A 72,089-nucleotide genomic window follows, 5' to 3' on the forward strand; every position below is an offset into this window, starting at 1 on the left:
ATGAGTGCTTCATGGCATTGAACTCCCTTCACCAAAACCTTATATATTGACTTTTCCCCACTGCTGCTTTGGAGCAGTCTCTGAGAGCTATCTGAGATGCTGCCTCCTGGGCTGCAGTCCTCATTTTGCCCCAAATAAAACTTAACTCACAACTCTCAAGTTGTACATTTTTTTTTTCATTGACATTAGCTATTTCAAATCCTAAAACATGATGCTGTCAAAGTGCTGCACTCAATATGTCAGCAAATTTGGAAACCTCTGCAGTGGCCACAGGACTGGAAAAAGTCAGTTTTCATTCCAATCCCAAAGAATGTTCAAACTATTGCACAATTGCACTCATCTCACATGCTAGCAAAGTAATGCTCAAAATCATACAAGCCAGGTTTCAACAGTATATGATGTACAGAGTACAACAACTTTCAGATGTTTAAGCTGGATTTAGAAAAACCAGAGGAATCAGAGATCAAGTTGCCAACATCTGCTGGATCATAGATAAAGCAACAGAGTTCCAGAAAAACATCTACTTATGCTTTATTGACTATACCAAAGCTTTTGACTGTGTGGATCACAACAAACTATGGAAAATAAAGAGATGGGAATATCAGACCATCTTACCTGCCTCCTGAGAAATCTGTATGTAGGTCAAGAAGCAATAGTTAGAACTGGACATGGAAAAACAGACTGGTTCCAAATCGGGAAAGGAGTACATCAAGGCTGTATATTGTTACCCTGCTTATTTAACTTCTATGCAGAGTACATCATGCAAAATGCTGGGCTGGATGAAGTGCAAGCTGGAATCAAGATTGCTGGGAGAAATATCAATAACCTCAGATATGCAGATGACACCACCCTTATGGAAGAAAGAGAAGAAGAACTAAAGAGCCTCTTGATGAAAATGAAAGAGGAGAGTGAAAAAGTTGGCTTAAAGCTCAACATTCAGAAAACTATGGCATCTGGTCCCATCACTTCATGGCAAATAGATGAGGAAACAATGGAAACAGTTGAGAGATTTTATTTTTCTGGGTTCCAAAATCGCTGCAGATGGTGACTGCAGCCATGAAATTAAAAAATGCTTGCTCCTTGGAAGAAAAGCTATGACCAAACTAGATAGCATATTAAAAAGCAGAGACATTACTTTGCCAATAAAGGTCCCTCTAGTCAAAGCTATGGTTTTTCTAGTAGTTGTGTATGGATGTGAGAGTTGGACTATAAAGACAGTTGAGTGCCAAAGAATTGATGCTTTTGAACTGTGGTGTTGGAGAAGACTCTTGAGAGTCCCTTGGACTGCAAGGAGATCCAACCAGTCCATCCTAAAGGAAATCAGTCCTGAATATTCATTGCAAGGACTGATGCTGAAGCTGAAGCTCCAATACTTTGGCCACCTGATGCAAAGAACTAACTCATTGGAAAAGACCCTGATGCTGGGAAAGATTGAAGGTGGGAGGAGAGGGGGACAACAGAGGATGACATGGTTGGATGGCATCACCAACTCGATGGACGTGAGTTTGAGTAAGCTCCAGGAGTTGGTGATGGACAGGAAGGCCTGGCGTGCTTCAGTCCATGGGGTCACAAAGAGTTGGACACGACTGAGTGACTGAACTGAACTGAATTTCATAGGCTAATGTGATGGACAGGGAGGCTGTTGTGCCTCCATGTGCAGTCCATGGGTTCACAAAGAGTCACTGAACTGAACTGAATGAGCAGGAGGAGTATTCCAGCTATTTGGGTGAAGGGTGGGGATTTCCAGGAATTGGGCCATGCTCACTTTTTGTCTTTCTGGTGGGCCTTGGAACTCTCACGGTGCCTGTGTGTATGTCACTGAGCATGCTGATGTGTTACAACAAGCTTATACTGAGGCTCAAGGTCAACTGGAAGTCAACTTATCCACCATCTTGAACCTAGTTGGTTTTAATCAGTTTATTTCATGTCCTCGGGTTCTGTCATTCTTTTAAAGGTTGTGCCCTGCCCCCTACCCTCCTGTTTCAAAATCAGTTCTCAAACCTTTTTCTCAATCTTCAGCTCTTAACTGGGGATTGGAGATAAGGGTCGTGGGGCCAACTGTAAAGAGAAGCTTTCAGCATCATCTGGACTTATTGGAACACTAGGAATTCTACTTCCTCCCAGGAAACCCTTTCTTAAAGTCCTCCCTTTCCCTCCTCCCCCACCCTTTCTCCCACAACTTCCCCTGCAGCAATTCAGGCTACAATTGTCAGAGTACAATAAGGCTGAAGCCAGAGAAGGGTCATGCAAAGGCTGTGCTAGATGCATACAATTAGAATATCTATATGGGAGGTAGACTCAGGGAATGTGAATTTATTAAAAAAAAAAAAACTCTAGGTAATTCTTATTTGCAAGCTCTAGTGGAAGACATTATGCCACACCATAAAAAGGTTGGCAGCAAAGTAGAAAATATTTAATTCAATTATTTATTTAGTTTAATGAAAATAATTGTTGGAAATATGCTTACTGAATTGAATGCAAAATCCAAAGCCAAATCTTAAAAAAGAACATTTATATAATAAATTGACTTCCCTGGTGGCTCAGAAGGTAAGGAGTCTGCCTGCCATGCAGGAGACCTGGGTTTGATCCCTGGTTTGGGAAGATCCCCTGGAGAAGGAAATAGCAACCCACTCCAGTATTCTTGCCTGGAAAATGCCATGGATGGAGAAGTTTTATGACCCTAGATTACATTAGTAAAGATGAGAATTTGTGGATGTAAAAGCAAAACAAGACAAACAAAAATAAAACCTATTAATTGTTAAATGGATGATATAAAAAAATTACTCATTTTCTCTTCATTTTGACAACCGAAGAAGCATAGTTTAAGGGTTACATCTAATGAACTTAAAGGCAATCACTACTAGAATTAAGAACCACCTTTCAAATTATCACCAAAGAAAAGAAAACAGTGCAAGTGAGAAGAAAATGTAAAAAATATAGCAATTGAGCCAAAAAGAGAGTATGAAAAAGATTCCAGAAATAGGAGCAAATGCATCAATTCTTATGCTAATAGTAAATGTTTTACACTCCGTAATAAAGTCTTGCTCAGACTAGGCTAGAAACAAAATATGATTTTGTGCTGCTTATAAAAGACAACCTGAAATGTAATTACACATGGTTAAATTTAAATGGTTGATAAAGACATCAATCAAAAGTGGGCAAAAGCAAGTAAACAAGTGGGGCCTGATTAAACTTAAAAGCTTTTGCATAGCAAAGGAAACTGTAAGCAAGTTGAAAAGACAGCCCTCAGAATTGGAGAAAATAATAGCAAGTGAAACAACTGACAAAGGATTAATTTCCGAAACACACAAGCAGCTCATACAACTCAATGTCAGAAAAAGAAACAACCCAATCAAAAAGTGGGAAAAAGGCCTAAACAGACATTTCTCCAAAGAAGACATACAGATGGCTAACAAACACATGAAAAGTTGCTCAACATCACTCATTATTAGAGAAACACAAATCAAAACTACAATGAGTTATCACCTCACACCAGTCAGAATGGCTCTCATCAAAAAGTCTACCAACAATAAATGCTGGAAAGGGTGTGGAGAAAAGGGAACACTCTTGCAGTGTTGGTGGGAATGTAAATTGATACAGCCACTATGGAAGATGGTATGGAGATTCCCTAAAAAACTAAGAATAAAACCACCATATGACCCAGCAATCCCTCTCCTAGGCATATACCCTGAGGAAACCAAAGTCGAAAAAGACAAATGTATCCCATTGTTCATTGCAGCACTATTTACAATAGCTAGAACATGGAAGCAACCTAGATGTCCATCAACAGATGAATGGATAAGAAGTTGTGGTACATATATACAATGAAATATTACTCAGCCATAAAAAGGAATGAATTTGAGTCAGTTCTAATGTGGTGGATGAACCTAGCACCTATTATACAGAGTGAAGTGAGTCAGAAAGAAAAAGATAAATACCATACCATATTCTAACACATATATACGGAATCTAGAAAAATGGTACTGAAGAATTTACTTACAGGGCAGCAATGGAGAAATAGACATAGAGAATAGACTTATGGACATGGGGAGAGGGGAGGAGAGGGTGCGATGTATGGAAAGAGTAACATGGAAACTTACATTACCATATGTAAAATAGATAGCCAATGGGGATTTGCTTTATGGCTCAGGAAACTCAAACAGGGGTCTGTATCAACCCACAGAGAGGTGGGATGGGGAAGGTGATGGGAGGGAGGTTCAAAACGGAGGGGTTATATGCATACCTATGGCTGATTCATGTTGAGGTTTGACAGAAAACAGCAAAATTCTGAAAAGCAATTATCCTTCAATAAAAAATAAATTAATTTTTTTTAAAAGTGGGCAAAAGACAGCATCAGTGGAAAATATTACTAAACAGAAAATTCAAGACACACTATCCAAAATGAATGTTTATTAAGAATTGGAATAAAGAAAGACTTTACATGCTTAAAACAGTGAAACACTCAAAGATATTTTCATAAGGAAAATGTTTCCTGGACTTAACTGTATAAAATGTAAATGGTTGAATAGCTGAAAGCATCATAATCAGCTGAAAAGGTAAACAATGAAACAGGAACATGTTTTCACAAATGAAATAGGTTAATAGTTTTAATAAAGACTTCATATAAATCCCTGAGAAAAATGTTAGCACAAAGACAGATAATTCAGAAAGAAGGAAACTGAATCAACCCAAATCAAAGAAAAAATAAGTGAAATAGCTGGCTTCTGTCACATTAACCATTTTTTTAAAATGCCATGAAGAGGACTGGTGGAAATATAAATTGGTATCTTATTATTTGGACATGATTCTGGCACAAGCTCTCTGGAGCTTTTAAAATGTTCATTCCTTTTGAAACAATAACTCCACTTCTGGGAATCAAGCCTGAAGACAGAATCAGAACTGCAAGGCCAAGATTTATGAAAGAAGTTGCTCCGGAAATTATTTTTTATGATAAGAGTTTTGAGAGAGACAGAATGTTAAATGATGGTGGAAAAATTTTAGAAAAGTATGTTATATCCATAAGACAACATTCTGACTCATTAAAATTATATTTGAGAAGTTGTTACTGAAATAAAGAAATGATGTATGTTATGTTAACTTTTAAAAAAGAAATATGCCATATTCCATAAACTGTATACTAAATTGCATACATGGTACCATCTCAACTAAATCAATAGTATTTGCCTTTGAGTAATGGGATTATAAGGTGTTTTCTTCCCCTTTGTCAGAATACTTTCTTAACTTTTCACATTGAACACAGGTTATCAGAAAAAAAAATCTGAGTAGTTCTTCAATAAATGTTGGGAAAACTGGACATTGATATGCCAAAGAATGAAACTGTACCCATATCTTATACCACTTACAAAAATTAACTTGAAATGGATTAAAGACTTAAATATAAGACTTGAAACTGTTGCGGAAACCAGTACTCGAGAAACCAAGCACCTTACTGTGAGAGTTGGAGAACTCAGGTTTTTATGCCTGCGGGCCCAGAGGAGTTAACACCCCGAACAAAGGGATTACAGAGTTTGTATAGACAGACTATAGTGGGCAATACTAGCTGTTAATAGGCTGGTTTAAACTAAGGGGTTTCGCTCTGGGAAACAGCAGTCAAGATGGGGAGGGGGATGCCTGGCCTGGACAGGCATGATTAAGCAGGTTTGCAGGGGCTGAGCGATCGCAAAGAGCAGGACGAGGGTAAGTGGGATATACTCTAGTTCCTAGTATTTCAAGTCCCCACTTTCTGAGACTATGTGACCTACATGATCTAGACTTTGCAAGGGGCAAGCCAAGTTACAGAGCAGAAGGAAAAGGAGGTTATGTAAAATTTTAATTTTTCCTCTTAAAAACTATAAAACTCCTAGAAGAAAACAGGGGGAAATCTCCTTGACATGGGTCTTGGTAATAACTTTTTGGATATAACACTAAAAGCATAAGCAAGAAAAGCAAAAAGAAACATCGAATTAAAAAAAAAATATTGAACTACAAAACTTCTCTACAGCAGAGGAAACAATCAACAAAAGGAAAAGGCAACCTATGGAACGGAGAGAACATTTGCAAACCGTATACCTGAAAATGGGTTATATCCAAAATAGGTAAGGACCTCAAACAATTGAATAGCATAAAACCAAAATAATCTAATTTAAAAATGGGCCAAGTTTCTGAATAGACATTTTTCCCAAGAGTATATACAAATGGCCTGTCAGGTACGTGAAAATTATGTACTAAACATCACGGAAATGCAAATTAAAACCACAATGCGGTATCATCTCACACAGGATGGTTATTATCAAAAAGACATGAGAAAACAGTGTTGGGAAGGATGTAGAGAAAAAGTAACCTTTGTGCACTGTTGGTACAGATATAAATTGTTCCATCACTATGGAAAACCATATGCAGGTTCCTCAAAAAAATTAAAAATAGAACTACCTTATGAAATCAACGGGAAAGGCAATGGCAATCCACTCCAGTGCTCTTGTCTGGAAAATCCCATGGATGGAGGAGCCTAGTGGGCTGCAGTCCATGGGGTCGCTAAGAGTCAGACATGACTGAGCGACTTCACTTTCACTTTTCACTTTCATGCACTGGAGAAGGAAATGGCAACCCACTTCAGTGTTCTTGCCTGGAGAATCCCAGGGATGGGGGAGCCTGGTGGGCTGCCGTCTATGGGGTCACACAGAGTTGGACACGACTGAAGCGACTTAGCATGAAATCAAATCATTCAATCCTAAAGGAATATATATTCAGCCCTGAATATTCATCTCAAGGACTGATGCTGAAGCTGAAACTCCGATACTTAGGCCACCATATGCAAAGAACTGACTCATTGGAAAAGACCTTGATGCCGGGAAAGATCGAAAGCAAGAGGAGAAGGGGACGACAGAGGATGAGAGGGTTGGATGGCATCACCAACTCAATGGATATGCGTTTGAGTAAACTCTGGGAGTTTGTGATGGGCAGGGAGGCCTAGTGTGCTGCAGTCCATGGGATTGCAAAGAATCAGACACGACTGAGCAACTGAACATAACTGATGCAGAGAATAAGATGTTGAATCATGTAAGCATTCCGGAGATTATTTAACCTTAAACTGTCATCCATCACATAAGGAAAAGATATTTGAGGAGGTGAACTTTCTAGTACACCATTCAAATTACTAGGAATGATGCAACTCAACATTTTGACATTGGAATTGGTGATGAACAGGGGAGCCTGGCATGCTGCAGTCCATGGGGTCACAAAGAGTCGGACACAACTGAGTGGCTGAACTGAATGATCCAGCAATCCCACTTCTGGATTTATACATCCAAAGGAAATTAAATCACTATCTTGAAGATATATGTTCACCCCCATGTTCACTGCAGCATTGTAATTCAAACAAACAGAGATGGAAATAACCTAAGCGTCCATCAAGAGATAAATGGAGACAGAAGATGTGGTATACACAATGCTGCTAAGTCACTTCAGATGTGTCCGACTCTGTGCAACCCCATAGACGGCAGCCCACCAGGCTCCCCTGTTCCTGGGATTCTCCAGGCAAGGACACTGGAGTGGATTGCCATTTCCTTCTCCAATGCACGAAACTGAAAAGTGAAAGTGAAGTCACTCAGTCATGTCCGACTCTTAGCGATCCCATGGACTGCAGCCTACCAGGCTCCTCCATCCATGGGATTTTCCAGGCAAGAGTACTTGAGTGGGGTGCTATTGCATTCTCCAGGTATACACAATACTTAGCCATAAAAGAGTAGGAAATCCTGCCATTTGTGACAACCTTGACAGCACTACACTAAGTGAAATAAGTCAGATAAAGACAAATACTGTGTCATCTTGCATGTAGAATCTTAAAAAAAAAGCTGACTGCGGAGAAACAGAGAGTAGAACGGTGGCTGCCAGGAGCTTTTAGGAGAGGGGTGGCAGGAGGAGAAATAGGGAGACATACAGCGTGCTGACTATCGTTAACAATGCTATATTATATACTAGAAAGTTGCTAAAAGAGTAAATCTGAAATGTTTCTCACCACAAAGAAACATACACACACGAAAGTTAACTATGTGAGGTGATAGGTGTGTTAACTAACCTTACTGTGGTAATCATTTGACAATATCTGCACGTACAAAATCACATTGTACACCTTGAACCGGGGTCCCCAATCTCCAGGATCTAAAGCCTGAAGGTAGGAGGTGGAACTGATGTAATAATAATAGAAATAAGGTGCACAATACACGTATGTGCTTGAATCATCCTGAAACCATCCTCCCACCCCCACTCTGGTCCATGGAAAATTTATAGCTCAATAAAACTGAGGGCGGGAGAGAAAGATGCAAAAAGTGCAATAAAACAAGCTTTAGATTATTAAAGAGATTTTTAAGAAAAGCAAAAATTCTGAGTAGAAACAAATCATTCTCATTCTGTAAAATCCTTTGTTCTAGCCCTGTTTTATTAATCAGGATTCTTGGCGCACAAACTGCCACTGGCAACCTGGAGCAAAAGTTAATTTGTTGTTGCAAGGTTTTTTGAGACAAAAATGTTTGGAAAAGTCTGTTTAGCACCAGAGTGCTGTGATAAATGACCTTTCACTAAGCTTCATATTCTTATATCACTCAGGATTCAAAGTCCTGAGGGACTTTGAAGAGAGGGCGTCCCATAATCTAGCCTAGGTCACCTGCCCGCATCAGGGTGAGGGAGCAGGCCCATTAACTTCCACCAAAGGCAATACCACATTTCTCCAAGACAGGGCATCGTGGGAGAAAGGTGAACACTCAACAGTAGTTAGGGTGCTATTAGCAAGACGGATTAAATCCTATTGACCTGAAATGTGAGGTCACCATTCTGTCTCTTCAGTTGGTAATGTTGCTTTTTTTTTTTTTTTAATTTTTGGCCACATTCTGCAGTATTTAGGACCTTAGTTACCCAAACAGGAATTGAACCAAAGCTTCCCTACATTGGAAGGCAGAGTCTTAACCACTAGACCACCGGGTAAGTCCTGATAACTTTGCTTCTGAAGTATCTTCTCCATCATTCCTCTCTTATTCATTTATCTCCCTGAAATGAAGCCTCTCTCCTTCCATTCCCAACTTTCTCACTCAAGTCATCAATGGAGCTAGCTACAGAAACCCATTCCCATGGATGTTTCCCAGGCCTTATCTTTCTAGATAATCTGAGTTCCCCTAAAAGTAGAACCTGAGGCAAGAATTTGAGTGTAAGTGGTTTATTTGCAAGGAGATCCCAGGAAATACAGGTAAAGGAGTGAAGAAGTGAGAAGGCAAGGGAAGAAAGTCAACACAGAATGTGTTATTAAACAAGCCACTGCGGTGTGCAACCAGAACTTAATCCTGTTCCAGGGAACTCTGGTAAATGGTGTAGAATCTGAATCTCCTTCCTTCGCTCTTCTCTCTCCTCACCCCTGAGGCCTAATTGATCACAAAGTCTTAGCCATCCTCACTTCTAATCTTCTCATTTCTGTGTACTCTGCCTTTAAGCACCACAGTCTAGGCATAGAAGGGACTTCCAGCTTTCTCCCCAACATTCTATTGGCTCCATTTGCACTCAGTGCAGCCCCTGAATCTTTGTTGACTTCATTCCTGCCTCTTTTGTTTGGAAAGATCTCAGCTTCCCTGGTTCAGCTCAAAATGTTTGCTGTAGCCTTTGAGTTGAACTTATCCCCAGGATCTTCCCACTCTTGGTAGGATTCTGAATTGGTTGGGATTAAGTTTGGTTTGGGTGAACTCCAGGAGTTGGTGATGGACAGGGAGGCCTGGTGCGCTATGGTTCATGGGGTCGCAAAGAATCAGACACGACTGAGCAACTGAAGTGAACTGAAATTTGGTTGTGAATTATTAAAATCTAGAATAACTGGGCCTTAAATAAGCTGAAAGTGTTTTCATTTCTTATATTAAAATAAAATCTCCAAAGGAAATCAGTCCAACTTCCCCAACAATAGTGTTTCAGTTTCTGCTTCTGAGGGAACCCAAATGAAAACAAAAGGATAAAAACTCCCTTGGAGCGTTTGATTGAGATATGTAGGTGTCAACAAACTTATGGCAGAAAGCAAAGAAGAACTAAAAAGCTTCTTGATGAAAGTGAAAGAGGAAAGTGAAAAAGTTGGCTTAAAACTCAACGTTCAGAAAACTAAGATGATGGCATCCAGTCCCATCACTTCATGGCAAATAGATGAGGAAACAATGGAAACAGTTGAGAGACTTTATTTTTGGGGGCTCCAAAATCACTGCAGATGGTGACTGCAGCCAAGAAATTAAAAGATGCTTGCTCATTGGAAGAAAAGCTATGACCAACCTAGACAGCAATCTAAAGAGCAGAGACATTACTTTGCCGACAAAGGTCTGTCTAGTTAAAGCTATGGTTTTTCCAATAGTAATGTATGGATGTGAGAGTTGGACTATAAAGAAAGCTGAGCCCCAAAGAATTGATGCTTTTGAACTGTGGTGTTAGAGAAGACTCTTGAGAGTCCCTTGGACTGCAAGGAGATCCAACCAGTCCATCCTAAAGGAAATCAGTCCTGAATATTCATTGGAAGGACTGATGCTGAAGCTGAAGCTCCAATATTTTGGCCACCTGATACAAAGAACTGACTCATTTGAAAAGACCTTGATGCTGGGAAAGACTGAAGGTGGGAGGAGAAGGGGACAACAGAGGGTGAGATGGTTGGATGGCATCACCGACTCAATGGACATGAGTTTGAGTAAGCTCTAGCAGTTGGTGATAGACAGGAAAGCCTGGTGTGTTGCAGTCCATGGGGGGTCACAAAGTCGGACATGACTGAGTGACTGACCTGAACTGAAGAATTCCCCTGAGCACAGTCCTTTAACGACTTGGTAAAATTTCAGGTGTACATAAATCTGCAAGGGGGTAGAAGACCTGGGAAGTTTCTTGGTGAGTTACTTCTCCATGTGGAACTGTTACATGACACCGCTATGAAGCAGCCTAGAAGGAGCTCTGTTCTGAGAAGAATCAGAGAATGTGACTTCTTCCTTCTGGGGTTCCCTGGGACACCCCTGCCCACAATCCTTCCCAATACCACCACCACCCAGCTCTAACATCTCAGCATCTTTCCTCCCCACTTCCCCTCAGGCCAACTTCATTCCGGAGCCCAGCTCACTGGTTTCCCCAGGGTCGTATCCCACCCAATCTTGGCCATAGTTCAAAACTCACCCATTATCCAGGGGAGGTGTCACTGAGCTGTCAGGATCAGGAGAGTTGATAGCTGAAGCACTTGAGGTGTTAAGAGTTGATAATAGCTTGCTGAGTCAACTCCTCCCAAGGAATATTTACTTTTAACAGGAATAATCCTGAGTCAGAGTTTTTTCACCCCTTGGCTCAAAGACAGTGATTATCAGAACAGCAACCCAGGGTAGAAGGTTGAGGCTACATATGGTCCCCGGCTACCAGGGCAGAAACTCTGACCGCTCCACGAGCCCCACCCTCTGCCTTAGGTCCTATGACTGCTCCAAGGGCTGAGAGGGTCTCTATTTCAACTGCACCTGCAATTCACACTCCCAGACTGGTAGAGAAACCACTTGACAGGATTGAGGATGGGATAATGCCAGCCTGTTGCCCAGGTGGGGGTGCCAAGGCAAGACTGAGAAACAGTGCCTAAAAATAGAAAATCGTGTTTTTTTCTATTTGGACTCTCTGCATGGCCTGCAGGATCTTAGTTTCCCAACGAATGATCCAACCTGAAACCTCTGCAATAGAAGCGCAAAGTCTTAACCACTGGACTGCCAGGGAAGTTCCCAAAATGTGTTTTGTTCTTGGGAAAATTTCTAAATTACATAAAACCAGACACTACAAGTAACCACTCCGGACTTATCCAGATCCAACAACCAATGCCTTGCCATTCTTGTTTTATCAGGTACCCCCTACCCTTTTCTTGAGGGGGTTCAAGTTTTCTGTAAAGCGAATCTCAGTTATCATGTCCTTTTTACTTTTAATATGCTTCTCAAAAGGAAGGACAGAAGGAAGGAAAATGTTTTCCTTTGTTTTCCTCATATGACCACAGTGCTATTATTACAGTTAAGAAAATAATGAACAATCCATAAATACTATCTATCACTTAGTCCATGTTTAAATTTTGAGATAATTTGGAAAACTGAGGAGTACTTTTTAAATAGTGGGACTTTTTTTTTTCAACATCAGAGCTGACAGAGTTATAGGAATAAATTAGGGGAGCAGAGATGGTACCCTCTTAGACCCTCTCCAAATATCCAATTGATTCAAACTAAGGTGGCGGAATCTTGTTGAGCTGAAAAAGCAAAATTTCTACTCCTTCAGTCCAGTAGAAGTAAAAGTGCTCTTCCCAGTTCAGCCCCGTGCTCCTATTCATAAGATTTTGTAAGGTACTGGAAGGTTGCTTCTACCCACCTCCAAGGGCTGATATCAGTCTCCCTCACTCCATGTACATTCTAAGGGGGAACATTATGGTGTCCACTTGTTTATATCAAAGCTTCTGAGAAAAAATGATGAAGTTTTGTACATTTGTACATGAGCCATAAATTGTTCATTAACTTTCTAAATGACCAGTCACAGTCTACTGAATTTGGAAGAACTGCCAAAGATGAAATGGCTTTTCCTGCTCAACTGGAACTAAAGGAAAGTGGTTTGGGACACAGAGTGACAAGTCGGGGAAAGATAAACATCACTGCAACTCTTACCAGCTTGCCTAGAAAAGAGCTGGGTTTAACTTTATCTAACAGAGCTTCTTCTTGCTCAAAGTGAGTGTTTTCTAGTTAAGAGTAACATTTAACAATTTTTCCTACGTTCCGGCTCTATTCTCAGGGCTCACTGTATGAGCTCAAGTTACCCTCACAACCCCCGTAAGTTGATGTAATTCTTCTTCTCACTTTTACTAATGAGGAAAGAAACAGAAGTGCAGGGAAGTTAAAAGGATACACTGCAGAAGATTACACAGCCAGTTAGAATTGGAAGAGGTAGGGCTTGACTCCAAGGCCTCCATCTCCAGCCTGCATTCATCACCGCTCTGTGATACATACCACCTCGGGATGAAATGCTATGTTTTTTAGTCCACATGGGCTCATCTGATATCATTCCTTCCATTGCTTAACTCTGTCCCAAAACGTCTCCCATTGTCCTACTTACTCTCTGCTCACTCTCCTGTTTTTCCTAATAAAGTTGTGAGCTCCTTGAAAGCAAGGGCTGCTATGTCCCAGCAGTGCTCAGTAAATGGCAGGCATTCATTAAATGTATGTAACAGGACCAGGACTCAATGCCAGTGCAAAATTTAAGAGGGCAATAACATGAATGATGGTTTAATGAAGTGTTTATTGAAAAATCAGGGACCCCCCTGGTGAAAAATAAAAATCCGGATCAGATACAGTGCCATGCTAAACCACCCTGGAGTCAGAGGCCAAAGGAAAAATCAGCAACAGTGATCCCATCTTTAAAATGTTGATATTTTGGTCATAATACATCTTTTGTATTAACTTTGATTTCTTTAAATACTGCATTGAAATATTACTTTTCTTGATTACTGAGGTGTTTTGGCGACCCCACCCAATCCCCCTTAAATTTTACTCCCAAGGTGAGCGGTTCACTTGCCTCATCCTAGTTTAGGTCCTGGGTATAACTGAATGAACGGTTGACTCCACACTCCAGTATCTACATTTGACAGAAGGGAAAACTGAAATCAAGGTGCAGAGAAGTAGAACACTTTATTGAAGGCCCTACAACTAAGTGGTATCAGATGTTGGAACTGTTGGTATCTCAAACTTAGTATCTTAAGGAAGGAATTTATGCTTTAGCTAAGAGTGATGAATAACACAAATAAATTAAATTCACAGGTAGGACAAAAATGTGGGCCAATGGTTTTAGAGGTTGCCCTAAACTATGCATTATCAGCTACTTACATATGATAATACTGACAAAACATGCCTATATTGCCATCATTTTTAAAGATTTTATAATAATTAATTCAGCAAACATTTATTCAGCACCTACCATGGAGCTTTTCCTCTGTTATTTACTTAAATTTTATATTTAATTTTTTGTTGAAGTGCAGTTGATTTACAATGTTGTGCCAATCTCTGCATTATAACAAAGTGCCTCAGTTATATTCATATAGACATTCTTTTCTATATTCTTTTCCATTAGGGTTTAACACAGGGTAAATATTGAATACAGTTCCCTGTGCTATTCAGTAGGATTTGTTGTTTCTTTTTTATTTAATAGAACTCGTAGTAGGCCATAAGATGACCTCAAAACATAGGTAATCAATTAATTTGTTGAAGAGCCTCTGGATAAGCTAGCATTAAATGAAATGACTATGTTTTCAAAGCAGAGTCTACTGTCTGGGCCACCAGGGAAGCCCCATATATATACACAGACATACATATATATATACACATATATGAACACATGTTCCTGAGTCTTAACCACTGGACCACCAGGGAATTCTATACTTGCTACTTTCTTTTTTTAGTTCTATTTTTTCCACTTTTTTTTTTTTAATTAAATTTTATTTTGTATCAGTCCTAGGTGTTCTTTGGAAGGAATGATGCTAAAGCTGAAACTCCAGTACTTTGGCCACCTCATGTGAAGAGTTGACTCATTGGAAAGACTCTGATGCAGGGAGGGATTGGGGGCAGGAGGAGAAGGGGACGACAGAGGATGAGATGGCTGGATGGCATCACGGACTTGATGGACGTGAATCTGAGTGAACTCCGGGGGTTGGTGATGGACAGGGAGGCCTGGCGTGCTGCGATTCATGGAGTCGCAAAGAGTCAGACACGAATGAGCGACTGAACTGAACTGACTGATAGCCAGTTAACAATGTTGTGATAGTTTCAGGTGGACAGCAAAGGGTCGTTGCTATTTTCAATGAGTAATGGAAAAGACAAAAACAGGAACATATGTTAAAAGAAAAAAGAGACATTGTTTCTGGGAAATTCTTTGTGTTTGCTTGAGTCATCTAAAGTTGCTTATCTCAGTCATTTCAAGCAGGTTTCTAATGAGCTATTGACCAACACTCCTAAAAAGCCCATGAAAAAGCATGTCCTGCTATCAATGACTCACTCATTATACAAACATTGACTGAGCACCTACTGTGTACCAGGTTGTGTGTTAGATGCTGGGGACACAGAGATGAGGAGTCAAAGCCTGCTTTGAAGCATGGTGTAAGTGGGAGAAGGTCAACAGGCAAGAGTTCAAAGGTCTGTCAAGAGGATTCTTGGAAGACCTCTCACAAGGGCCAGGAGCATGCCAGTTTGCAGCTGGGGTGTTTGAAAGCACCCAGTAGATATCTCTCGCCAATCTGAAATGTGAGTAACATACAAAGACAAAACAAAGAAGTTGGCAGGTAGAGAGAAAATTGTTAACTTCACCCTTGATAGAGCTTATACTGGCTCAGTTGGTAAAGAATCTGCCTGCAATGCAGGAGACCTGGGTCTGATCCCCGGCTTGGGAAGATCCCTGGGAGAAAGAAATGGTAACCCACTCCAATACTCTTGCCTGGAGAATTTCATGGATAGACGAGGACAGGCTGCAGTCCATGGAATTGCAGAGTTGGGACACAACTGTGCGACTTTCATTTTTTTTCACTTTCATATGCCAACAAGGGAGCTTCCCAATCAGAAATAGACTGATCCACCCACCCAGCATCCGGAGACAGAGCCTGCCCCTGGAGCACTGGAAGACAATGGTGGCTCACTGGGGCAGCTTGTACTCAGAAAGTTAGGGTTTAGACAGTACATGCCCACATATTGTCTGTATGGTATGAAGAGTGTGGTGTAAATGTGTAAACATGTAGAAATGAACTTTACTCCTTAAAGCTAATCCTTAGATTAATCCTTAGAGGTGGTTAGTTAGCATTTGAACCCACATTCCAGAGAAGTTTAAGCACTACAAATGTCATTATCTAAATCTATACCCAGAGGATGTTAATAAAAGTGTTAGAGATAATTTTTCATTGCCAAAATGACTGGTATTTGATATGTGTATATATATATATATATATATATATATATATATGGCATGCTAGAAAGATTCTACTGGCCTAACGGTCCTCACAGAAGTAAGGGAGCTCTCTTGGGTGTCTTCTATAAGAGACTCATTTATTAGGGCTTTACCCTAATAACCTAATCACCTCCCAAAGGTCCCACCTCCTACTACCATCACCTTGGGAGTGAGGTTTCAATACACAAATTTGAGGGGACATAGTAGGGACAGAGGTTTGGAGTGCCATCTCTAGTTTCAACAGGTGAGCACAATCCACAGAGAAGTATTCAACCTATAAATATTTGTTGGGCCATTAATATATAAATAGTAAATGTATAGTAGTAACTCTAGGTGGTAGAGGGTATTTCCAAAGATAACCACCACAGTTTTCCAAGGGTAAAAATTTTTTCTGTATGCTATGTATATAGAGCCCAGAAACCAGGGGCCCCTTAAGCATGTTTCTAATGTTCAGTAGATGATTAACCTCTGCATACACATTGCCTTTGAGAAGGGAATGGCAACCCACTCCAAGACTCTTGTCTGGAGAATCCCATAAACACAATGCCTGGCATGTGGTAGTTTCTCAATAAACACCTGCTGAATAAATAAAGGGATAAATCTAGATGAAGCATGATACCCCTCTGTGTTAGCTAGCCATTGCTGCATAGCAAATCACCCCAAACGTTAGCATCTTAAAAGAATGATCATTTCTTATCTCACAGTTTCTGTGAGGGAAATGTCAGGAAGCAGCATGGCTGGGTGGTTGTGGCTCAAGGTCTCTCACAAGGTTGCAATCGAGGTGTCCGCTAGGACTACAGTCATTCAAAGCTTGATGAGGCAAGAAGACCTCCTTCCAAAAATACTCACGAAGTTTTGGCCAGAGTTGCCAATTCTATGTCATGTTGGCTTCCTCACAGGGCTGCTCACACAGGGCAGCCGGCCTGCTCTAGAGCAGATGACCATGAGGATGCAAAACAAGGCCACATTGCCCTTTATGACCAAGTCTCCAGTCACCATCACTTGGGCCTTATTCTGTTCACTAGAACCAAGTCACTAAGTTCAGCCACCACTTCAGGGAAAAAGATTACAGAATATTAGGGCTATCTACCACACCTTGGGAATTGTTAACTGCCTGTAAATAGCAGCCTCCAAATGCTCAGACAAATGTGTTCTTTGCTGTGAAAGTGGTTGTTTATCAACCTTTCTCTCATAGTTTTGCAAACATGGTAACACTGTTACCTCTTTGCTTTTCAAATGCAAAGCGCACTTCAGCAGGTAAACAACTACTTTTGCACTGCAAAGATTCCAGGTAGGTTCAGATGAATTGCTTTGAGCAAGTTTTGGTTCCCACCTGTTTTTAAATAAAAAAATTTTTTTTTGGCTGCACAGCATGTGGAATCTTAGTTCCCCAACCAGGGAAAGAACCCACATCCCCTGTGCTGGAAGCACAGAGTCTTAACCACTGGACTGCCAGGGAAGTCCCTGGGTTCCTATCTTTGAAGCACAAGATTGTTCTTTGACCAGAATGAAAGTTCATTTTCTATTTCTCAAGCCCATTTTCACCAATTCAGCAAAGCTAGATACCAGTTTGAGCATTAAAAAGAAAAACTACTGATTCTGATAGCCCATTTTATTTAAACTCTTGGTCTAAGAAGACCTGTAAAAACAAGCAAAGTATTAGGTTGCTGCAAAGGTAATTGCAGTTTCAGACCATGAATTTTAAATCATCTTTATGAATCAAAATAGGAACCATTACAATCAACACATTTTTGCCAGCGAGAGATAAGTTTGTTTATTCCTGTAGCATAAAAATCTGTGCTTCGCAAAAACAGAAATATAGACCAATGGAACAAGACAGGAGGCAAGAATATACAATGGGGGCAAAGACAGCCTCTTCAATAAGCAGTGATTGCCAGAGTCCAGCTCCAGCAGCCTGAAGGGGTGAGCAGTGTTGGTGAATGATGATGTAGCCTCTGACTCATAGTATGCAACTACATCTTGATGTAGCCTCTGACTCGAAGTTCGGGACTACATCTTTATTTCAAGCTTCAGGTTCTCTTTTATACTTTGACAAAAGCATTAGGTCAGAGGTTTTTAGTGCCCCCCGCCCCCAGATTTACTGTACTTAATTTGTGATTACATTGTAACTCATGCTACATTCTTCAGTTTATTTCTTACCTTTCTAAATCCTGTTTGCCCCTAGCATCTTAAGATCACTATCTCCTAAAAAGGCTTCTAGTTATTCTTAATTATCGCTAAACCCTAAACTCAGCAATCTTCTTTTGCCATAAATATTTCCCTCACAAACAGGTCTCAGATAACAATCCTTCCCATGGCCTCAAGCTGTGGCCTACCTGCTCATCCTGGGACATTCTTTGTAAAGATCCTTGAACAAATGTCAATGGTTATTTTAAAGATTATTTTCTGGGCACAACTGTAGAAGGCTTTGTGCTTTCTCATGCTTCTCTCAAGCACCTTAACATTCTTTCCAGCCAAATCAACAGAAGAAAGGAAAGAACAAGTCAGAATCACAAGGCCTAACTCCTTCATCACAGGGCCATGCCTGCGAGATGAGGAGAAGGGGTTTGGGCCGTGCCTCCATTTTGTCAGTAATGCCTAATGCGGCTCCCGACAGGTGATGGGAAAACTGGACAGCTACATGTAAAAGAATGAAATTAGAACACTTCTTAACACCATACACAAAGATAAACTCAAAATAGATTAAAGATCTAAATGTAAGACCAGAAACTATAAAACTCTTGTAGGAAAACATAAGCAGAACACTTGATATCATAAATCAAAGCAAGATCTTCTATGATCCACCTCCTAGAGTAATGGAAATAAAAACAAAAGTGAAAGGTTGTTGTTGAGTCACGACAACAGGATTCTTGGCCCCGGAGGAGAAGAATTCAATCCAGGGTGAGAGACGAGGCTTGATCACTCAGAGCTTTTGTGTAATAAAGTTTCATTAAAGTATAAAGGAGATAGAGAAAGCTTCTGACACAGGCATCAGAAGGGGGCAGAAAGAGTACCCTCCTGCTAGTCTTCAGCTCGATGTTATATAATCACTTCAGTTCAGTTCAGTTCAGTTGCTCAGTCGTGTCCGACTCTTTGCGACTCCATGAATCGCAGCACGCCAGGCCTCCCTGTCCATCACCAACTCCTGGAGTTCACTCAGACTCACGGCCATCGAGTCAGTGATGCCATCCAGCCATCTCATCCTCGGTCGTCCCCTTCTCCTCCTGCCCCCAATCCCTCCCAGCATCAGAGTCTTTTCCAATGAGTCAACTCTTTGCATCAGGTGGCCAAAGTACTGGAGTTTCAGCTTTAGCATCATTCCTTCCAAAGAAATCCCAGGGCTGATCTCCTTCAGAATGGACTGGTTGGATCTCCTTGCAGTCCAAGGGACTCTCAAGAGTCTTCTCCAACACCACAGTTCAAAAGCATCAATTCTTCGGCGCTCAGCCTTCTTCACAGTCCAACTCTCACATCCATACATCACTACTGGAAAAACCATAGCCTTGACGAGATGGACCTTAGTCGGCAAAGTAATGTCTCTGCTTTTGAATATACTATCTAGGTTGGTCATCACTTTTCTTCCAAGGAGGAAGCGTCTTTTAATTTCATGGCTGCAGTCACCATCTGCAGTGATTTTGGAGCCCAAAAAAATAAAGTCTGACACTGTTTCCCACTAGCAGTCTGTTAATGAAAGGAAGGAATGTCTTAAAACTCAAAATGGCACCAGGCCCCTCACCCATAACATGCATTTTGGGATAATCTTGGCACCAAATGGTTCATCCTGGGCCATAAAATGATTAACTTGAATCTTGAAGAAGGGCAGATCACCATACAAATAGTTTCATTTACATAGATTAGAGGAACAATATCTGAGTATAACATATTGGTTTGTCAAGTAGGTTCTGAGCCAAAAGGTGGAAGGGACTTGAAGACAGAGTTTGGGGTAAATGCATGGTACATTAGCATAGCTTAAGATAAACATTTCCATAAGAGAAAGGCATTAGTTAACTTCAAGTGAAACCAGGTGTCGTTATGGCAACACAATGTTTTAAGAGAAACCTCTTTTTAAATTTGTATAGAGAAGGAAAAAGTATTGCTAGTTAGTTTCCTCCTGCAGCTTGAGAGACAAAAATGTCTGACATTTGCAGGCTATTTCCTCCATTTGGAGACCCCTGGCCTTCCTGCCTGTTACCCTCTCAAAAAGTAAACAAGTGGGACCTGATTAAACTTAAACGCTTTTGCACAACAAAGGAAAGTATAAGAAAGGTGAAAAGACAACACTCAGAAAGGGAGGAAATAATAGCAAATCAAATAACTGACAAAGGATTAATTTCCAAAGCATACAAGCAGCTCATACAAATCAATACCAGAAAAACAACCCAATTAAAAAGTGGGAAAAAGATCTAAACAGACATTCCTCCAAAGTAGACATACAGATGGCTAAGAAAGACATGAAAAGATGCTCAATATTGCTCATTATTAGAGAAATGCAAATCAAAACTACAATGAAGTATCACCTCACACCGGTCAGAATGGCCCTCATCAAAAAGTCTACAAACAGGAGAGGATGTGGATAAACACTTGCACTGTTAGTGGGAATGTAAATTGATACAGTCACTATGGAAGATGGTATGGAGATTCCTTTAAAAACTAGGAATAAAGCCACCATATAACCCAGCAATCCCACTCCTAGGCATATACCCTGAGGAAACCAAGGCTGAAAAAGACACATGGACCCCAGTGTTCACTGCAGCACTGTTTACAACAGCTAGGACATGGAAGCAACCGAGATGTCCATCGACAGATGAATGGGTAAAGAAGTCGTGGTACGTATACACGATGGAATATTACTCAGCCATAGAAAGGAACACATCTGAGTCAGTTCCAATGAGGTGGATGAACCTAGAGCCTATTATACAGAGTGAAGTAAGTCAGAAAGAGAAAGATAAATATTGTCTACTAATGCATATATACAGAATCTAGAAAGATGGTACCAAAGAATTTATTTGCAGGGCAGCAATGGAGGAACAGACATAGAGAACAGACTCATGGACACGGGGAGAAGGCAAGAGAGGGTGAGATGTATGGCGAGAGTAACATGGAAACTTACATTACTATATGTAAAATAGATAGCCAAAGGGAATTTGCTGTATATCTCAGGGATCTCAAACAGGGTCTCTGTACCAACCTAGAGGGTTGGGATGGGGAGGGAGATGAGAGGGAGGTTAAGGAGGGAGGGGACATATGTATACTTATAGCTGACTCATGTTGAGGTTTGACAGAAAACAACAAATTCTGTAAAGCAATTATCCTTTAATTAAAAAATAAAATTTAAAAATAAATGAATAATTTAAAAAAATCTGTGCGTCAGGATTTGATTCAATACTTGGAAAGCATTTTCTGCTTCCTGCTGATTGTGGAAGCATTTCCCCCACAAAAAGTCAGGATGCTTGAAGACGTGGTGGGCAAGAGGTCAGGTGAATATGGTGGATGAGGCAAAACTTTTGTACCAACCTAATATCACTATCAGGAATTTCCGATGGAAAGTGATTGGTGTTTGCCAAAGAACAAAACATGGATTTGCTTCAGGGAAGGGGGGAAAATTTTTTTTTTTTCCTCTTGGGTCTAAAACACACACTTTCTCACACAAAAAAATCAAAGTAAGGAAAATTAAATGCTTTTTATTAATGAATTTGCCACACAGAGATTTTGGGTGAGTTAGTCAGAGGCAAAAGTGGTCTCAGGTGAATATTTTCTAGTGGGTAAACATACATAGCCATTTGGTGGGATAGAGATAGGGGCCTTTGTCTATTTTTAGCCCATTACGTCTGCAGCCTCAGCCAGTGCCTGCACAACTGTGTTCAGTGGAAAGTCTCTTTGTGCTGAATCCAAAGCTTCAGAAGAAGCAATTAAATGTTCATGAGAAGTAAACATGGAAAAGTGGAAAAAGCAATTTTCTTCTTACAGATCATTTGAATAAAACTTGGTATCAAAGATGACTGAAGAGAAACTTTCCTGATGACGCTGTGGGTGTGAACAGTTTCATAGAGATTTTTCCTAAAAACAGTTTTGCACAATAGCTGCCAAACCTGGCCCAGATGTTTCACATCAGTCTTCTGAGATGGTATCTTCACTGAGGTCAGCAGAAACTCTAGCTGAATTTCCTTAAATCTTATACATCCAAGACAAAATGCAACTTAGGCCTTAGGAATTTTGTACCACATTGGCCAGTTCTGTGTGGCTGGTAACCTTAGCCACCAAAAAAATGCTTTTAAATCATTTCTATGTAACAATTAGATTAAAATTTGTCCAGTGGGCATTTTAGATATCACTTAAACTGAATCTCTGCTTTTGTGCTCATATGTTGGGCCATGTGGCCGTGGGGCCTATTAAAAACAAATTTCATTTTAATATTGTTAAAACAGTAACACTAAAAACATGAGACTATAAGTATGCCGTGCCAAGTCAATCCAAATAGAATTCTGATTTAGAATTGATGATGTGTAAGATCCTAACGGTAACTATTATAAACATATGTTCTTTGTCAAGACAAGCTCTCAGCTACAGAATTCTAAAACTCCATCTCCAAAGGTACCAGCAAAGAGGAAAGGGATTTTTAACCCGAAAGCTGAGTAGGAATGGAGTTGCTGGTTACCAGGGGAGGAATCTGAGTCATCACAGCAGGAAGGTTAGAGAAGGACTTGGTTCTATGGCTTCAGAGAACACTAACTAGTCTAAACTATATTTTTAAAACTTTTTTCCCCCAGTCCTAAAATTCACCCAGGAGACAGAGGCTGGTGTAACTGCAAAGCAGAGAAAATGGATCAGCCTGGAGGGCTGCTCCTAGTCGGAGAGGTCGAATGGCATCTTGCTGATGACCTCCCCATTCTCGTCGACTATGGTGTGGTAGACCCAGCGGCGGTTGCAGCGGCAAGTGGGCCCGCACTTGGTGGAGTTACACTTGGGGCACGGGTAGAAGCAACCCTGGCAGTCTTCATCAAGGCAGTCACACAGGTCAGCCTGATTGAAGGTGAGCCTGCCCTTTTGGTCATACTTGTTGACTTTGCATTTTACAGGAACAAACTCATTCTTCCTTGCCATTTGCCCTTCCTTTATCAGCTGCCTTAATTTAGGGTTGAAGTTGGCTACCTGAGGCCCGGGATTTTGAAATGACAACCGTTTTAACTGCCGCTCCACCCGTTTCATCTGCTTCAGTTCCATCTCACTTGGTTTCTCAGGAGAACTTGGACGTGCAGGTCTCTCTCGCACGGAACTGCTTTTTTCTGCTTGTTCACTCATTTCTGCTCACCTGGGGACACAAACAAAGTCAGCAACCATTTGTGGGAGCTCAGTCAACCATGAGGACGCTGGAGCTGGTAAACGTCATTTCAGAATGGGCCTATGAACTCTTTACTTCAAACCTGGGTTAAGTGGATAGGAGCAAGTTTATCAACACCAACAAATCTTTGGACAAAAGTGCTTTTATCAGATAGTGTTTCCTCCTTGATTTAACCATCTCTTTTTTCTATCAACTGTTTAAATAAGCATTCATGTTGGTCTAGACTAGTACTTCTCAAACATTAATGTGCATATGAATCAGGAAACATCTTGTTAAAAACTAGATTATGATTCAGTTAGGACTGGGGTGGGGCCAGAGAATCTACCTGTCTAATGTATGCCCAGATTATACTGATATTGCTAATTCCAAACCTACTTTGAGTCTCAAGGGCCTAGAGCTAAACCAATAGTGATCAGGGGCTACAATTGCTTGATCAGGGGCAGAAATTGCTTCGCTTTAATAGAAACCCAGTTATTCTTCTTAGGTGAGTGGCCCTAGGATAGAAAAACAGCAGTTTTTTATGTAAAGAATCTCTTTCTCTCCACAATGCCCCCACCACCACCGCCACACAAGGCAAACTCTTGACTTTTCCTCCAGCGAAATTGGTTTGAACAAAGAAAATACTGTTTGAAGCACTTCAGATCAATAAACATATTCCTTGTTTCTAATGACTGTAGTAAGTAATGGAAATTGGATGGTCATTTATAGCAATTGCCTTTTCTCTTTAAAACATCAGCACATTAGTTGTGGTTTATTTATTTCGTTTGAAGTGGCCTCCAATTCTTCTCAGGAAACACTCTACAAGCTACTTTAAGGTAATTCATCATATTGAATTAGTGACTGGTTTCTAAAAGGCTTTCTAAGGTTAGAACACTCTCAAGGACTTTCAGTGTCATTTCACCTCTCTCCATGTCTCACTGTCTCTGTGTGTCTGTCTCTTCCCTCACCACTCCCCCCATCCCTCTGTTTCTCTCCTAATTGGCCCATGTCCTACAGACTCCACAAAGCTTCCCAAACTACTAATAACTTAAAGTAGAGAGGCAGAGGATGCCCATTTCTTTAAGGATGTTCTGCCTAGCTTCCAGAAGCAAACTGGCCAAAAGGAAGAGAGACAGAGGATGGGGCATCAGCTGTGAGAGGATCACCATACTAGAGAAAAATTCCCTCTGCTTCTCACTGGAGAGTTTCAGGCAATTCCAGAGGACTGGCCACACTCTTTGATACATACTACTAATTTCACACAACAGGTTCCCTTTTAGGTCTTCCTTGGCACTTGAACGATGTAGTGTCTACAGAGAGGGAAAAGCAAATGATTCCCCTGAATCTCTCTCTTGAATTGGATTTATTTGCCAGGATCTTGTTGAGTAAATACCCAGGACAGAAATAATACAGTTTCATAATTTCTATCTAAGTTACTCCAATGTCTTGGCAGGTCTAGAACATTTAGTTTTTTCATTACTCTTATTCTTTGAGTTGTAATTTCATAGTTGACTCCTTACCTTACTTTTTTTAGGGGGAAAAGGGTAGCAGCTACCTTTCTGACACATTACCCTAGGCAGAGGAGCCTCAGGCCTCACACTGCCAGGGATCAAACACTAGCACTGTCTTCACCAACTATCTGACTTTAACTTAAGATGACTTCAGCTGCTTAACCTCAGTTTCCTCATCTGAAAATGGGGATAATAATAGAACCTTCTCTATGGGTATGCCCTAAATTAGGTGCAGTGAGAACTTCAAAGATGATATAAGACCAGGTTTCGGGACTTCCCTGGTGTTCCAGTGGCTAAGGCTCCATGCTCCCAACGCAGGGGGCCAGAGGTTCGACACCTGGTCAGGGAAGTAGATCCCACATGCTGCAACTAAGATCCAACACAGTTAAAGAAATAAATAAAAACAAATATTTAAAAACAAACAAACAAACCAGGTTTCTGCCCGCAAAGGTTTGGCAATCTCCACCAGAGAGATCAAGTGTCTGCAGCTTACTGCAAGGACAGGGAAAGGTGGTCCAGTTCAGATTCTGAGAACCCTATGGGGGGTGGGGGTGGGGTTCATAATAATCAAACATCAATAGAGGCATCCCTATTTAGAACTAAGCTTTATATCTTCTTTCTGCACTCCCCTCCCCCAGTTTAGTGAGGTGCTCAGTCACTCAGTTGTGTCCAACTCTTTGCAACCCCATGGACTATAGCCCTCTAGGCTCCTCGGTCCATTTTCCAGGCAAGAATATTGGAGTGGGTTGCCATTCCCTTCTCTAGAACTAAGCTTTACATCTTAAAGAATTCCGGTTCATCCCCATAATGGTAAGAGAAGTGAGTGTGTGTGTGTTTGCGTGTGCAAATTTGCCACCATAATTCAGTCTAAAGCCACTATTTTTTTTTCATTCATTCAACAAATATTGATCAAGAGTATATCATGTATGCTAGGAATTGTGCCCTATTTATTGCAGTCACAATTGCACACACAAGTCCAGAGTCCTTCAAGCAGTGGTCCTTACAGAAATGAATAAATTGGGGTAAAAAATCTTTTACTCTTCAATTAAGCAAAATATCTGTGTAGGCCAATTTTAAGGCACTGTATTTGTTTTAGAAACAGGCATCAAGACTCTGTTGGAGAAACTCAAAGTTTAGTTATGAATACCTGTGAACCAAACACAAAACTGATTCTCAATACCTTTACAGTAAAAGCAGAGTTTGTTGCCTGTCTGAATGTTCCATTGTTGTTCCACTGATATTCCTTTTATTTTTAGAGTATTAACAGTAATTAAAAGAAAACAGAATCAGGTTACAATGAGACCTTTTACTGCAGGAGCACTGTAATAGCTCAATTTGCTGGATTCTGCAAGTAAAATTACCAGACAGCTGAACAGTGTGGCCATTTTATGTTCAGCTATAGCACACTCAACCTTTGACATGAGATATGTTTGTGAACCAGAATTGTTAGCTTAAACCCCAGGGCCTCTTAAACCCTTGACCTCTCTCAAAAATGTTGGGAGGATATGTTGAGGCAAACAGTTTAGGGAAATTCAAAATAGAAATAAATGCTCGGTGAATGCATTTGAACCCTTGACATTCCAATCCTGTTGGTCAGGAAAGATCTTGGTATTTTCACAGGGAAATATTTTTTCTGTTGAAATCACTTTGAAGGTAACATTATTTTCTTCTTGTCACTCAACAATTTATTTACTTGTCATAAAGTGAAAAAACTCTGAGCCCAACCACATAGAAGTCTTAAATGCATGAGATTTATCATTATCTTTCTTAACATAGTTCTCTTAGTCCTTAAATTACATGGTGCTGAAAATATCCTTTTTGTGTTTCTTTTCTGGATTGTTCTCCCTCTGAGCAATGGTTACCAGAATCTTTTAGAATGACACGTATTTGCTAATTGGATTAAAGGCGAGATAATGGAAGACTTTTTTTCCCCAACTATCTGGGTGATATTCTTAATCTGGAAAACAGATGTTTCAACATCTTTTTGCATGTTTGCATTCATAATTACAGTAAGATTTCAGAATATTCAAAATGATTCCAATTCACTTTCCACATAGTTGGAAGCAGGAAGCCATTAAGATGAACCCCTTTCAACTTACATGTCATAATAGGAGGTGAAAGAAGGTAGAAAAGGGAGAGAGGAGTCCATTAGACTTGTTCTTGGTTGATGTTTTTTATACTTCTCTCAGCTCTCAAAACTGTCTTTTTGTTTAATTCACTTATTGAAGCAGTTGGTGCTTTTTATTATCCCATGCACATAGATTAAAAACGTTAAAATATACTTACTCAGTGGAAGATGAAAGATAATCCTTATTTAGGTGGTTACACTACTTTCACCGAAGACAGTCCTTTTACCTAAAACACCATAAAAACGCAGTTTATCATCTATTCATTAGGGGGAATATGTGTTACAAGTAACACACAAATAAAATCTCCTGTCCTTCCCAATAATTGTGTCTCTAACTTTCATCTTTCATCTAAAAATATTTATACAAGTTTTGTAGGCCATTGGTATTTGAGAAAATGGGAGGAAAATGGTTATTACTGAAATAGTCTTCATGAAAAATAGTTTCAAATGTTCAAATTATGTTAAAAAAAAAAAGGGAAGGGGGCAAAAGAATCTTATTCCAGTAGTACCCTGGCTGAGTTTCAACAAATTTAGTCTTTTAAAAAAACTTCAGTAATAGTAATAATGAAAGAGATCCTTTTCGCTTAACAGTGAGAATGATTAATTTGGCATTAGAAAAACTTCACATTTTCCATAACTGATACTGGGAATCAAAGATGTATGGGAATTTTGTCTATATTTGAGGTTATACAAAAGCCTTGATGTATACAGAAATGAAGATTCTTGGGTCCTGCACCCAAATTTCCAATTCATTAAATCTGCAGGGTTGCCTGTGACTCTACATTTTTAACAAACAGCCCTGGTAATTCTGATGTTGGTGGTCCAGGGACCACACCCGGAGAAGGGTGGTTGTGTAACTTAGTTCTGAGATTGTAACAGATCCCAGCTCTGCCTGCCATCCTCTGCTTGCACAGCTGTTGCTAAATATCCTTCAACGAAGGTCTTTAGGGAGATGACTTTCATACAGTTTGATATCTTGAGATACATTCTGAGTGATCCGCAGTTATGACAGTTAAACACCTTTGATTAATTCACTATACTCTTCCTGAAATTAGTGAATATATGAGGGTGTATCTGGTAACTGTCTACAACCACACTACATATCTGGCCAGAACCCTCTGGTTAAATAGAGGTGGGGCTGCCTATTCACCTAGATTTGAAATACAAGTCAAATATTAGAATTTAAATGAAGGACTCTTAGCCTATCACCATTATATACTGGGGTCTTCCCTGGTGGCTCAGAGGTTAAAGCGTCTGACTGCAATGCCGGAGACTCGGTTTCGATCCCTGGGCCGGGAAGATCCCCTGGAGAAGGAAATGGCAACTCACTCCAGCACTCTTGCCTGGAGAATCCCATGGACTGAGGAGCCTGGTAGTCTCCACAGAGTGGCAAAGAGTCGGACGTGACTGAGCTGCTTCACTTTATTATATACAGGAGAAGAGATGATGTCATTTGGAGCAAATCATAAGAGACAGCGCCCATAGATTAAAAAGTTGTTGAAAGGGTAAAGAGAAGGGGTTGAATTTAGACAAAGATCTGGTTATTGTGACAACTGGTGTACAGTATAGTCTGTTTTGCTGAATTTCACCAGCTCTTGCTTCCGTTTATCTTCCTAAATAAAATTAGATGTGTTCCAGCAAGCAGAATTTAAGAAGGCTTCTGGTGAATTCTAGACTGTCTCTGAGTAGTGTGTCCCTCATCACAAATACCTGGAGTGGGGGAGGATCCAGAAAGCTGCCACGCCCACAGAACTGCTTTTCTCTGCCTGCAAAGAGTGCTGGACCAGTTCTACAAAGGAGGCCAGACAAGCCCTTCCAAATGAGGCACAAGGTAGAGTTCCTATGGGATCCAACTATTTATTTCTTCCCGCCTTACCCACCCTTCTTTTCTCCTCTGTTGACACCCTGCAGAAGGGAAGTGTGGAAGAATGTATTATTTGTTCATAATTTTTCCTTCTATTCTCTGTATTGTGCCATAGTTTCGCTAGGTAGATTATACTTCTTCATCCCATTGACCTTGAAATTCACCATATGACTTGCTTGGGCTAAGGGAAAATGGGCACAAGTGACCATTAATGGGTTCTGCACTGAGATATTAAAGGGCATTGCAAAATTCTGCCAAGTTCTTCCTGTATTTCTGTCATCTGCCATGAGAAGTGCATACCCCAGGAAGCTGCCGACTGCAAAATGAGACACATATGAACAGACCTCTGTCTGATTCACAGCCTTAAGCAGAGCTGCCATAAGTGACCCAGAGACACATGAGTAAGAAAATCAATGGTATCGTAGTCAACCACTAAGATTCAGGGGTGGGGTGTTTGCTATGCAGCAGCATCATAGCCTTAGCCAAATAGCACACCAGGGTGACTGCCATTTACTTGGGACTCACTCCTTGCCAAGCACCACTAACATTAGCTCCTTTAATCTACAAAATTTCCTTCTGAGATCAGCTAATGCTTCCATCTTTCATGAAACATCTGCTCAGAGAAGGCAAGGACTCATAGCTAACAAGTGGCTGAGCCAGAAATTCAAAGTCACGTGTACCCACGTTCAAATATTGCATTGGCCAAAAAGTTCATTTGGGTTTCTTGTGACATTTCATGGAAAAACCAGAATGAACTTTTTGGCCCACCCAATACAATGATTGTTCCATGGCTTTTTCCTATTTTCCTGCAGTTGAAACCACAGGTGATAGCAACAACAACCACATAAAACACAATTTCACTCTTTTATGAAGGGCACTTTCCTGGGTCTCTTTTCCATCCAATTACTAATTGGGATACTTAAGTTCTGTTTAGTTCTGCTCTAGATTGAATCATAGCCCATGAGATTTGAAAGTCATCAGTTCAGAAAGTATTGTGCTTTAGAAACCACAGGAAGGCTTAAAATAGATTGGAATATTCTGAGGTTATAGGTAGGAGAGAAAATGTACCAGATAAAAATCATTTGAGCCAGTGTTTAGAGCTTTTCTTGACTAAACCAGACAGACTCCACAGAATCTATTCAGGATCCTCCCTGTAACCCGACTGCAAGAGACAACCATTCAGAAAGCACCGCCAGTATTGTTGCAGTAACACTCAGAAGGAAATATTTCCCATCTCTGGCTGCCCGTTAGAATCACTTGGAGACCGTGAGGAAAAAAAAGAAAAAACCTGGGCACTGCTGACAAACAAACTCAATCGACATTTCTGGATGAGAAGCTGAGCATGTTTTTTTTTTTTGTTTGGTGGGGAGAATGTGAATTTTTTAAAGTTCCCCAGATAATTCTACTTTCTTTGACCACACTGAGTAGTGTGTGGGATACTAGTTCCCAGATCAGGAAGCAAACCCTGGTCACTCCCTCAACCCCGTCTGCAGTGGAAGCATAGAGTCCCAACCATTGGACCACCAGGGAAGCCCCCCAGGTGACTCTAATAGGCAGCCAGAGTTGCGACCCACTAAGCTTCACTGGTGGATCAGATGGTAAAGAACCTGCCTGTGATGCCACAGACCTGGGTTCAATCCCTGGGCTGAGAAGATCCCCTGGAGGAGAGTGTGGTAAGCCAGTCCAGTATTCTTGCCTGGAGAATTCCATGGACAGAGTAGCTTGGTGGGCTACAGTCCACGAGGTTGCAAAGAGACAAGACGGAGTGACTCAACAACAACAAAAGCTAGGAGATGGACACAAAAAATGCATTTGCTGATTTGCTGATATTTAACATTAAAAGCCAATTCTAGTCAATGACTCACTCATGGAGACTGGAGTGTCAGCTGTGCATGTCTTTGAACTTCCTACCTACTCTCCGATCATCATTCTTTACCATTTCTCTTTCCTCCGTGGAATATTTACTGAATCTATAGTTATTTACTGAAATCCACATCTATGTTAATTCCTAAAGTGGTGTTTGCCAAGGGTTAGACTGTGAAAGTTTATAGAGTTTGTAAAGAATTCACTAAAACTCTTATCTGCTAGCTTAAAGAGGAGAGATGTCAGTGGCTTCATTAGCCAAATAAATAAAGCCCAGACTGTCATTTATAGTGATTGTATACATGGTTCATACTCTCCTATGAATATTTTGGAGCACTGATTCTAGTTTAATTTGCACATACAAGTTCCCAAGGATTATCTGTGACCGGCATAGCCCGAAATTGAGACATGTATGCTATCTTGCTCCTGCATACAGAGACCCCTTGTGGCACTTAGCTGACTGCCTCCCAGGATGTGTGGGAAACTTTCTATTTCTTTTACAGTAAGATACACAACTCTCTTACTGCACTGGTGGCAACTGATTTTTTTCAATGCATTTGAATGAAAATAATATCTAAAATTTATGGAGTATTGTCTATGTGCCAGGCACTATGCTTAGTGTTCTACACGCATTAACTCATTTAATCCTTAACTCTATGAGGTAGATGATCTAGTTATTGTCCTCATTTTACAGAAGAAAAAAAATGAGGCACAGAAAAATTAAGTAAGCCGTCTAAGGTCACAGACCGATTAAAGGATAAAGCTGGAATTTGAACCCAGAAAGTCTAGTTCCAGAATCTGGATTTTGAGCCACTAGAAATACCACATCCCTTAGTAGGTAGTGGACTGATCTGAGTACATTTTAGGAGAGGCTGTAGAGAAACCAGTGGTCTCCTCACTGCTAGCGGAAGTGCAAACTGGTACAACCACAAAGAAACTGATAACAGTTGATACCTACTAAAGCTGAACACCTGCTTACCCTATGACCCAGTAATTCCTGGATACATATCCCAAAACAGTGCATACTTGTGTTGACAAAGGACATGAATTTGGGTGTTCGTAACAGCACTGAACTGGAAACTACCCAAAGGTCCATCGACAGGAAAGTGGATAAACACATTCTAGTGTATTTATACCGCTGTGCAGCAATGAGAAGAAAAATGTATCACTACACAGAGTAATAAGGAAGGCTCTCACAAACATAATGCTGACTGAGAGAAGTCAGGAAAAAGGGAAACAGGCTATATGTTTCTATTTATATAAAGTACAGAGGCAGGCAAAAGGCATCTCCATTAGGGGTCAGGCTATTGGTTACCTGAAGGGGGAGAAGCTATGTCTGGAAGGAGTATTTGGGGAGGGGGCTTCTGGGGTTGTGGGTAAAGATGTATTTACTTATTTGTGCTATGCGGCTTGTGGGATCTAGTTCCCAGACCAGGGATTGAAACCATGCCCCCTGGAGTAGAAACACGGAGTCCTAACCACTGGACTGCTAGGGAAATCCCAAGTCCTCTTTATTGATCTGGTTATTGGCCACAGCATGTTTAAAGTTCTGAAAGTTCAGTGAGCTTTACATTTAGGTCACATGCACTTTTCTGTATGTACACTATCTATCAATAAAAAGTTTGCAAGGGTACTACCTGTGATCCAATATTACCTAGAGATAGGAGATTTCATTAAATATTTGCAAATAAACAATGCATATGTGAGGAAAGTAGTCATTCCAGGCAATCAAAGAGTAAGTTTCTGCTATCTCCAGTTCTTCCCCCACTTTCCTGCATTTATCACAAATGCCAACCTGATGATTTAATATGAGAAAATGATCAATTGGGTCAGGTATATGGAACGGGTTCAGTGTGCTTGCCTCCAGACAGGAGTTCAAAGGCAGGGTTTACTAATGAGAGTTGTATTAAGGTACGGTTGGTAGGAGGTATCAAAACAAAGGGTCCCAGGCTCACTCCCTTTGCATCTCCTGGAGCACTCACGAGGGTGTGGAAATAGCTTGCTTTTGTAGACATCTTCAAGAATGAGGAAACTGAGGTCTCCAGTAAGAAGTGAGTGACTCCACATGACACTCTGCCTAAGGGCAATCCCCTCTGAGGAGAGAGTCACTGGAAGCCGGTGGACCAGCTCACAGTAGGAATTCTCACTACTCCTGCTCACCTGTGTAAGCAACTCATCAGCCACCCCTTTATATTTGAGGGGTAGAGCCCAATCCACCATGTCCTGTTTATCCCACTTCTGCCCTGGACAGAAAGACTTCATTAACTGTCACAAAGGCAATGCTTTACCAGTGAGAGCACTAACTTCTGCTTGCCTAAAAAGTATGCCTACAAAAACCTTTCATCACTATAGATGCTGTCAGCCAAGTTCTTTCTGGTAAGTTCTACAGGGAAGAACTTTTGATTCTAGATCAAAAATGATAACCAAAACAGCCACAAAAGTCACCTCTATTATCAGGCAAGACATGAACCTGGCCATCTTACCGGGCTTTCTTTTTCTTCCTTTGTGCACGGCACAGAATTATGGATAATTAAATATAACATAACTTTGGCAAATACTTTTCTTAGAATTCTGCTGATTATTCTCAGGGGGAAAGTCAAATATAAAGAAACTGCTGCTGCTAAGTCACTTCAGTCATAGGCAGAGGAGCCTGGCGGGCTACAGTCCATGAGGTCGCAAAGAGTCCGACACCTCTCCCCCTTCCTCCCTCCCTCATCACTTCTCACCGGAAGTCTTTCCCACAAGGGCTTAGTGGGACTAAGGGTAATCCCAGCATGGCTTCTGTGGTGGGAGAGGTGATGAGGAGAGGGAGGGAGGAATAAATCTGATTTTCAAAATAGATTGAAATTTAAAATGCAACTGGAAATAAGACCCTAAGCAAATTCACTGAATGATTGATGAGTAAACATAGTAATTACCCCCGTCCCTGGGATTCTCCAGGCAAGAACACTGGAGTGGGTTGCCATTTCCTTCTCCAATGCAGGAAAGTGAAAAGTGAAAGTGAAGTCACTCAGTCGTGTCCGACTCCTAGCGACCCCATGGACTGCAGCCTACCAGGCTCCTCCATCCATGGGAATTTCCAGGCAAGAGTACTGGAGTGGGGTGCCATTGCCTTCTCCGATGTAAAGAATCTAGGTTGACTTAATTACTATGTTTACTCATCAATCATTCAGTGAATTTGCTTAGGGTCTTATTTCCAGTTGCATTTTAAATTTCAATCTATTTTGAAAATCAGATTTATTCCTCCCTCCCTCTCCTCATCACCTCTCCCACCACAGAAGCCATGCTGGGATTACCCTTAGTCCCACTAAGCCCTTGTGGGAAAGACTTCCGGTGAGACGTGATGAGGGAGGGAGGAAGGGGGAGAGGTGTCGGACTCTTTGCGACCTCATGGACTGTAGCCCGCCAGGCTCCTCTGCCTATGGAATTTCCCAGGCAAGAATACTGGAGTGGGTTACCATTTCCTTCTCCAGGAGATCTTTACAAGCCAGGGATCGAACCTGTGTCTCTTGCATCTCCTGCATTGGCAGGCAGCCACAAGGGAAGCCTATCCTGGCTTACCTGAGTTGATGTAAGGTCCCTTTCATCTGGGAGGCAAAAGAGGAAAGATCTCTGGATAGAGGGGTGACGGAAGACAAATTCTTAACCTGGTGTCTGCCCTGTGCCTGATCTGATGAGAGTTCTGGGGCCCCCTAGAGGGAGAGGTCAGTGCCTAACGGCTGAAGGTGCTCTGTTCATCAGAGGTTCTGACATGTTGGGCCCAAGAAAGGGGTGATGTGATTATTGTGCAGAGGAGATAAAATGTGAAAAGAAAATTACTCAAGATAGAGTAAAAAATGACAAGAAGGGTCATGCTCCCCAGACCTACTCTTCCTGAGACCATCACATAGCACTGGGGCTATAGGACCTTAAAGCGAGCACTGGAGAATGGCAAGTCATAGAAGAGAAATAGAAATAGGTGCCTACCTGGCAACCACGAAGTACCAATAGGTACGTGACAACAAACACAGCTCAGAAGAACATGGGCAAGCGTTTTCCTAACTACCTGGAAGATACTTGCCCTGTGAAGTCCCAGGGCCATCGAGGAATTTCTGGTGGCAGTTGGAAGATCAAGCCATTCAAAATGGCTGTGTTCTTGCTCTCTGTCTCTCCCCTGTCCGACTAGCGCCTACTTCACCTACACCCTACTCGCAGGACTAACCTCCCCACCTCCTTGCCTCACGGCCCCACTAACTATAGCTTACCAAACGGCTGATGAGGAGTCTGCTCCTCAAGTGGTTTCTGCGATCAGCCGTTTCTGCGCAACGGTAGACTTGGGTGCCCACGCGCATGGGTTCTTATGTGCGCATGCGTGGTTGTGTGGGCATCCGCGTGCATGTGTGGGTGCCCGAGTGCGTGCATGGGTGCGTGTCTACGTATGTGCTTGCGTGCATGTGTGCGTGCGTGGGTGCGTGCGTGGCTGCGTGGCTGCGTGCGTGGTGCGTGGCTGCGTGCTTGGCCGCCTGCGTGCGTAAGCGGGTGCCTGAGTGCGTGCGTACATGGGCGCCTGTGTATGTGGGAGCCTGCGTGCAAGTTCAGCCATATCTCAGTCTTTGACTGTAGCCTGCCAGGCATTCTCCAGCCGAGCATAGCCATTTCCTTCTCCAGGGCATCTGCCCGGCAGGTGTCACCCGAGGTCAACTCCTATACAATTGGTAATCCTGGCTTCCCCCAGCAGTGAAACCTGCCAACGTGTCCGTCCTGCCTGGCTGCTCCTGCATTGCACGCCATGGGATGTTGTTCCAGGACCTTGCTTGAGACAGGCAGGGTCTTCCATCGGGTAAACCATGATGTCTTCGTCTGTGTCGCTGACTTAGGGCCCTTTCTTTGGTCGTGAAACTGGTCAAGTGAGGCCTTGCTGGCCTGTGGGATGCAGCAGAATAGTGGTCTTGGGCTAGGAATCCTTAATTTGGGCATTAATGTGTGTGTGTGTGTGTGTTAAATTTTATTTAGTTTTTGGTTGTGCTGGATTTTTGTTGCTGCTCGGGGGCTTTCTCTAGTTGGGGAGAGCTGGGGCTTCTCACTGCAGTGGCTTCTCTTGCGGAGCACTGGCTCTGGGGCCCGTGGGCTGGGTAGTTGTGGTGCACCGGCTTAGTTGTTTCAGGGCATACAGACAGGGAGGGATTGAACCAGTGTACCTGCATTGGCAGATGGGTTCTTTTCCACTACGTCACCCCGGAAGTCCAGTTTGGGCATAGAAATGTGACATCATTCATACCCAAACTGCTAAGATCTGGGAAGATTTTAATTATTCCACCGTAGGGTGTGTTGCCCAATCTCCTTGGAGAAGATTATACAGATGGTGTTTTGTCAAACTACTTCCATTATATTAAGGTGCTCTGTGGAAAGAATATTCAATAATCAAAATAGTTTGAGAATACTGGGTGAAATAACATTAAGTAGATGTCTTGACTGAAAAACTCATGTCATTAATGTGCTAATGGGCAGTGAATCCTTGTGTCAATCAGGATATGCTAGGTTATGCTGCAACAAAAATTGACTCTACAATTTCAGTGGTGTATATCAGCAAAGGTTTAATTCACTAGTCCTGCCACACATCATCTTCTCTTTGGGACCTAGGCTGAAGCAACAGACTATTTTTCATTTGTTAGTATTCAAGAGAAATTTATCTTTATTTTTACAGAGAATAAAGTGCACAGGTCTTATGATTTTCTGTGTAGAAGTGCAGGGAAGTTAATGCCCATGGGACAAACTTTGATCAGTGTAGAGACAGGAGACAGCAGAGAGTCAGCAGCTAAGTTCCCTATGCGTTCCCTCTCTGATGGGCTGTACTGGGGCACAGTTCTTTCAGCTTGGTACCTGGTGGACACACCTGAGAGAATCAGGTGTTTCTCTCATGGAGTTTGATGGAAAGTTTGTTGGGAAGCAGTGACCAGTATCACAGGACATCCTCTTATATTTGAATATTGATTCATTTATTTGGCTGCTCGGAGTCTTCGTTGTGGCACGTGGGATCTTTAGTTGTGGCGTGTGAACTCTTCTTTGCGGCATGTAGGATCTAGTTCCCAGACCAGGGACTGAACCCAGGCCCCCTGCTTTGGGAGTGTGGAGTCTTAGCCACTGGAGCACCAGGGAAGTCCCTCACCTTGTATTTGAATGTCTCTCTTTTCTCCTCACTTTAGCTGCCATGGATTATACCTCCCATGAAAGCTTTAGCATTTAAACCTTTCTTCAGGCTCTGTTTTCCAGGGAACTCGGGCTAACACAGTGTGGGAAAATATCAGGGCTTTCTGGTCTCATAGACCAGTGGAATTGTGCTATGTTAGGCCTCTTGGTATTTCTCCATCTCACAAAGTACACCCTCAGCTTTGCACATACTGTTTCTCTATATGGAACATTCTTTCAGACACACGCATGGTTTATTCCCTCACCTGCTTCAGGTTGTTGCCCAAATATTGCCTACTTACTGAGACCATCCCTGCTCTCCTATTTAAATTTGCACACATATACTGCACTGTATTCCTTCACCCCCATTTATTTTATTTCTTGTTATTTCTAGAATAATAGCTCCATAGTATATCTCATCATTCTTGGTAAGTGCCATGAGAGGAAAAACATTCAGTAAGTATTTGTGGGGCAGCTGGATGGATGGATGGATGATGGATGAATGGATGGATAGAGTGATGATGAATAGATGAACAGATGGAGCAGTCGGTGATAAGGAGCTGTTCTTTTTCATGGTTCAGGATCTCTGTAAATTGGTATAAAACAACTGCAAATGAACTTCAGTTTCAGGATTCATGGGCAGTTCAGAAAAGAACTGTTGAATCAAACTGTGCTGAATGTTTTCTTCAGTTACTCCCATCAATGGTTGAGCTAATCAATTTTGGAAGGCGTCCTAGTATGCCTCCCAAACAGTCTCATTAGGCTGTTTGAAACTATTCATGTCAGAACATCGCACTTTTATCCCTTCCTTTTTCATCATTAATTAATGGATTAAAAGTCCACTATAGCAGTGTTAAAATCTAGCCCAGGAAGAAGGTGGTCCTGGGCTGGCTAGCTGCATCTCATTCCATCTGCTGCTGCTGAGGCCTGCCCATCAGTGTGCATTTGAGGGAGACAACAAAAACCCACCGATAACATGGCTGGAGAGCTTGCTAAGTTTAGAGGCATCCATTAAAGGACTCTCCTTTTTAGCAAAATGGAAGTTTGTTCTTTAAAAATTTTGTTTTGAATTATTGATTTATGTAGAGATAAAAGAATGCTTGGATGTTTAAGCCTGATCAGCTTGGGTTCACAACATCATTCTACCTATATTGAGATGAAGAAAGGCCGTCTGTTTGTCTGGAAGAGAATTGACTCGCTTTTGAGTACCTTGTAAAGTGGCAAATGATGAACCATTTTAAGTGGGTTGCTTTAGTTATGTCTACAGTTTGTTTAGTATTTGAACTATTTCTAAGGCACGACGTCCTGTTGGGAAATGAGGATAAACCCGAGTTTGGGTGGCATCTGGATGTTTGTAGCCCTTCTTTAGCGCCTATAATTCTACCCATAAGAGCTTCTACTTAGTGCTTATGTTGATCCAGGAATCACATTCAATGCTTCCAGTATGCTGTTTTTCCTTCACAACAATCTTAGGAGTGAAATATTACTATATCCCCATTTTAAAGCTCAGGAAACTGCCATTTAATGGGGCTAAGAACCTGCCCAGGGTCTTACAGCCATTAAGGATCACAGGCATGGCTTTAGCATGTGTGTTGTTCAGTTGCCCTGTCATATCCCACTCTTTGTGACCCCATGGACTGCAGCACGCCAGGCCTCCCTGTCCCTCACCATCTTCTGGAGTTTGCCCAAGTTCATGTTCATTGCATCAGTGATGCCGTTCAGCCATCTCATCCTCTGACACCCTCTTTTCCTGCTCTCGATCTTTCCCAGCATCAGGGACTTTTCCAATATGTTGTCTGTTTGCCAATACTGGAGCTTCAGCTTCAGCATCAATCCTTCCAGTGAATATTCAGGCTTAATCTCCCTTAAGATTGACTGCTTCGACCCCTCGCTGTCCAAGGGACTTTCAGGAGTCTTCTCCAGCACCAGAGTTTGAAGGCATTAATTCTTTGGCGTTCCGATCTCACAACCATACATGATGACTGGGAAGACCATGTCTGCCATACGTGACCATGACTGGGAAGCCTTGACTATATGGACTTCTGTTGGCAGAGTAATGTCTCTGCTTTTCAACACACTGTCTAGTTTTGTCATTGCTTTCCTGCCAAGAAGCAGTTGTCTTCTGAATTCATGGCTGCAGTCACTATCTGCAGTGATTTTGGAGCCCAAGAAGAGGAAATCTGTCACTACTTCCACCTTTCCCCCCTCTATTGGCCATGCAGTAATCGGGCTGGAAGGCATGACCTTAGTGTTTTGAATATTTAGTTTTAAGCCCACTCTTTCACTCTCCTCCCTCACCGTCATCCAGAGGCTCTTTAGTTCCTCTTTGCTTTCTGCCATTAGAGTGATAGCATCTGCATATCTGAGGCTGTTGATGTTTCTCCTGCCTATCTTGATTCAGACTTGTAACTCATCCAGCCTGGCATTTCTCATGATGTGCTCTGAGTATAGATCAGACAGAGTGACAGCAGACAGCCCTGTCACACTCCTTCCTCAATCTTAAACCAATCAGTTGTTCCATACAGGGTTTTAACTGTTGCTTCTTGACCCGCATACAGGTTTCTCAAGAGACAGGTAAGCTGGTCTGGTATTCCCATCTCTCTAAGAGCTTTCCCCAGTTTGTCATGATCTATACAGTCGAAGGCTTTTGTGTAGTCGATGAAACAGAGATAGCTGTTTTTCTGAAATTCCCTTGCATTTTCTATACTGCAGCAAATGTTGGCAATTTGATCTCTAGTCCCTCTTCTTTTTGTAAACCCATCTTGGACATCTGGAAGTTCTTGATTCACCTAATTCTGAAGCCTAGCATGCAAGATTTTAAGCATGACCTTACTAGCGTGGGAAATGAGAGCAATTGTCTGATGGTTAGAACATTCTTTAGTACCACCTTTCTTGGGAATTGGGTTGAGGATTGACCTTTTCCAGTCCTGTGGCCACTCCTGGGTCTTCCAGATTTGTTGACATAATGAATGCAACACCTTGATGGCATCCTCCTTTAGAGATCTGAATAGTTCTGTTGGAATTCCATCGCATCCACTAGCTTTATTAACAGCAGTGCTTCTTAAGGCCCACTTGGCTTCACATTCCAGAATGTCTGGGTTTGGGTGACTAACCACACCATTGTAGTGATCTGGTTCATTAAGATCTTTTTTATACAGTTCTTCCGTGTATTCTTTCCATCTCTTCTTGGTCTCTTCAGCATCTACTAGGTCTCTACCATTTTGATCCTTTATTGTGCCCATCTTTGGGTGGACTCCATGCTTGCAGACTCCTGAATCCAAGCTCTGGGGTTTGAAGAAAAAAGGAAAAGGCTATATAAAAAGTGTTGAGTTCTAAACTCTCAAGTGATAAAATGTAGATGATTCAATACTACTGACATATTTTTAACCCTGGTAGAATCCACCTTGTTCAGGAGGAGGGACACACACATGCACACACACACACACACACACACACAGACACTCACACACAGATACACTTTTATTTATATGCAGATACACATTCACACACATCAGCCCTTGGCCATACACACCAGGGCAATTAGCAGACACTCGTATTCTGGGAGCCTTCAGGCTCAGAGCCAAGTTAAAAGACAGACCAAGTGCATAACTGCTCTGAGCACCAATCTATAAAGGTAATACCATTTCCAATGGAAATCAGAAATATGGTACCATTTAACTCAGATCTCCATGTGTGACTCCTTCTATAACCATCAAAATGCAAATCAGTCCTGCTTTAGCGCAGTAGACAGTAGAATGACAAAAACTATCCTGGCGCCAGTTCTACTCCCTCAGTAAGAAACTGTTGCATTAAGATTGCAAGGACACCATCAGAAGCACATATCTAATTCTTAGTTTGCCTCAGCTGCAACATATCTTGGTCCAGACCTGTTTGTGCAACCGGTGTTCTACTCTGTTTCTAGTGCCAAAGTACCAGAGACCTGAGCACGGTGCCCAGTCTTCTATTCCAACAACATTGTCTTCTTCAGCCCTCATGTGTGGTCCACCACATGCAGGCCAGTGCTTGTCTCTGCACTTGGACTTTCCTTCTGATTCAGTGTGGAATTTGTGGAACAGATCTTGATTGCCTCACTGGCCTTCAGGCCTCTCCCAAATTTGACTTTACATATTAGATTTCCATTTGGGCTTGGGGTAAATACTTTTCTTGTTATTTGGCTATCAGCCATGCTGCTAAATCTCTCTAGCCTTGGCCTGGTCTAGCCTAGCCTTTGGCCTGCCTGGGATCAGCAGCCTTCTCTGGCTTCCGAAGCATCCCAGGAATGCTTCCAGGATACCCCTGCTTGTTGAATGTTCAGTATCTGTCCTCTCCTCTGAGTGTGTACTCTTTATTCAGCACTCTATCTCTAGCACTTCACACGGGCCCTGCCATGTTCGGTTCAGTTCAGTAGCTCAGTCGTGTCCAACTCTTTGTGACCCCATGCACTGCAGCATGCCAGGCCTCCCTGTCCATCACCAACTTCCGGAGTTTACTCAAACTCTTGTCCATTGAACCAGTGATGCCATCCAACCATCTCATCCTCTGTTGTCCCCTTCTCCTCCCACCTTCAATCTTTCCCAGCATCAGGGTCTTTTCCAATGAGTCAGTTCTTTGCATCAGGTGGCCAAAGTATTGGAGTTTCAGCTTCAGCATCAGTCCTTATTCAGGACTGCATATTCAGAACTTATTTCCTATAGGATGGACTGGTTGGATCTCCTTGCTGTACAGGGGACTCTCAAGAGTCTTCTCCAACACCACAGTTCGAAAGCATCAATTCTTCGGGGCTCAGCTTTCTTTATAGTCCAACTCTCACATCCATACATGACTACTGGAAAAACCATAGCTTTGACTAGATGGACCTTTGTTGGGAAAGTAATGTCTCTGCTTTTTAATACGCTGTCTAGGTTGGTCATAACTTTCTTCTAAGAATCAAGCATCTTTAGTTTCATGGCTGCAGTCACCATCTGCAGTGATTTTGGAGCCCCCCCGCCCCTGAAAAAAAAAGTCTGTCACTCTTTCCCTATCCATTTGGCATGAAGTGATGTGATCAGATGCCATGACCTTAGTTTTCTGAAAGTTGAGTTTTCTGAATGTTGAGTACCTCATGTGGGGCCTGCCATGTAGAAGGTGATAGATAAGTATTTTTTGAATAAATAGGTGAATGTATATTTATTTACTTTGTTTGCAGGTACATGATACTTAGGATGTGCCTGGAAATATTGTAAAGATTTTATACACATGAAACTCATTGAAATTTTTTTAAACATGCCATTTATCCCGTTAGACTATTTGTTCCTTGAGGACAGAATTTGTGCTGATCTCTAGTACAGTGTCTGACAATATATTTTGATTACATGAAGACATCTATAGTTGTTAAAATTACGTTTCTGAATCTATGTCTTTCTACTATGAGCAACGTGAAAACACACATCTCTTAACTTGTAAATGTTCATGTTTAAATGGGGAAAAAATAAAAACAAATGGGCTGTGTCATGGCCAAATTATCTTAAGTTTATTTTCTTGCTTGAAAATTTCTGTTACTATTAAGTTTCATATTCTGTTATTTTCTTTTGCTGAGCTATCTATTGCTGTATAACAAATTACCCCCAAGTTCAGGTAAGTTTATATATACTAAAATTTCATCTTGCTCACCACTGTGTGGGTCAGACATTCAAGGAAGTTTCAGCTGAGCAGTTCTCATTGGGGTCTCTCACACAGTTGCAGTCAAGTGTCAACTGTGCCTACAGTCATCAGAATCTCAGCTGCGCTGGACATCCACGATGGCTTGCACAAGCCTGGCAGTTGATCCCGGCTGTCAGGTAGGACTGCAGTTTGGGTTGTCCACCAGAGTACCTACAGCTGGCCTCTGCATGTGGCCTGGGCTTCTCAGAGCATGGTGGCTGGATCCCAAGGGAGAGCTATCTGGAGAGCAGGTATTCAGAAAGAACTAAGCAGAAGCTGCCAGGCCTTGGAAGTCACATAGCATCACTTCTTCTAAATTCTATTTCTTCCAAATAAGGCCAGCCCAAGTTCAAGGCAGTAGAAGGGGGAAAATTAGACCCTGCCGATTTATGGGAGGAGTGTCAGAGAATTTGTGGCCATCTTTTCAAACGTCCACAACAAGGTTAGCCCTGAACTGATGAATGAAGAAATAATGCCTGTGTAAGCATATTTGGAAAACATGCTCTCCCAAATCCTCACTTCTATAAAAACTTGGATTCTTCTTTTCTTTTTGTCTGCACTGTGTGACTTGTGGGATTTTAGTTCCCTGAGCAGGATCAAACATAGGCCCTTGGCAGTGAGAGCTTAGAGTTCTAACTACTGACCCACCAGGGAACTCCCTGCGTTTATTCTGAAGTGTTATTAGGTCCAAAATTAAGACATTGTTTTTATCACAAGAAAAGGTCTACTTATACAAACTTCTGGGCATAAGGTGAAAGGAAGGAAAAAAGAGAAATAGAATGAAAGTCAGAGGTGGCCTATACTTACCTGGCAGGATCCACCATTCCAGATATTTCCTCCTTCATTTGTTTCCATACTTGAAATCCCTCCAGTGAAGGCTTCTACCAAATCTTTAGACAACACTCACTGCGATATAGAAAACACTTAGAGAAGAATAGCATTTTAGTCTTTTGAAACTATTACCCCTGGGTGTTAAAGTGTGAATGAAGAGGCCCTGTTGGTTGAACATAGATTTGTTCTTATAGGCATGATCAAAATTCCGGGAAACTTTAAAATTTTGCAAGAAAAAATGAAAAAGAACTCAATTATTTAAGTGGAACATTCTTGTATTTGTCATCCTACAAAGGTTATATTTATGAACTGAACTTCCCATTCCCTTTAGTGATTTGGTAAATCCCAAAGCAGTGTCAAGAAAAACAATAAATTGCATCTCAGAAGCAATGAGTAAACCCTAAACGGGAATGGATCCGTTCACATCATCATCTGATATATGGAGACTGCTACTGTACAGTATTTATTAGTACTTATCTCTTGAGGTAACACCTTCAAATCAATAGTTCTTTTCTATTTTTAATGTCCTTCTGCCTTTAACCTGTTCTTACGTCCATTTTTCTTACTGAACATAGATTTGTGCAGAGGATTGAGTGTTTTTCTAGGTTATTTTTTTTCCTCTGTAGGAATAGATTGTATTTCATTTGAAGTGTGTTAAGTTGCATCAGGCTTTAAAGATTGGCAGTGTACCTTCATTTTGAACAAAACGGAAGCAATTCTCATGTCTGCTGGGTGAAAACTGAAACTTGGGTCTTATGTATTTTTAAATTATTGTGGTAGAAAACATGTGACATTAAGTCCACCATCTTAACTATTTTTATTTATTTATTTATTTATTTTTGAGATTTCTTTCTTTTTTTTAAATTTTATTTTATTTTTTAGTTTTTTATTTTTTAAATTTTAAAATCTTTAATTCTTACATGCATTCCCAAACATGAACCCCCCTCCCACCTCCCTCCCCACAACATCTCTCTGGGTCATCCCCATGCACCAGCCCCAAGCATGCTGCACCCTGCGTCAGACATAGACTGGCGATTCAATTCTTACATGATAGTATACATGTTAGAATGCCATTCTCCCAAATCATCCCACCCTCTCCCTCTCCCTCTGAGTCCAAAAGTCCGTTATACACATCTGTGTCTTTTTTCCTGTCTTGCATACAGGGTCGTCATTGCCATCTTCCTAAATTCCATATATATGTGTTAGTATACTGTATTGGTGTTTTTCTTTCTGGCTTACTTCACTCTGTATAATCGGCTCCAGTTTCATCCATCTCATCAGAACTGATTCAAATGAATTCTTTTTAACGGCTGAGTAATACTCCATTGTGTATATGTACCACAGCTTTCTTATCCATTCATCTGCTGATGGACATCTAGGTTGTTTCCATGTCCTGGCTATTATAAACAGTGCTGCGATGAACATTGGGGTACATGTGTCTCTTTCCATTCTGGTTTCCTTGGTGTGTATGCCCAGCAGTGGGATTGCTGGGTCATAAGGTAGTTCTATTTGTAATTTTTTAAGGAATCTCCACACTGTTCTCCATAGTGGCTGTACTAGTTTGCATTCCCACCAACAGTGTAGGAGGGTTCCCTTTTCTCCACACCCTCTCCAGCATTTATTGCTTGCAGATTTTTGGATCGCAGCCATTCTGACTGGTGTGAAGTGGTACCTCATTGTGGTTTTGATTTATTTTTATTTTTTTTTAACTTTTTAAATGTACAGCTTCAGTAGTGTTAAGCATGATCACATTATGATAGAACCTTTCACATCCTTATGTACTTTTGTGTGTGTGTACATCTTGGTCAGAGAAGCAAGTAGCCTCCCACCCTGTGTAGACTGGCTTGATCTGTTGTCTCAGGCCTCAGACATGGTTGAATGGGGAATTTAGAATTAGGTGTTGGACCTGTAAGAAACCAGGGAGGCATTAACTCCGTTGGACCCACTGTGCATTAGAGGGAGACATGCCATTTTCTGGTTGTTACGAGGTTACAGGATGGGGTATTATCTTTACTATATCACTGCTTGAGTTTTAGGACACTCTGTGCAAGGGTCAAAATGGTCACTCCTGTGAAACTCTCAGTCAGCTTGCACCCTTTGCTTTTAGCCATCCATGGATTGAAAAGACTCATCTGAGGATGACAAAGCCAAAATATACACCTGTAATTTCTGAAGCTCAGACCCTTCAGTTAAACCACATCTTAATACCACCTGTTCAAAAGGACCCAATAAATGTATTTTTAGGGGCTGATGTTCAGAAATCTGCATGTTAATTGATTCTGAAGTTAAACAGTGTTGGCTTGTGACTCCCCTGGAAAATAATTTTCATTGTTAGAAACCTTACCAGCTAATGAAGTAAGAGTTGTTCCTATTTTTGACATGCCAGTGATCAAATGATAGCTATGAAACTGTATGAATTTTAGATTGCAACTGGTGACTTCAATTTTGCAATATCACTAACTGATTTCTTTGTTTTCTAGAGATATTTTATTTTTACTAACCTTTACTTTTGAAAAATTTTAAACCTAACAGAAATGTTGCTAGAGTAAGTACAATGAATTCCTGATGGCCTGTACCTAGATCCACCAGTTTGTAACATTTTGCTACGTTTGGTTTTGCTCTCATTTGAATTCGACGTGTATTTTCTTTATTGAGGTGAAATGTACATAATATAAAATTAACCATTTTGAAGGGAACAATTCAGTAGCATTTGGTACATTCATAATATACTCATTTACATTTAGGTCCAAAGCATTTTAATTACCGTAAAATAAAACCCATATCCAGTAAGCAGTGACTCCTCATTTGCCTTCTGCCCAGCCCCTGGCAACCATCAGTCTGCTTTCTGTCTCTATGGGTTTACCTGTTTTGGATATTTCGTATAAATGGAATCATATAATACATGACCTTTTTCTGTTTTCTCAGTGTAATATGCTTGGGCTTCATCCACAAGGTAGTGTGTATCACTACTTTAACCACAGACACTTTTCACTCACTTAACATCCTCCTGCTCCCACTTCACCCTACAAACACACTGGATAGGAGCTTGTGGTCTTGAAACTGAGCCAGACTCTGTGGGGCCTTCCTGGCAACATACCCTCCATGTCTCCTACCTCTTGTTTATAAAAAGGATTTAGCCTCTTAGTCCTTCCCCACGTTCCAAAGAGTATATTTAATCAGAGAAGTGAGAAAATGCAGAAACAACAACAATAGCAGTCAAGCAAGACAAAATTACAGCAGTTTAACCATAAAATGAAATCAAAGACCTTTAGTTCCTCCTTAAGGGTTATAGATAATATCCTGAGCCATACCTTGAATTGTTTCTGAGGATACTAAAACCATACCAAGGGTCAGAAAGTAACTGCATGCTGACCACAAGCATGTAGACCCCAGCCTGGTTGGAACCAGAAGGTTGATGATGTTAACTTCCAATATACCACCCAGTTACCTCACCACAGCCAATTAGAAGAATGTCCACGAGCTGATCATGCACCCTACAACCTTCAAACCTAATAATGTTGCTTTTAAAAACCCTTGCCTGAAAGCCATCAGGGGCTTCAGCTCTTTTGAGCATGAGCTACCCATTCTCCTTGCTTGGCCCTGCAATAAACACTGTCCTTTCCATCACCCAACCCCATGTCAGTAGGTTGATTTTGCTGCAAGTCAGGCAAGCAAACCCAAGTTTGGCTCAGTAACCATCTCTTCAGTCCTCTCCCACAGTTTTGTTCTTCTTTTTTTTTAATCAAGTGCCTCTTTGGGGAAAGGGTGGCTGTTTATTCAAGTATATGTGTGTCATATCCCATAGACTTATTTAATAGTTTAAATGGACATAAGAAGAAAATACCCAAAGATAATCACGCTAAATAGCTATATCACTCTGGATATGTCACTTAATCTCTCCTACACTTAGTTTCTTCACAACGAGACTGGATCCAAGCCCTAAGAGTCATTGTAATGGAAATTGTATGATTCTTTTCCCCAGACATTCTGGCTTATTTGTTCCTTAGTCTGTTATTCCAGAGAGCTACTTTTTCTCTGTGGTATATTAGAGTAAAACTGATACTGATGAACCACTGGGTGTGTGATCCTGGAGGTTATAAACCATAGCTTGGATGAGTTTACAATTCAATTGGGGCTATGAAATAGATGAGCATGTGACAACAGGGATATTTATAGCCAGAGGACAAATCTTGTTAGGAGGGATTAAATATTCATTGCTGAACAACATATGTACCCTGTGGAGAACCTGGTAGAAGTGCCAATAAGAAATATCAGTCTGCCCTCGTCTTCACGTGTCACTGCCCTCTTTGATTTGACCAGTCATCTGTGGGCCAAATGGCTACAGAATGCTTCTGGAAAGCAAGAGGCATTTTAAAATTAAAGTTTACCTAGCTGGTACACCAGACAGAACATTCTCTCTTGAATTTTAGTGCTCAATTTGTTTTTATTTGTTCTAAACTTTTATTATAAGACTTTTCAAACACACAGCAAAATTGAAAGAATTTTACCATAAACCCCTATATACCTACCTCCTAGGATCTACTGTCAACATTTTACTGTACTTGTTTTATTATATATTTATCCATCATTCTATCCATTCATTGATCCATCTTTTTTTTTTCCTAAGGATTTTGAAGTAAATTACAGATGTCCTTATGCATGTCATTAGAATTTTAGGCTTTGTTTGTCAGTTTTTCTGTTGATGTAAAATGTATATACAATAAAATATGGAAATCTTAAAGTATGCATTCATTGAGTTTTGACAGCTGCACACAACTGGTTAATCCAGAATGCTATCAAAGCAGATAATGTAGCATTTGTTTTTTATTTAATTTTTATTATAAATATGTTTTTCTCAAAAATGTGATAGCATGACTAGTTAAACTGAAAGACTACAGTCACCTGCCCCTTCCTCTCAATCTCATCTGTCTGCTTCTCAAAGGCAAGTACTTTCAAATCTTTTACCTACTTCTGGGAATTCTTTCTATATCCCTGTATAGAATGTTAATACTTCTATTTCTTAAGTTTTCAATTTTAGAATTATCTCTTGGTTAGCTACTATGGAAGAATAGGATTTAGCTACCTCAAACAATTCCTTAAACATATACTTTTTCTTCCCTCCACCCCGAATATATTTATAGCATGTATTTGGTTAAATTAATATGCAGTGTTTATATTATTTCAACTATGAAAATATTGCTCATAGTAGACAGTAGATATGATCACAGTCTATATCCAAACTTTGTTTTTTCCTAAGTTACTAATCACCTGTTTTTGGTTGCTTTTATAATAATGTTGTTGTTGTTCAGTCACTAAGTCATGTCTGACCCTTTGTGACCCCATGGACTGCAGCACTCCAGGCTTCCCCATTCTTCATTATCTCCCAGAGTTTGTTCAATTCATTAGCATTGAGTCGGTGATACCATCCAACCATCTTATCCTCTGTCGTCCCCTTCTTCTTTCAATCTTTCCCAGCATCAGGGTCTTTTTCAATGAGTTGGCTCTTCGCCTCAAGTGGCCAAAGTATCGGAGCTTCAGCATCAGTCCTTCCAATGAATATTCAGAGTTGATTTCCTTTAGGACTGACTGGTGTGATCTTGCAGTCCAAGGGACTCTCAAGAGTCTTCTCCAGCACCACAGTTCAAAAGCATCAATTCTTCTGTGCTCAGCCCTCTTTATGGTTCAACTCCCACATCTGTACATGACTACTGGAAAAACTATAGCTTTGACTGTATGGACCTTTGTTGGCAAAGTGATGCCTTTGCTTTTTAATACTGTCTGAGTGTCTAGGTTTGTCATAGCTTTCCTTCCAAGGAGCAAGCCTCTTTTAATTTCATGGCTGCAGTCACCATCCACAGTGACTTTTTGGGAGCCCAAGAAAATAAAACATCTGTCACTGTTCCACTTTTCCGCCATTTATTTGCCACGAAGTGATGGGACCAGATGCCATGATCTTTGTTTTTTTAAGGTGGAGTTTGAAGCCAACATTTTCACTCTCCCCTTTCACCCTCATCAAGAGGCTCTTTAGTTCCTCTTCACTTTCTGCCGTTAGAGTGGTATTATCTCCATATCTGAGGTTGTTGATACTTCTCCTGGCAATCTTGAATCCAGCTTGTGATTCATCTAGCCTGGCATTTCGCATGATGTATTCTGTGTAGAAGTTAAATAAGCAGGGTGACAATATACAGCCTTGTTGTACTCCTTTCCCAATTTTGAACCAGTCTGTTGTTCCATGTCTGGTTCTAACTGTTGCTTCTTGGCCTGCATACAGGTTTCTCAGGAAGCAGGTGAGGTGGTCTGGTATTTCCATCTCTTTAAGAATTGTCCATAGTTTGTCGTGATCCACACAGTCAAAAGCTTTAGTGTTGTCAGTGAACAGAAGTAGATGTTTTTCTGCAATTCCTTTGCTTTTTCTATGATGTTGGCAATGTGATCTCTGGTTCCTCTCTGCCTTTTCTAAATCCAGCTTGCACATCTGGAACGTGTCTCTCATCAGTTCATGCCTAAGCTCTCTAAGAAAACTTTCAAAATCTTTTCAATGTGGTTTAACACATTAAGTAGCGCACCAGTTCCATTTTCTCTCAGAGGCATCATTCCAATCTTTACTATTTGTTCCCTAGGCCCTGAGGGCTGCTCTCAGGACCCTTCTTCACCTCTTCTGGCCCGTGTTGGATTTCTTATTTCTGGATCCTACATCTTCTTCATGGTTTCATCCTTCCTTTTGATGAAACATGTCCTGCAGTAGTTTCTTGAACAGGTAAACTCTGAAAGTCAAGTCTTTTTATAGCTCACCTATCTAAAACTGGGGTTTTTCTGATAGCTCAGTTGGTAAAGAATATCCCTGCAATGCTGGAGACCTCAGTTCAATTCCTGGGTCAGGAAGATCACCTGCAGACGGGAAAGGGTACCCACTCCAGTATTCTGGCCTGGAGAATTCCATGGACTGTATAGTCCATGGGGTCACAAAAAGTTGGACATGACTGAGCAACTTTGACTTTAATGGATCTAAAAGTGTTTTTATTCTACCATCATATTCAAGTGGTCATTTGTCTGTCTAACAGTTCAGTTCATTTCAGTTCAGTCGCTCAGTTGTGTCCGACTCTTTGCGACCCCATGAATCGCAGCACGCCAGGCCTCCCTATCCATCACCAACTCCCAGAGTTCAGTCAAACTCATGTCCATCGAGTCAGTGATGCCATCCCTCCATCTCATCCTCTGTCATCCTCTTCTCCTCCTGCCCCCATTCCCTCCCAGCATCAGGGTCTTTTCCAATGAGTCAACTCTTCGCATCAGGTGGCCAAAGTATTGCAGTTTCAGCTTTAGCATTATTCCTTTCAAAGAATACCCAGGACTGATTTCCTTTAGGATAGACTGGTTGGACCTCCTTGCAGTCCAAGGGACTCTCAAGAGTCTTCTCCAACACCACAGTTCAAAAGCATCAAGTCTTCAGGGCTCAGCTTTCTTCACAGTCCAACTCTGACATCCATACACGACCACTGGAAAAACCATAGCCTTGACTAGACGGACTTCTGTTGGCAAAGTAATGTCTGATTTTTAATATGCTATCTAGTTTGGTCATAACTTTTCTTCCAAGGAGTAAGCATCTTTTAGTTTCCTGGTTGCAATCTTTTAGTTTCCTGGTTGCAATCACCATCTGCAGTAATTTTGGAGCCCCCCAAAATAAAGTCTGACACTGTTTCCACTGTTTTCCCATCTATTTCCTGTGAAGTGATGGACCTAGATGCCATGATCTTAGTTTTCTGACTATTGAGATTTAAGCCAACTTTTTTACTCTCCTCTTTCACTTTCATCAAGAGACTTTTTAGTTCCTCTTCACTTTCTTCCATAAGGGTGGTGTCATCTGCATATCTGAGGTTATTGATATTTTTCCCAGCAATCTTGACTCCAGCTTGTGCTTCATCCAGCCCAGTGTTTCTCATGATGCACTTTGCATTTAAGTTAAATAAGCAGGGTGACAATATACAGCCTTGATGTACTCCTTTTCCTATTTGGAACCAGTCTGCTGTTCCATGTCCAGTACTAACTGTTGCTTCCTGACCTGCATATAGGTTTCTCAAGAGGCAGGTCAGGTGGTGTCTGTCTATATAGCATTGTAAATTGGACAACATTTTCCCTCAGAAATTGCAAAATGTTGTTCTACTGTCTTCTAGCCTTCAGTATTGTTGTCTGAGGCCATCTGTTTTCTAATACCTTAAATATATTTTTGAAACATTCTCTGTACCCAAATGTTCTGAAATTTTGTATTTATATGCCTTGCCATGTTCATTCAATCTAGAAACTCACATCCTTTATTCCTTGTGGAATTTCCTTGATAATTTCCTCTGAGGGAATATTTTGTCTGTTCTCTTTCTCTAATTGTCATTAGTTGAATGTTTCACTTCTGATTTGAGCCTCCAGTTTTATCTTTTCCCTTATATAAAGAGTGTGTTATTGCATAGTAAATATTTTTAAAGTATTATTATCAAATATAATTTATGAAGAATAATAATTTATTGTTAATTAGGATGGTGTGTGAGTATCATATTGTGGTTTTAATTTTGCATTGCTCTAATGTTAATGAGGCCAGGCAATCTTTTCATGTTAATTGAAAATTTATATTCTTCTATGAAATGCCTGATCAAGCCTTTTGCCCATTTTTTTTTGTTAGTTCTTTGTCTTATTTCTTATCTGCATCCAGAACTTCATATATTTTGAATACTAGCCTTTTGTTTCCCTGTTACTTTTGTTGCAAATATCTTCTTAAAAGAGTTTGTGGCTTTTGTTTTATTGTTTGTTAAAAATTATCTTTTATTGAATAAAAAATATTGATCTTAATGTCATTTTGGCCTTATTTAAGAAATCTGTTTCTGTTCTCAAGTCATACAGATATTTAGATGTTTTCTATATTACCTCCTAGGAGATTTTGGGTATCGCCTTTTGCATTTAACTTTTTAATCCATCCAGAATTTATTTTAATTTTTCCCATATGGAAAACCATCTGGACCTGGTGTGTTTTCTTTGTGGAAAAACTTGACTGATGATTCAACTCATTTAATGGTTATGAGACCCCTCAGGTTTTCTATTTCTTCTTGGGTCAGGTTTGGTAAATTACGTATTTCTAGAATTTTGTCCTTTTCAACATTAAAAAGTTTATCACCTTAAAGCAATATATAATATCCTTTTGTTAAGCCTTTTAAAATTCCATAGCATCTACGACTACACTCCTGTTATGGCTCATTCTTGCCATTTTTATCTGCCTTCTTGGTGCATGTTTGTTTATCTTATTAGTTTTTACAAAGAACTAAATTTTGGCTTTGTGAAAACTCCCTGTTTTTCATTTTTAACTTAATCATTTTGCTATTATATTTACTCTCTCTTCTTTTTATCTTCTTTTGGTATATTCTTTTCTTTTCTCATTATTTAAGTTGATTACTCAGCTCTTTATTTTACAAGTTAATTCTACTAAATAGTCAAGGAACAATCAATGCTAATCATGTACAAACTACTCTAGATTATAGTAAGAGAGGGAAGCATAACTTTGATATTAAAACTTGACCAGGAGAAAATATGACAAAGGAACATTACAGGCCTAGTTATCTTACATAGGTACAAAAATCTTAAAAAAAATCTTATCAGTGTATGAAAATGACAAAGATGAGTTTTCCTCAATACTGCATGGTTTCATGGATTAGAAAATCAGTTAATACAATTCTCCATAAAACTAAAATAAGAAGAAAAGGCATATGGTTAAACAAAAAGCCATATGGTTTAAAAAAAGGCATATGGTAATCTCAGTAGTTGCAGACAAGCATTTGTTGAGGACAATATCCATTAATTTAAAAAATTCTTAGCGTTATTAAGAGTAGAAAGAAATTTACTTGATATGGAAAGTGAAAGTGTTAGTCACTCAGTCCTGTCTGACTCTTTTCAACCCTATGGACTGTAGCCCACCAAGCTCCTCTGTCCATGGGATTCTCCAGGCAAGAATACTGGAGTGGATTGCCATTCCCTTTTCCAGGGAAACGTCCCGATCCGGGGATCAAACCCAGGTCTGCTGCATTGTAGGCAAGTTCTTTACCATCTGAGATACTATCTACCAAAAATATCATAATTAATAGTAAAACATTGAAAATATTTCCTTTAAGATTAGGAGCAACAAAAAGTGGCTACTCTCACTGGCATAGCTTACAGTGCAGTAAGAAAAAAAAGAGAGAAACAAAAGGTATGACAATTGAAAAAATCTCAAAATTTATCATTCACAGATGATGTTAGGATCTACACAGAAAACTCCAAAAAATCTACAGTTAATAAGGGAATTTAGTAGTTTTTCTGTATATGAAAAAAATCAGCATACAAAAAGCAATTGAATTTATATACAAAAACCAAAAAAAATTTAAACAATAATAGTTCCTAAAAGCATAACACATTATAAAATAAACATGATGAAAGATATGTTAGACCTCAATGAGAAAGTAAAAATTCTGCATTATAAGTAAGCAAGGGAGGTCTAAATACTTCTCTAAATATAGAGAAGCAAATTCAGGATGCAGCATGCTTGGGGCTGGTGCATGGGGATGACCCAGAAAGATGTTATGGGGAGGGAGGTGGGAGGGGGGTTCATGTTTGGGAATGCATGTAAGAATTAACGATTTTAAAATTTAAAAAATAAAAAACTAAAAAAAAAAAAAAAAACCAAAAAAAACCTTCTAAAAAAAAAAATAATAAAGTAATCAGAAAACATTAAAAAAAAAAAAAAAAAAAAAGATGTTGATACATAAGTGGATACAATTCCAATGAAAATCCCAAAAAGATGTTGCTTGTGGAGAGTTATGAACTGATTAAAATATTTGCTAATGATCAGAGAAGCAAGAATAGCCAAAACCCTCCTAATGAAGCAGAAGTAAACAGAGGAACTCATCTTGCCTTTATTAAGAACTATTTGAAATCTATAGTCATTAGAAGGATATGGTATACACCAGTGGAAAACAACAGAGAGCCCAGAAAATAGATCTCTGTGGAGGAAGAACCACCTCAAAGACCTTTTTTGCTTGCCCAGTACTGTCACATGAGCACTAAATACATTTCCATTGTGTTTTGGCCCTTTTATGGTTTTGGACCTATTTCATCAAGCAGTTGGCCTATTTTCATAAAACTTCTATTACTTTAATAGTCACTGTGTAAATTTTGATATTTGAAAATAGCATTAATATTTAAATTAAGATATCTGTCTGTTTTAAAACAGAAGAACTTTAGAGTATTTTGACTTTAATCATCCTCTACTTAATTTATATGCTATTGTTATTGGATATTATGGTTCTATTTTTAAACCATATAAGACATTATTGTTTTTGTACTCTAGTATGTTTTAGATTACCCACATATTTACTACTTTATTTGCTCATCTTCTTATATCCCTAACCTTCCATGTGAGATCACTTTTATTGCTATAGAGTATATTCAATACATTCTATACACAGTACATTATTTTATGGGGACTTCTATTGGTGTCTGATACTCCATATGTTTTTCAGTTCAGTTCAGTCTTGGGAAGATCCCCTGGAAAAGGGAAAGACTACCCACTTCAGTATTCTGGCCTAGAAAATTCCATGGACTGTATAGCCCATGGGGTCGCAAACAGTCAGACACAACTGAGAGACTTTCACTCACTGACTCACTCAGTTCAGTCACTAAGTCATGTCTGACTGTGACCCCATAGACTGCAGCACACCAGGCTTCTCTGTCTATCACCTACTCCCAGAGCTTACTCAAACTCATGTCCATTGAGTCAGTGATACCATCCAACTATCCCATCCTCTGTTGTCCCCTTCTTCTGCCTTCAATCTTTCCCAGCATCAGGGTCTTTTCCAGTGAGTCGGCTCTTCACATCAGGTAGCCAAAGTATTGGAACTTCAGCTTCAGCGTCAGTCCTTCCAATGAATATTCAGGGTTGATTTCCTTGCAGTCCAAGGGACTCTCAAGAGTCTTCTTGAACACCACAGTTCAAAAGATTTAAAAAATATTTATTTATTTGGCTGTGCTGGGTCTTAGTTGCAGCATGTGGGATCTAGTTCCCTGACCAGGGATGGAACCGAAGCCCCCTGCATTGGGAGCACAGAGTCTTAGCTACTGGACCACCAGGGAAGTCCCAGATTCTCAGTGTTTAGAAATATCTTCATTTGGTCTCCAGTCCTTTTTTTTTTTTTTTTTTTTTTTTTAAGGCAGAGCCAGGGCAGGGTAGGGGGAGGAGTTCAGTTACTCACAGTGTTAAATGTTCACATTGAAATCAAATGAAACAAAATCAGGATAAAGTGATACCTTGATTAATACATCCTTCAGCAACAAAGCAGCTGAAAGCAGAGTGGAGACTTGTCAGAGTGATCTTTTGACTCTGCCTAAGGCAGGCAGCAGGAGAGGATACGTGACAGCACCCCTCAGATTCCTCCATGACAAGCTGGGAGCCTGGTGTTGTTGGGAACAAGACTGTACTGTGCTGAGCCAGGTGACCCAGTCATCTGGGAGTGGGAAAGAACCATATTTTGCTTCACCTGGAAAGGAAGAAATAGGAGTTTCCTGCCAAGCTCTAGTGGGGCTTCAGTATTGCATGACTTTTGTGTCTCTATCTGCTCAGGGACCAGACTTCTAGGCACTGAGCCATGGCTGACAAGAGCTCGTGGTCAAAGTTTGGAGATTTGAGACTTCTTTTTTTTTATAATGTCCTAGATGGGCTTCTCATCTTGCCATCCTATGGTACTGCTGCCACCTAGCTTTAACCAGATACGGATTCAAAGACCACATCCTGTTGGCCTAAAGAAAGCTCCTTACAACAGCCAGGAGCAGTAAGACCATAGTATAAAGCAAAAGCCGCCTTTTTCTAACCCCTTCAGCCTGACTCTCCTCCATTCTCAGGAATATATAAATAGTAATTTCTGTGGCAAATCGGCACTAGCAGAGTTCTTAAAATCTTAGGGGGAAAAGGTGAGGCTTAGCCAGATTGATCCTGTTCCAAAATAATTTCTTCAACCATCTAAGGTCTATGAGTTCCTAATGAAAGCTGTGAGGTTTGTTTTGGTTCGCTGAGTGTTTTCCTAGTAGTGACCTGGGGCAAGTGTTAAAACTAAAGATTATGTCAGCTTGAGTATACATTCTTAATTCTTACCTCTAGGGCAGTGCTATCCAACAGAAATATTATGCAAGCCACATATATGATTTTTAATTTTCTAGTTATCACATATTGAAAAAGAAATGTGAAATTAATTTTAATAATACATTTGTATTATTTAAAGAACATATTTTATTTTAATGTATTTAAAATAGACTATTTTACTTCAGTTCAGTTCAGTGACTCAGTCATGTCTGACTCTTTGCGACCCAATGAACTGCAGCATGCCAGGCTTCCCCGTCCATCATCAACTTCGGAGCTTGCCCAAACTCATGTCCATTGAGGCAGTGATGCCGTCCAACCATCTCATCCTCTGTCTGCCCCTTCTCTTCTGCCTTCTATCTTTCCCAGCATCAGGGTGTTTTCTAATGAGTCGGCCCTTTGAATCAAGTGGCCAAAGTATTGGAGCTTCAGCTTCAGCATCAGTCCTTCCAATGAATGTTCAAGACTGACTTCCTTTAGAACTGACTGGTTTGATCACCTTACAATTCAAGGGACTCTCCAGAATCTTCTCCAACACCATAGTTCAAAAGCATCAATTCTTCCACGCTCAGCTTTCTTTCTGGTCCAACTCTCACATCCATACATGACTACTGGATAAACCATAGCTTTAACTAGATGGACCTTTGTCAGCAAAGTCATGTCTCTGCTTTTTCATATGCTGTCTAGGTTGGTCATAGCTTTTCTTCCAAGGAGCCAGTATCTTTAATCTCATGGCTGCATCATCATCTGCAGTGATTTTGGAGCCCAAGAAAATAATGTCTGTCACTATTTCCATTGTTTCCCCATCTATTTGCCATGAGGTGATGGGACCAGATGTCATGATCTTAGTTTTTTGAATGTTCACTTTTAAGCCAGCTTTTTCACTCTCCTCTTTCACTTTCATCAAGAGGCTCTTTTGTTCTTCTTCACTTTCTGCCATAACGGTGGTGTCATCTGCATATCTGAGGTTATTGATATTTCTCTTGGCAATCTTGATTCCAGCTTGTGCTTCATCCAGCCCCGCATTTCCCATGATGTGCACTGCATATAAGTTAAAGAAGCAGGGTGACAATATACAGCCTTGACATACTCCTTTCTCAATTTGGAACCAGTCTGTTGTTCCATGTCCAGTTCTAACTGTTGCTTTTTGACCTGCATACAGGCTTCTCAGGAGGCACGTCAGGTAGTCTGGTATTCCCATCTCTTAAATTTTCCACAGTTTGTTGTGATCCACACAGTCAAAGGCTTTGGCATAGTCAATGAAGCAGAAGTAGATATTTTTTCTGGAATTCCCTTGCCTTTTCTGTGATCCAATGGATGTTGGCCATTTGATCTCTGGTTCCTCTGCCTTTTCTGAATCCAGCTTGAACATATGGAAGTTCTTGGTTCATGTACTGTTGAAGCCTAGCTTGGAGAGTTTTGAATGTTACTTTGCCGGTATGTGAATAGAGTACAATTGTGCAGTAGTTTGAAAATTCTTTGGCATTGCTTTTCTTTGAGATAGGAATGAAAAGTGACATTTCCCAAAAGTGAGTTTCCCAAATTTGCTGGCATATTGAGTGCAGCACTTTCACAGCATCATCTTTTAGGATTTGAGATAGCTCAGCTGGAATTCCATCACCTCCACTAGCTTTGTTCATAGTGATGCTTCCTAAGGCCCACTTGACTTCGAACTCCAAGGTGTCTGGTTCTAGGTGAGTGATCACACCACTGTGGTTATCTGGGTCATTAAGGTCTTTTTTGTATAGTTCTTCTGTGTATTCTTGTCACGTCTTCTTACTATCTCCTGCTTCTGTTAGGTCCTTACGATTTCTGTCCTTTATTGTGCCCATCCTTGCATGAAATGTTCCCTTGGTATCTCTAATTTTCTTGAAGAGCTCTCTAGTCTTTCTCATTCTCTTGTTTTCCTCTATTTTACTTAAGTATATTTTATTAACTTTAATGATACATTTCATTGTTTAAAGTACAAACTATATTTTACTCACATATCCAGAATACTATCATCTTAACATGTGAGCAATAAAACATTATTGAAATGTTTTATAATCTTTTTTCATACTAAATTTTAAAATTTTTGTGCATTTTATACTTATGGGACATCTAAATTTGGACTAGTTATGTTTAAGGGCTGATCATCCCACATGCCTAGTGGCTACTGTTTTGGACAGTTCTGTTTTACGAGAAGGCCCTAGAAATCTGTATGTTTAAAAACATCCTCAGGGATAGGGGAAGGCAATGGCACCCCACTCCAGTACTCTTGCCTGGAAAATCCCATGGACGGAGGAGCCTGGTAGGCTGCAGTCCATGGGGTCGCTAAGAGGCTGACATGACTGAGCGACTTCACTTTCACTTTTCACTTTGATGCATTGGAGAAGGAAATGGCAATCCATTCCAGTGTTTTTGCCTGGAGAATCCCAGGAACAGGGGAGCCTGGTGGCTATCGTCTATGGGGTCGCACAGAGTCGGACACGACTGAAGAGACTTAGCAGCAGTGATTCTTATCAAGAAAGTTTGGAAAATACTGCTTCAGGGAGTGGTGGACACTAAACAGTGAGGTTTTAGCCATTTTGGTGGCCTCACAGACACGTAATGTTGGAGGGGAAGAGGCTTTGGAGGTCATGGGGCACAGTTTCCCCTTTTACTGATGAGTAATTGATTTGCCAAGGCACATGGTCTGTTGCAGTCAGAGCTGGAACTAGAATCTGTCTCCAGATGTGCTAGTTTTATTCTTTCCACTGCATTCATGTGTGTTCTTCAGGCTGTCTGAATTATGTGGGGAAAAAGCTGTCAAAGTGATATCTGGTCTACCAAACCTCAAGCCACATTTAATTTTGAGGCAATAGAAGGTACCCCTTACTGAGTGCCTACTATGTACCCAGCACTGTGCTGTGTGCACCTTACATGTTAAGTTTAAACCCTCCCAAGGAAGGTGTCAATATTATGTCCATTTTAAAGATGAGAAGAGTAGGAACATCTTCAAGTTCACAAATGATAAGTGGCCTGGAGGGGCTCTGAACTGGGGTCTGGCTCCTAGGCCATGTCTTTCCCAACATGGCCTAGTCCTCAAAGACAGGATGTCTTGTCTCTTCGTGGTGCTGAGGCAAGGGCTGGAGGTTCCATTCAGTGCACCCGAATGGAGTGATGACCTTCCAGCCTCGGGTGACCCAGTCACTGCCGCCGTGGCTCTTCCTTATGCTTGGGAGCATTTCTGCACGACGGCCCCCCTCTTCTGAAGGTTGCCAGCTCCCGTCACCCCCTTGCTGTGGACATGATCTTCGGGTTCTCACAGCCCTCATCACAAGGATGGGAGAAGTCATCCTGCCCTTTGCCTCTACCCTAGCCACATCTCTATTCATAGCTCCAGTGTCTAAAGCTCTGGAGGTTGGATTCTCAGGTTCTCAGTTTAAAAATTGTAGCTGGGGAAGATTCCTCACATACAGAGTGTCATTTGTTGAACTGGAAAATCCATCCACTGGAGGAACATGGTGAGGTTGCCCTGCCTCTGTATTTGGCTTGGCAACCATCTAGGAGACCTTCCAACTCTTTGGGGTTGGTATAACCTAGAACCTAGTCATCAGTTTGGAATGGAGTGTCTTCAGGAAAATGAAATTGTCATGTTCTGATTCATATACACACACAGAACTCAGGAAAATGTGTATGTGTGGAGGGGGTTGATGGAAGTCTTAGAATTGGTATACTGTGTTCAGAATAAGCAAGGTCATTCTTCTTCCACTTCATAGAATGATGGGGCACTTAGAGCAAACAGAATTTGTAAGCTTCCCTCATACCCCAATCTTTTATAAATGGGTAAGAATAGGTCAAAATCTGCAACAAGTGATCATGGAAATTCGTCTTAGGAGAGAAAGTCAAGAACAGCACAAAGAGGTGTAAGTATCAAAAGTGGGGACAGGGGACTTCCCTGGCAGTCCAGTGGTTCAGACTCCCTGTTTCCACGGCAGGGGGCATGGTTTGAATCCCTGATCAGGGAACTAGGATCCCACATGCTTCAGGGCACAGCCAAAAAACAAAAAACCACAAACAAAAGTGGTGACAACCACAGGCCTTTGCCTTTGGTACTGAGTAAAGGGACTGACCATGGGGATAGTCTCCAGGCCAGACCAGCAGCACCAGCATCAGTATCTCTTGGGAGTTTGTTAGGAATGCAAATTCTTGTGCCTCACCCCAGACCTACTGTGTCAGACCCTCTGGGGTTGGAGTCAGGTGGTCTTCGATGTAATCAGTCCTCCAGGTGATTCGGATACTGTTTTTGGACAGTAGTTGTCAACTATTGGTAGATTAGGCTTGTACCATAGGGGCATTTTGGGAAAAAATGCCAGGCCTTACATCTGAGACATTCTGATTTAATTGGTCTGGAGTGGCACTTGGGCAAATGTTCACATTAAAGCTCCCAGGCGATTTTAATGTGCAGCCAAGGTTGAGAACCACTGCTTTAAGAAATGATGTCCTCGATCCTGGGCCCAGCTCTGCCCCACCAGCTGTGTGACCTCAGACACTTCACTTATCGGCACCTCAGTTCTTGTATCTGTCAATAGGCCCCAGGAAGCCAGCTGTTGTCACTGATCTCTAGGACACTGTCCAGCTCTAAGAAACTTGGGAGCATTAGCAGGTGGTGCCTCTAAAGCTTCCTCCTAAATCCTGGCCTAGTGCTACTAATTGGGGGTCGTGGGTGGAATCCAAGGCAACCACAAGGCATCCAGCCCTCTGTCCACCTGTATGGTCAGGCCCCTCAAGATGGCTGTGCCCTTGCTCTCTGTCCATCCCCTGCCTGACCAGGGCCTGCTTCACCTGTATGTTAGGTAGAGGTCTGAACTCCCTACCCACTTGCCCCAGGCCCCAGCTGGTGACTGTTCTCTTCCAAGGTGCAATGAGGGGCGTGCCTCTTTGCTAGCTTCCCTGGTGACTGATGAGCCCACCTGAAGTCAATTCCCCTATAACCTGTAGCCTCCCCTCCCACCTCACCACGCCCCACCGCCACCACACACCCCACACCCTGCCCGCTGCCATGTTCTGCCCACTGTCTGTCGCTGCACAAGGTGGGGTGTGGTTCCAGGCCCTTGCTTCAGACAGGTAGGCTCCCCCAGCCATTCAACCATGTCATCTCTGTCGCCGACTCTGATGTCTTTCTTTTGTCATGAAGCTGGGCAAGTGCAGGGGTGAGGCCCCCAAATTGGTGGGCCAGCACCATGGAGACCGAGGAAACTCCCATGAGCGCTGAGTCGTCGGGAATAACAGGACAGAGAATGGACATGTGTGGGGTGCCAGCTCACTTGTGGGGCCCTAAAGTGCCAGGAGTGACCCTGCAAGTTACTGGGAAATGCCAAGGTGGCTGTCCACTAGCCTGTGGGGCCCTGTGGTGGCTGTCCTTGCTGGGTGGAGGTGCCTCTGGGCAACAATGGCCTCTAATGGCTCTGCTGTTTATCAAAGTGAGCCTCTTGTAATTATTAAGCTAGCTTTCTAGAAGGAATTGGTATTTCTCTGATGCCTTTGAGAAGGAATTGAGAAGGAATTGGTATTTCTCTGATGCCTTTGAGATATAAATAACCTAGCTGGGCTCTCTGGAACTTCAGTCTTATGTGAGCTCTAAGAGTTAAGGGGAAACAAAAAGACCTTTCAGGTAAACTCTGTGAGGAATAATTATATTTTGTGAATGTCTGTCTATGGTAGTCTCTCCAGATTTTGGTTACTTGAAACTAAATTAAATCAAATGAAGAAAATTCCTGGACAATCTGGGTCATTTCAAACTGGATAACCTATTAGAACATTAATTGGCTGGGTGCATCTGTGTACCTACGTTTTCCTGCTGTGGAGAGAAGACCAAAGCTTAAATTTTCCAACCAGGAAATGCATAATTACTTGCTTCTTGGTTTTTGCCAGACATTAAGGTTTTTAAGGGTAAAGATTATTGAGTTCAGTCGCTTAGTCTTTGCGACCCCATGAACTGCAGCATGCCAGGCCTCCCTGTCCATCACCAACTCCCAGAGTTTACCAAAACTCATGTCCATTGAGTTGGTGATGCCATCCAGTCATCACATCCTGTGTCGTCCCCTTCTCCTCCTGCCCTCAATCTTTCCCAGCATCAGTCTTTTCCAATGAGTCAACTCTTCGCATAAGGTGGCCAAAGTATTGGAGTTTCAGCCTCAACATCAGTCCTTCCAATGAACACCCAGGACTGATCTCCTTTAGGATGGACTGGTTGGATCTCCTTGCAGTCCAAGGGCCTCTCAAGAGTCTTCTCCAACACCACAGTTCAAAAGCATCAATTCTTCAGCCCTCAGCTGTTTTTATAGTCCAACTCTCAAATCCATACATGACTACTGGAAAAACCATAGCCTTGACTAGACAGACTTTTGTTTGCAAGTAATGTCTCTTCTTTTTACTTTGCTGTCTAGGTTGGTCATAACTTTTCTTCCAAGGAACAAGCATCTTTTAATTTCATGGCTGCAGTCACCATCTGCAGTGATTTTGGAGACCCCCAAAAGTAAAGTCAACCACTGTTTCCACTGATTCCCCATCTATTTGCCATGAAGTGATGGGACCAGATTCCATGAACTTGGTTATGTGAATGTTGAGTTTTAAGACAACTTTTCCACTCTCTTCTTTCACTTTCATCAGGAGGCTCTTCAGTTCTTCACTTTATGCCATAAGGGTGGTGTCATCTGCATATCTGAGGTTACTGATATTTCTCCTGGCAGTCTTGATTCCAGCTTGTGCTTCATCCAGCTCAGCATTTGTCATGATATACTCTGCATATAAGTTAAATAAGCAGGGTGACAATATTCACCCCTGACATACTCCTTTCCCAATTTGAAATCAGTCTGTTGTTCCATGTCCAGGTCTAACTGTTGCTTCCTGATCTGCATACAGGTTTCTCAGGAGGCAGGTCAGGTGGTCTGGTATTCCCATCTCTTGAAGAATTTTTCACATTTTATTGTGATCCATACAGTCAAAGGGTTTGGCATAGTCAATAGAGGAGAAATAGATGTTTTTCTGGAATTCTCTTGCTTTTTTGATGATCCAGCGTATGTTGGCAATTTGATCTCTGGTTCCCCTGCCTTTTCTAAAACCAGCTTGAACATCTGGAAGTTCACAGTTCACGTACTGCTGAAGCCTGACTTGGAGAATTTTGAGAATTACTTTACTAGCATGTGAGATGACTGCAATTGTGTGGTAGTTTGAGCATTCTCTGGCATTGCCTTTCTTTGGGATTGGAATGAAACTAACCTTTTCCAGTCCTGTGGCCACTGCTGAGTTTCCCAAATTTGCTGGTATATTGAGTGCAGCACTTTCACAGCATCATCTTTTAGGATTTGAAATAGCTAAACTGGAATCCCATAACCTCTACTAACTTTGTTCGTAGCGTTGCTTCCTAAGGCCCACTTGACTTCACCATCAGGATGTCTGGCTCTAGGTGAGAGGTCACACCATCGTGATTATCTGTGTCATGAAGATCTTTTTTTGTACAATTCTTCTGTGTATTCTTGCCACCTATTCTTACTATCTTCTGCTTCTTTTAGGAAGCATTTCTGTCCTTTATTGAGCCCATCTTTATATGAAATTTTCCCTTGGTATCTCTAATTTTCTTGACGAGATCTCTAGCCTTTCCCATTCTATTGTTTTCCTCTATTTCTTTGCATTGATCACTGAGGGAAGTTTATCTTACCTCTCCTTGCTATTCTATGGAACTTTGCATTCAAATGGGTATATCTTTCCTTTTCTCCTTTGATTTTCACCTCTCTTCTTTTCATAGCTATTTGTAAGGCCTCCTCAGACAGCCATTTTGCTTTTTTCCCTTTCTTTTTCTTGGGGATGGTCTTGATCCCTGTCTCCTGTACAATGTCATTGGTCATAATTCTAGTTATTGTAGCCAAGTTTCTTTATCGCTTACATTGTAATCAGGTGCTTAGGCTTGTCTTTTTAAGTCTTTTATAGACAATTATTGTTTTATCTGAGGCTTTTGCAAAAGTACTTCACCTTCAAGAAGATTCATAGGAAGGACCTTTTGACAGGCCTCTGATAAATTTCAAGTTGTAGTAATATTTCTAAACTGGCTAAGAACTTAATGAATCTTAATGGAAGACCTGACAGCTTCATAAAAAATTAACAAAAGGGTTGGTTACTGAGTGAACTGGTGAATATGGTTATACTTTTTACGAGTTTTGTCTACAATATTGCTGGTTTTGATCTGTGCTTTTCAGATTAAGGAAGCCCTTCTCCTCTAGTTGGTTTTGATTTATAGCACTTTGGTAAACTACACCTTGGGTAGAATTGAGACTTTTTTCTTTCTCTCTGCCTGGTCCCTCCAGATATTGGACACTCTTGGGTTCTGAGCAGCCTTAGCAGATGAATGGGAAAGACTGTCTCCTGTCATGTGTAGGAATTGCGATATTTTGGGGACCTCTAGAAGAGAGAAGTTCACTGAGGAGGAGCGTGAGAGCAGGTTTTTGGCATGGCTTTTTTGGCCTTTGAGAGGCTTTTGGGGAATTTGGTCTGAGACTTAAGAGTTCTACCACAGCCACTTTGTGTCCTGTGTGCTTAGTCGCTCAGTTGTGTCTGATGTTTTGTAACCCCATAGACGGCAGCCCACCAGGCTCTCCCATCCCTGGGATTCTCCAGGCAAGAACACTGGAGTGGGTTGCCATTTCCTTCCCCAGTGCATGAAAGTGAAAAGTGAAAGTGAAGTCACTCAGTCATGTCCGACTCTTTGCGACCCCATGGACTGCAGCCCACCAGACTCCTCTGTCCATGGGATTTTCCAGGCAAGAGTCCTGGAGTGGGTTGCCTTTGCCTTCTCCAAATATTACATTTTAGTGGATGTTAAATTATAGTTCTGTTCATTGAGGTCTGTGTTTAGGAAGATTATTGTGTTAACCATACTTTTGCCCTGATGTTCAGGAAAGAAAATGATCTAGTGAAATTGTCACACAGTATAACTGCTCATGAAGTGCGCCATTGCTCTAAGTCTTCTGCTAAAAGCACATGTACAATGCTTGTGTGACAACTGGGTATAAGTGATAACATGTTGGCTATAGGTGATAGAAATAAAGTGTTTCCTCCTCAACGTACCTCTGAGGCTGCTCATGAGATCTGATTAATTTTCCTGCAACATGAATAACTAGCGAAATTCAGAGGAGACTCACACTGAGGGACATAATCTGAACCTGGGGTAGGAGCCAGCACCCCAGCATTAAGGGATGGGTATTTTGATCATCACTGCTTTCTGATTTGGAAGATGTGACATCAAAAGGGGAACTGATCGAAAATTCTGCACATAGTGAGGTGGGGGGAGTCATTCTGGTTTACAGGTGGTTTCACTTAGATTTTACTGACCAGAGCAACCGTTCTGTCATCGTTCAGATATGCATTGTACATCTGCTTTGGCCATTGAAGAAGGGAATCATTTTGAAAGTCAAAATGGAGTAGTTGTGGTTTATACATCCAAAGTACAACTCGGTGACCACTGTATGGGTGATTTTAGACATGTTCCTGTATCATTCAACAGTTGAGTTTTCTGAATTGTATTGCAGACAACAAAATTCACAGGCAGGTGTGGTTTATCTTAGAATGTGGCTACTGCTTGTGTTTTGCTTTCTAGTCATCATCTCCCCTGTGTTGAGCCTGTTAGATGTCTTACATTTTCTCCCTCATCTGAGGCAGGAAATCTGTTTGTAGATGGAGCAGCAACACTGGCCTTACTGCAAGATATGTCTAATTGCTGGGTGTGCAATGAGATGCTGCTGTTGTCCTCCTCGGGACTTCCGTGGAAAATTGACGTGGCTGATATGATGATGTAGGGACTACTGAAAGTGGAGGGGAGGGAAATACTCACCATTTTCTGGTTCCATGTGCCAAGACATCAGAAGGACCCCTGTAAGTAAATGTCACTGTACAGCTGACAGCCCATGAGCCTCCAGGGCTCTGTTGTGTGGACTGGAATAGGCTGGCTTCTGGATACACAGTTCCAACTAATGGGATTCAGTTCAGTTGCTCAGTTGTGTGCGACTCTGCGAGCCCATGGACTGCAGCACACCAGGCCTCCCTGTCCATCACCAACTCCCAGAGCCTACTCAAACTCATGTCCATTGAGTCAGTGATGCCATCCAATCATCTCATCCTCTGTTATCCCCTTCTGCTCCTGCCTTTGATCTTTCCCAGCATCAGGGTCTTTTCCAGTGAGTCAGTTCTTTGCATCAGGTGGCCAAAGCATTGGAGTTTCAGCTTCAGCATCAGTCCTTGCAATGAATATTCAGGACTGATTTCCTTTAGGATGGACTGGTTGGATCTCCTTGCTGTCCAAGGAACTCTCCCGAGTCTTCTCCAACACCACAGTTCAAAAGCATCAATTCTTTGGGGCTCAGCTTTCTTTATAGTCCAACTCTCTCATCCATACATGACTACTTGAAATAATGGGATAAATTGGTTTTTATTTAGAAAGACCCAACTGTAATGTGAAGTCAAGTGGGCCTTCGAAAACATCCCTATGAACAAAGCTAGTGGAGGTGATGGAATTCCAGTAGAGCTATTTCAAATCCTGAAAGATGATGCTGTGAAAGTGCTACACTCAACATGTCAACAAATGTGGAAAACTCAGCAGTGGCCACAGGACTGGAAAAGGTCAGTTTTCATTCCAATCCCAAAGAAAGGCAATGCCAAAGAATGCTCAAACTACCGCCCAATTGCACTCATCTCACACGCTAGTAAAGTAATGCTCAAAATTCTCCAAGCCAGGCTTCAGCAATACGTGAACCGTGAACTTCCAGATGTTCAAGCTGGTTTTAGAAAAGGCAGAGGAACCAGAGATCAAATTGCCAACATACGCTGGATCATCGAAAAAGCAACAGAGTTCCAGAAAAACATCTATTTCTGCTTTATTGACTATGCCAAAGCCTTTGACTGTGTGGATCACAATAAACTGTGGGCAATTTTGAAAGAGATGGGAATACAGACCACCTGACCTGCCTCTTGAGAAACCTATATGCAGGTCAGGAAGCAACAGTTAGAACTGGACATGGAACAACAGCCGAGTTCCAAAAAGGAAAAGGAGTACGTCAAGGCTGTATACTGTTACCCTGCTTATTTAACTTCTATGCAGAGTACATCTTGAGAAATGCTGGGCTGGAAGAAGCACAAGCTGGAATCAAGATTGCTGGGAGAAATATCAATAACCTCAGATATGCAGATGACACCACCGTTATGGCAGAAAGTGAAGAGGAGCTAAAAGCCTCTTGATGAAAGTGAAAGAGGAGAGTGAAAAAATTGGTTTAAAGCTCAACATTCAAAAAGTAAGATCATGGCATCTGGGCCCATCATGGGAAATAGATGGGGAAACAGTAGAAACAGTGTCAGACATTATTTTTTGGGGCTCCAAAATCACTGCAGATGGTGATTGCAGCCATGAAATTAAAAGACGCTTACTCCTTGGAAGAAAAGTTATGACCAACTTAGATAGCATATTGAAAAGCAGTGACATTACTGTGCCAACAAAGGTCCATCTAGTCAAGGCTGTGGTTTTTCCAGTGGTCATGTATGGATGTGAGAGTTGGACTATGAAGAAAGCTCAGCACCGAAGAATTGATGCTTTTGAACTGTGGTGTTGGAAAAGACTCTTGAGAGTCCCTTGGACTGCACAGAGATCCAACCAGTCCATTCTGAAGGATATCAGCCCTGGGGGTTCTTTGAAAGGAATGATGCTAAAGCTGAAACTCCAGTACTTTGGCAACCTCATGCAATGAGTTGACTCATTGGAAAAGACTCTGATCCTGGGAGGGATTGGGGGCAGGAGGAGAAGGGGATGACTGAGAATGAGATGGCTGGATGGCATCACAGACTCGATGGATGTGGCTTTGAGTGAACTCCGGGAGTTGGTGATGGACAGGGAGGCCTGGCGTACTGCAATTCATGGAGTCGCCAAGAGTCGGACATGACTGAATGACTGAACTGGACTGAGCTGAACGAGTTCACCCCTAATGGCACTCAGCATAACATGGGGGTGCAGACCTGTGGTATGACAGCTGAGACTAAGCCAGTGAAATGTTTCTCTTAGAACCAGGGCCCGCTCCTCCCAGGGGGGTGAGTCTGGGTTTTTGACCAGCAGGGGTAGCCTGTCTCTATTGTATTTGTGGTATCTGGTGGAAGTGTCCCCTCTACAAACCTGACCTTAGCATTATCATAGAAGAGGGGCAGGCCAAGATTGTCTGGGTCCTGCAGGGTGTGTTGGAGAGGAGTGTATGGTCAGGCCCCCCAAGATGCCTGTTGTCTTGCTGTCTGTCCCTCCCCTGCCCGACCAGTGCCTGCTTCACCTGCACCCTACGCACACGACTCACCCTCCTAGTTCTTTCCCCAGACCCCAGCTGGTGATTATTCTTATCAAAAGGGTTATGAGGAGAGGGGCCCCCTACTGGATTCCCTGGTAACTAATGAGCCCACCTCATGTCAATTTTGGCTGTAATGGGCACCCTCCCCCTCTCCCAAGGAGTGAAGCCTGCCACCATGCCCTGCCTCCCATCACCCCACACGGTGGGGTGCTCCCCCAGGACCTTGCTTCAGACAGGTAGGCTCCCCCATCCATTAAACCATGATGTCTCCGTCGTGCACTCCAGGCTCTTTCTTTGGTCTTGAAGCTGGGTACATTTAGGGATTATAGGCCTGCGGGGTGCAGGCCAACACCACCCAAAAGCCCTCCCATTCCATCCCCACTCCTAGCTTGTAGAACATCTTTTGGTTCATACTTCCCCTCTTTGTGAAATCAGTATGTTTGTGCGCTTCCTTTTTTTCAGAAGAGCTGCAACAAGTCCCTGTGAGGGTTCTGAAGGGAGCTCCTCAGCAGCCACACCCCCTCGAACATGTACATTGTTCCATGTACAGGTCTCATGGTTGCTTCTTGACGTGGTTTCTCAGGAGACAGGTAAGGTGGTCTTGGTATTCCCATGTCTTCAAGAATTTTCCAGATTGTTGTGATCCACACAGTTAAAGGCTTTATTTAGCATAGTCAATGAAGCAGATGTTTTTCTAGAATTCCCTTGCTTTCTCTATGTTCCAGTGGATGTTGGCAATTTGATCTCTGGTTCCTCTGCCTTTTCTGAATCCAGCTTGTACATCTGGAATTCTCAGTTCAAATACTGCTGAAGCCTAGTTTGAAGGATTTTTGAGCATAACCTTACTAGCATGTCAAATAAGCACAATTATACGGGAGTTTGAACATTCTTTGGCATTGTCCTTCTTTGCAATTGGAATGAAAACTGACCTTTTCTAGTCCTGTGGCCACTGCTGAGCTATCCAAATTTGCTGACATATTGAGTGCAGCACTTTAGTAGCATTACTTTTTAGTATTTTAACTAGCTCAGCTGGAATTCCATCACCTCCACTAGCTTTATTCATAGTAATGCTTCCTAAGGCCTACGAGATTTCACACTCCAAGGTATCTGGCTCTTAGGTGAGTGACCACACCATTGTGGTTATCTAGACAGTTAAGACCCTTTTTGTACAATTCCTCTGTGTAGTCTTGCCAGCTCTTGTTAATCTCTTCTGCTTCTGTTAGTTCCTTACCGTTTTTGTCCTTTATGGTGCCCATTCTTGCATGAAATGTTCCCTCGATATCTCCAGTTTTCTTGAAGAGATATCTAGTCTCTCCCATTCTCTTGGTTTCCTCTACTACTTTGCACTGTTCACTGAAGAAGGCCTTCTTATCTATTCTTGCTCTTCTCTGGAACTGTATCACCATGTGATTAAATTAAGCATGGTCTTTAACCCCTACATAGGCACAGGGCACCATGAGACCTCTAAGGAAGAGTGTCCATCTCAACCAGTAAGCATGGGCAGGGAAGGAGGAGGACTTTCTGAAAGAAGGGGCATGAGCCTCAGCTGTATCCTAAAGGGAGAGGAGGCCAAGAGGAGGAGGAATGGTATTCCAGGTCCAGAAAACAGGAGGAGCAAGGCCCGGAGGCTCCTGTATGTAAGAATTTAAGAGGCGCTATATTTCAGTCAGAGCATCAAGAGACATAGAGAAGGTTAAAGGAAAAGTTGGAGAAGGAAATGGCAACCCACTCCAGTATTCTTGCCTAGGGAATGCCATGGACAGAGGAGCCTGGTAGGCTGCTGTCCATAGGGTCGCACAGAGTTGGACATGACTGAAGCGACTTAGCATGCATGCATGCATTGGAGAAGGACATGGCAACCCATTCCCGTATTCTTGCCTGGAGAATCCCGGGGACAGAGGAGCCTGGTGGGCTGCCGTCTATGAGGTCTCACAGGGTCGGACACGACTGAAGTAACTTAGCAGCAGCAGCAGAGGAAAAGTTTGCGACTCGGAGTCTGTGTCACCGAGGGTGGCATATGCTCTCTTCTCAAGCTTGGGCTTTATCCTTAAGGCAACTGGAAGCCATTGAAAGACTTTGAAACAATGTGACAGGAGCAGATGTATCACATGGACCATCAGTTAATGCAGAGGGGAGAGGCGGCTTTGCCAGTAGTCCAGGTAGAGGGGGTGGTGAGCTCCAGTAATGGGGGCCATTGGAGGACAGATAGAAATGGAGAAACAGTCACATGATAAAATCAACAGGACTCCAGGGCTAACTGGGGCAGGGTCTGGGACATGGTGCTGTGGAGGCTGGTTCTCTAAGGGATTGTGTGCTTGGTGGCATCTCCATCTGGGACACAGGAGGATTTAAGTGGAGCTTGTCCTGAAGGGAAGAAGATGTGCTCAGGCTGAGTCTTAGTAGTGAGAGGCTGGAGATGATGTCCCCCTGGATGAAATCATTTTCCATATTCTTTTAAAGAAAGCAGCCAGTGTAGGTCACACTTCAGAATCATTTCTTTCTTTGTTTTTTAAATAAAAGGTTTAAAATGAAAGATTTGGGCACGCAAGGGATCTAGCTCCAATTTTTCAGAAATTATGGCATGTAAGTTTCCTCATTGCCTAAGAAGTCAGGTGAGGTATTGCTGTGCTGTAAATACGCCTGCACAGGGAGTGGATTACATTAGATGGGCAGCATGTCCATCGATTGTTTCTAAGACTCTTTGGTACTTTCTGAGTCTTTTATGCATCTGAATCTCTAGAAAACTGTTTTGGAGAAGCTTTGGCCTTAGCTCAGCCTTTCAATGACTTGCTTGAGGGCAGAGGTGAATGCAGTCATCTTCTTAGAACACAAGTGGATTTCCTAGAAAAAGAGCAGCAGGGAACACCATGAACAGAATTGCCTCATGCTCTTGGGACAATCTATTCACCACCCAGGTCACTTGAGAAAAGAAACCCAAATCCACATCCAAAAAGTGAAGAGAGAGGGAATGTCAGAATTCTCAGAGCCTCTTAGTGCTTTTGCTACTTGAGTCCACTTCAGTCTTCACCACAAACCACTGGGTAATGAAAATGGAGTTTACACACTTCTTTTCACAATATCATGGGATGTAGAAAGTCTAAATGAATTTGTTAGCATCCTTATCGGTGGTTTTTTACATTTGGTGACCTTCAGTGAGATGTTTGAAAAGTCTATCAACCTCTTGGACTTACTACCAGCATGAACCCCCAAATCGACCCAGCAAGACGTGTTCCACATGTGGAGCCCTGCAGACTCCCTGCTTGTGCTTTTCTTTTG

At 41.6% G+C, this 72,089-nt stretch overlaps 1 protein-coding gene across 1 annotated transcript; it reads right to left on the reverse strand.

The window, feature by feature from the left end:
• Positions 1–22,824: 22,824 nt before the first annotated feature.
• On the reverse strand, positions 22,825–23,280 carry LOC114111747 (ARL14 effector protein-like). The gene has a single exon (XM_042242172.1). It carries the CDS (start codon positions 23,278–23,280, stop codon positions 22,825–22,827), a length of 456 nt encoding a protein of 151 aa, XP_042098106.1.
• Positions 23,281–72,089: the final 48,809 nt, after the last annotated feature.

This window comes from Ovis aries, chromosome X (assembly GCF_016772045.2).
Source record: "Ovis aries strain OAR_USU_Benz2616 breed Rambouillet chromosome X, ARS-UI_Ramb_v3.0, whole genome shotgun sequence".
In the NCBI taxonomy this organism is placed as follows: domain Eukaryota; kingdom Metazoa; phylum Chordata; class Mammalia; order Artiodactyla; family Bovidae; genus Ovis; species Ovis aries.

Coding starts and splice junctions, on each gene's coding strand:
- LOC114111747 (XM_042242172.1), bottom strand. CDS start 23,280: ATGAGTGAACAAGCAGAAAAAAGCAGTTCCGTGCGAGAGAGACCTGCA.